The following is a 68,558-nucleotide window of genomic DNA, read 5'->3' as shown; positions in this document are numbered from 1 at the left end:
GTCTAGAAAGTTTGCTGGCTAGCACTAGTACAGCACACGACTGGGTTTCAGTCTGCTATGAGTGCCCTAGAAAAAGCTACTGTTTGCCTTTTAACTGGTGGATGCTAAGGTACTATAGAAGTATATTTCATCACAATCTATAGTGAATTTTTAAGGAAGATAATTTCTTTATGGTCTTCACACTTTCCTTCTTTTTTCCACCATGCCTTCAAAATAATTTAAGCCATGCCAAGAGACTGCTTCACCTAATGATGATTTTAAATGACTTACCTTGGAATAAGGCACTGTCATTGAGTCCTCCAGAAGTGTGTTTATGAATTTCAAGAGAGTGATACCTTTCTGTGAAACTCTTGCCCTTACCTGAATAAACAGTGAAGACTGACAATGGATTTGAAAAGCAAAGACATCAAAAAGTCCAATGAAATCCAGGTATGATACAGGTTCTACAGGTACAATCTGCCTGTTCTTTTATTTTCTGAGTATCTCTATAACTTTACTTTTTAATAATGGGTATTCTTAAAATGTCATTACATATATTTTTAGTGCAAACCCAAAGAAATGGGAAAAGTTTTAAACTCAATTTTCATTTCAGTTTTCCTGTCCTCCCTGTTTTTTTAGGGAAAAAAAAAAAACACAAACAACTAATAAGAGTAAGAATTTGTCCTCCTTATACACACTTCTCTGTTTAACCTTACCTTTTCCTTCATTGAAAAAGATGAAAGAAACTTAAATAACTAAGGGTAAGCTCAAGTTTTCTGGTTTGATTTCTTGGCAAAGATTGGTAACATTCATGGACTCTAAAGGCACAGGTGATCAAATGTATGAGAGAGACAATACAAAAATTAAGTGATCATTGGAATGATCTATTTGTTTCTTTTAATACAAAATTGAACTCTGGCTTTTCAAAGGGCTTGTGTCAGACAAATTCATGCTCATCTTCACGCAACTGTAAATCAGGTTCTGTTTCACTGCACAAAATTGCATTTGACTGGTGTATAATTAGGCACTGGGCCCATGTGCCAAATTTTAAATACATATAGATGTATGTATATATAATTTCTATGGGTTTTTGTTTGTTCTTTCTGTACTTCCAAATCAGTAATTGATTTGCTGTCATGCAAAAATACCCTAGGGAATTACATTAGGGAATAATTTAATGTCTTTGCAGAACCTCCCAAGCCGAACATGTTATAAATGCTAAATGCACAGAGAGACATCACCCATTTTTCACCCTGGCTATGATAAGCAGTATGGTAAAAAAAAAAAAAAAAAAAAAAAAAGAGAGAGCGAGAAAGGAAAAAAGTCTCAATAACAAAATCCACATTGAAAAGTTAGGCACTTTGAACTTTCCCATCACCTTACCAATGTTTCCCCACAGGCTGTCTAAAAGACAACTCAGCAATGTCTGAATGGAACTGCACACAATAGCTCCTTCACAAGTAGGTCTTTAATTGATTACGGCTGTGTTTATAGAAGCAGAAGAGAATTTACACAAAATGACAGATTGCCTTTAGTGTTAAAACAGTTTAGTAATGTTAATGGTAAAGGAGGTCCCCGCTACCTCCTCTTCAGCTGCGTGAAGCCCTGAAGATGAGTTCTTTGTTCCTCCAATTGCTTTTTTCTTGCCTCCCCTCCCCACTTTTCTCGTCGTTTCAGAGCATGGATTGCATGAGCTCTACAAGTTTACAAGATAACAGCAACTGACTGAGTCGCAAAGTTAAAATCCTCCAAAACTGCAGATTCAAACACTGAATATGAGAAAGCAGAAGAACAAACAATACAAACCCACAAGAACTGATCTTTGCTGCACCCCTGCCTGTGTCAATTTGCTCAGATAATCACAAAGGCAGTGTCTGAGAGTACAGTCAAAAGGTTAATCCAAATCAAGTACTGGGAGTAAATTCCTTTTTTTCCCTATTGACATTAAAATAAACCCCACCTAACGAGCTAACGGTGTCGCGGGTGATGCGGCTCCGAGACCCCCGCACCCCACGGCTGCTGGCGGCGAGGCGCTGGGAGAGACTGGGCCTGGCCTCCTTTCAGCTGCCTGCTCCGCTCCGCACCCCAGCGTGAAGCCCAACCCCCAGCCCGGCCCCGGATCAACCCCTCTGCCGGAGCTCGGGGGACGCCTCGCATTTCCCTGTTAACAGTGACCTCTAACGGCTGCCTGTCTGAACATTGTGGGGCTCTGACTGGGAAGGGACGAAACGACGTCTGCCCGGTAGAACAGATGCTGTGCTTCTGCAACACAGCCTTTGGCTTCGAGACAGGACTGGAAAACTGCTTAACGCCTTGTCACACCTTCCAAGGCTAGAGAGAGATCATCCCTGATTTTCTGATATATTAAAAAATAGGTTTGTTTTGTTCTGTTTTGTTTTCTTTACCTTTTCTTTCATGTTTAACTAGGATCTGTTAACTTCTAGTCTCGAATTAATTTGATTGAGAGTGATTCTAATGCTGAGCCCATGGAGTTCACATGCCTGGTTTCTTCCTCCTTCATACATGGGAGATAACAATTCAAAATGGTGTTTCTTTTGCTTCTGCTGCAGCTGAATTAGTTGATTCTTGAAGTGAGTGCTGAGAAAAAAGATTAGAGATGATGCTGTGCACTTACTGTTTATTTGGAAGGCATTATTAATGCTGTCTCATCTGACACTGTATTTAATTTAATCCAAAAGATACCTAAAATGGATTCTTTCTTTCACCTCTATGATTTTAAGCATCAGGAGACAGCTAATGAAGTGATGGCATTCCAGAAACTCAGACATGAATAAATCAGCCAGATAGGATCAATACTAAAATACCCAAAGAAGACTCAGGGGGTATGAATATCCCTGACAAATATCTTCTAAGCTATGATGCTTTGATTGCATCTTGATTGGCAAATGTTGTCATGATGCCTTTTAGTGAGATTTGTCTTTTCCAGATTCTGAGGCTTGACTTGCCAGCGGATGATTCATCATGCTGCCTGCTTTTATTATCATGTTGAAATATGCTATTAGTACAATTTAAGACTCTAATTAGAGAATAGTAATATCTCCATCACAACAATATTAAGAAAGAACCCATTCCCAAAATTAGCACAGAGAAGAAAGGGGTGGGGACACAGGGAGAGGAAGTTCTCTCTCTACAGTGCAAATTCAAAGCAGATCTTCTCATAAATGTTAAATTATTCTGGTTTTACTAAAATGAAAGGGGAGGGGAAGAGTTTGGGTAAATCTTTTTTTTTTCTTCAGTATTACTTTTAGTTTTCCAGAATTGGGTCAAGTATTTATGAAAGTGTTTCTACTTCTTGTGAACTACAGCTTTAAAAACCCTGAAACATCTGAAAAGGTATTAATGCCTTGAGGTGAGTAATGGAAACATCTGCAACAGCCAAAATGCTTTACCTGAACGATTTGAAAGAAAACTTGCCCCACGTAAAACCACCAGTTCAAGGTCTAGTGACAGATGTACTCTCTCTTACTGAATGGACCTCACTTCACTGGAGCATGGGATGATACAGTGGAGAGGGGAGGAAATGCATTGGAAAAACTTCGTAAAGGCGAAGGTGGCAGCAGTAAGGCCAAAGTCTCTTCAGTCTTTGCCTACACAACACTTGGGTCAAAAGCAATCATTAACAATCAAACGACATTCTTACTTCAGCCTCCTAAAGACTGCACATTTATGCATGAATCTTGTGACAGAAGTAATACACTTTGTGCAAATTCACAGCGCTATAAACACATGCTCCTTCTTGAAACCACAGGAAAGAGCAAATCTATCAGTTCCCAATACAGAGACCTTCAGAATTCAAAAAACAGATATATACAATGTTTGCTCTTGCAGATGTACATCCCATCAGGAGTTAACTCAAGAAAAGTGGGATTAACCCTCCAGTGATCAATAACAGGACTTCCTGGCTGACTGGAAAAATCAGTAAATAAAATGTGTATGTGAGTTTATGAGCTTGATCCTGAGTGTGTGAGTCAGGGTAGCTGCATCAGTATCACTCTGGGTGACGACAAATTGTTTTAGCTCTTTCTGTCTCTGAAGAAATAAATTATACATTTGCTTACCATCAACGTAACTAATAGCCCAGAAAGAGGATCTGGGCTTTGATTGTCAAACATTGTAAAGACAATAAATTCTTGTGCCCAACCTGTAATTAACCTATGAAACTGACTGGCACAGGCTACTATTTTGATAGACACAAGAGCTGATTAACAATCAAGCTTAAAAGGGATAACACTTGCAATAGCAGTAGCCAGTACAAAACTTGTAATAAGATCTGTCAATCATGGGGCTTTAAGAATATATCTCTCCCCTTGCACAAAAACAGTGTTACACAATCTAATGCTTGCTACTTTTCCTTTAAGACATGTCATCAGCTGAGTACAAAGTAGTGAACAAGATGGAACAATTAGCCTGCTCTTGTTCGACATTTCTTACACTCCTTTGCCATTAGTCAAGTCTGTAAGCAGAAGTCAAAGAAGCACTGATGAGTTGCCTGGGGCCTGTTTTAAAATGCAGTGAAACTCTTTAGAGTGCTTCAAATTATTTCACTGGCTGCTAGATCATATGAAAGCTGAGACTGCATGCAGAAAATTAATCCTTACCTTTTTTGTCACTATTTAGTGCAGTATCTTCTGTAGAGCTGAGTTGGTTACCTTCAGCATAACGGCTGATGGAATTTTTCTGAAACACTCATTTTCTTACATTAAGCATCTCAAAGGCAGTGAACATTAATATACATACAAATCCTTTTAATTTAAAAAAATCAATTATATCTTTCTTTAAATTAATTATAAGATATATATCTCACATATATATCTCTCTCTCCTTGTGGTCCCTTCCAACCCTGACTGATTCTATGATTCTATGATAATATATCTAAAAAATGTTATATATAGCTGTTAAGTAATATAGGCTTCAGGAAAATGCAGACCAAACCAGGCTAATGGTCTGTCTGCATTTTCAGCACAGTCAGTGCAGGTATGAGATTCTGTGAACTACTAAGACTATTATCAGAGTCCATCCATGCCCCAGAAGAAAGCATAATTTTCACTGTGGAGGCCACAGAGAGTAGATATATTTATGCATGAAGAGTGTGAGAGTAGAGATATTTATGCATGGAGAAAAACACCAAAGGAGAAAAGACTCCTGGTGTGAGGAGAACTTAAAACCCTCCAATCATTTTAACGAGGCACCAACGTCCTCCCTCTCTAGATTAAACCACGTCAGGACTGGAGCAATGTTATGGCACTTGCTGTTATTCAACCCAAACTGAGCATGAAGAGAGCTACAGTAAAAAGAATTTCCTTGCTCCCATTTCTGACCCAGGCAGTAACATGGGCATGCATTAAACAAGTATAATGTGTGGCAATCCTTTAAACCTGCTGTCCCAGCATTGTAGCTGGAGAAATGCCCATCACTGAACTGTAGTGCCAGCCTGGCAAAACAGGAAAGCTAGAGCATAGCTTTGCTCTGAGATTGCTGAAATTCCATGAAAACTGCCTTCTGGGTTTGGGGCAGAAAATAAGATTATGCTTACAACTACAAATATGATAAAGGCTAAAGAATATCTCTTACTAATCTCTGCATCAAGTTCTTGGGCACTGTGCCTGACCCAGCTTCTGGTGACAGCTGCACAACTATTTGAGCCGACCTAAATGGATTATATTTGGTGTTATGAGAATAACTGGGGATTTCACTGTGTTGTTGGGAGTCACAGCTTCTCATCCAGTGATTTGCATGGATTTTAGTTACTTTTGCAAGGTACCTTTAGAGTTCCAGTGAATCAGCACAGCTTACTGCACGAGCACAGGTTGTTCACAGCATCTGAGCATATCTCTGTAGTTCAGTGTCTCATTTACTGTGCCTGGCCAGTGGTCTAATACAATCCACAGCCAAAAAAGAAATAAAAAGGAGAAAATGGCATGTGACAAATATAATTTCCTTTCATACTGTAGTAGTTTATAGTTAGTGATTGCTGTTATTCTGTTAACATTTTGAGTAAATATTCATATTTAGTGAAATAGTTCCATTCTTAGGACTATACAAACTTAACATAAAGTAAAAAGATTATCCTGTCTCCAGAAGGCTCTCAGCATCTGCTATTTATAAGCAGAGTTTTGTCAGGAGACTCTTGCTTCTCTACAGTACATGTTGGAATTGACAAGTTTTACTTCAAAAAAGGTTACCTGTCTTGCCTAGCCTGACTCTCAAGAGCTGTTTTTGTAATGACTGTATATTCCTCCTGCATACTTGACTAGAGCACCTTGCACACTGCAACACGTGCATATCTTAAATTACTCTGCTTAGACATCCCATCAAAATTCATTGCTCACTGTATTCATATGGGGCAGACTCCTAGCTGTGACCAACACACCAAACATCAGGCTTATTCATACCAGCTTGGTTTAATCAGCCTACTTAGATGCCATTTCAGATGTTAGCTTTCCTATGAAATAGCAGTCATACCTGATCTGGAAAAATTACTTCTCATTTTGTTGCCTACAAAGAGTCCCAAGCTCCCAATGTGTCTAAGACGCATACATAAATGATTGTGATAATGGTCCCAAAGTCTGCCTCTAATAATGCAAGCTCTTCCTTAGGGAGAATCTCTCTTCACATAATTCTCTGGTGTTTTTGTAGTCTGAGATACTTATTTTAAACATGAGAGCAGTCTAAATATACCAGTGGGCACAGATGTTTTCCATTCTACACATCCTCTGCAGGCTGTATTAAATTGTCTGTAACTGAATGGTAGGACTGAGCCTCCTAGTTGTGTCATGCTTTTTGTTTGCTTGTTCTTACTGGCATATCTTGGTATGACTCAGTTAGACATGCTTTGGGCAAACCCTGCAACATGGGGAATCCTGATGTACTCCTTCACATTTACTTTCCACTTGCTACACACCAGAAAGGAAATTTCAGAGCTGAGAATGTGTGCTCAATAACTGCCTTTTTTTTCCCCCATACATAATAATTATGAAGCCTTTATTAGCATCATAATCCTATTTTGTACAAAGCCCTCATTAAAACGAAAACTTGCTGTTGGCTTATAACTCACTTGTGGTTTCCTCACATGCCCATCAACTTACCTTCTGTAATTTGCTTTTATTTGCCCCTTTCTGCACATTCCACTGCCAATAGATGCCACTGGTAGCTTGCCAAATTGCTACTTAGAAATTACATTCACATCTTCCCAACGAGACGTTAGGTTTTTGTAATACCTTAAAGAGACAAACATTTTAAGAACGTTTCAATAACACATTCTTATAATTTCCTGCCTAATGAGTTGATTTTGCCAAGCAAACATGGAAAACACAAGGATTTTGGATGGAAGTCAGGTCTTTTTAAAGTTATATAACTAAAGTCCTTGGTCCTCTTTTTCATGCAATACCTGAATGTTTGCAGGCTTAAAATAATAGAAGCAATACATTACAGTGGAAATGTGCCTAAATTTACAGCTTGTACATGGAAGAAATGAAAACTCATTATCCAATAATAAGAATATTCTCTCTATGTAAATCTATCTATAAACTCTGTTACTTAGATATGAATATCACCAAATGCAGCAAAGCCAGGCCAGTTATAGGAAGATTAACACTGTAATAATTTTGCCAGGAAATGTTAAAATGAGAAGCATCAGATCTAAAAAATGTTGGTACCTCATAATAAATGCAATATCAAATCACCATGATCTGACACTACCAAAAATAAGGAGTTCATTCAAGGCCAGAAAACTTAAAGATGATGTATTATTCAGTGGTCTCTAAGTGTGGCAGTAGCAACCACCCCCTGCCCCAGGCAGGAGGGACCTCGAAGTGAGGCTTGTGAGGCTTGCGATCTTTATCGCCTTTTTGTTTCTGGTGTCCCTCAATCTAAGGTCCTTTTGTTTGCTTGAAGAGCAAACTAATTGAGCAATTGACCACAGCAAACCGACTGGGGTATAAATGGAGTTCTGCTATGGAGAGGAGTGCTCTTGCTCTCCCTCCACAGAAGCAGCTTTTGCAGCTCGGAACTTAGCCCGTTTGGAGCAGAACCTAAAGAACCTCACTGCCTTCGGTGAGTACAGATACAAACACATACATATATATATCCCCTAGGTATCTATGGGAAATTGTCCTTTTATAAGTGAGTCGTGTGCACGTTTTTGCTAAACTTTCCAATTAGTTTAATAGTTTAATTTGTTGCGCAACAGCATTCTCCCAGACATCCCAACCTGTAGTTTTGCGTTGCAAGGAGAGCAGATTTAATGGTAATCAATCAGTGGCTGTTAGTCACCTGCTTTGTCTGTCTCCTTCACGACAATAAGCCTCTCATTTTCGGATCGGGGAAACCAGTTCTGACAACGTGTCACCCTAAATACTCTAGGTAAAGAAATTTAATTTCTCTTTTGTCATTTTGACAGGAAAATTATTTTCTGTTGTTCTCAAAGTTCTACTCTACTGAATTCAATAGCATAAAATGTGAATATTACTACAATTTTCCCTAACAGGCTGGATTGCTCTCATGCTATCAAAGATAGGTGATATGACCCTTAAGAGGGAGATGGAAGATAGAAATTATAGCATACATTTCTGTATGTTTCTCTATAAAGGAGTGAAAGATTTCATCATGGGGAGCAATGCTCATTTCTTTGTCAAAGCAAAACGAGCAGAGGTAAACACTCCTATGTCATCTGCTTGGATGACTGCAGATACTCTGATGTTTTAAATGCATCCTTAAAATGCAGAATGTCATTTCTCTTTTAAAACTCTATTGCTCAGTTTTAACTGCAGAAGCTTTAAGCTTTGTAAAAATAGATGAACATGAATATGGTCATATATGTGATACATGTGTATGCCCTTGTGAAAGATTATATCCTAGACACAGAGTGATAAGGAACCTGAATGTGTAAGTGAAACTAAACAAATGATGCAGGATTCTCCAGTGTGTAGAACGGAGACAAATCGAGAAAGCTGCTGGGAACCCCCAAAACTACACCACCCTGCTGTCACCTTCTCTTCCCTTTTTCTGTGTGCATTGCTCCGCTTTGGACTTTTCTTCCTTGCTGGTGTGTAACGCCAGTGCCAGCACCTGGTTTAAGCAGAAGGCTGGGACCCAAATGATGCAGTGGATCTCTTTTAGGGCAAGTGAATGCAGCTATTAAAGCATAGTCCAGCTCACCTCTAGTTTGGGTGATACAATGCATTTAATTAATCAGAAATGCTCTGAAGTTCCCTCAATCACTATCTTTCCCAGTTTCCCAAGTTTTGCGGTAGGATACAGTATGTTCTTTCTTACACACTCTGCAGTATCATTAGACCTGCTTCGTAAGAGGGTGTAATTACATCTTGATACAGTATTATTTATTTCAGGAAGTCATTTGGAATACGCCTCTCCATGTAGCACCATTTAATGCCTGCATGCCAAGGGATACTGACTGCTGTCTTTCCTGTGAGACTGAAAGAGCAGTTCAAGCAAGTCTGCCCTAAATAATCCTCTTGATAAGCTAGACAAGATTTATACCAGTTTCAGTAACTGATACATATCCAAACCATTCTGCAAATCTATGTCCAATTTTGCTGTCTAGGGTTAACAAAATCATCCTAACTGGATTTATTTTTGGATCTGTATTACATTAACAATCAGATTCTGAAACTGGAATATGTTCTGATTTTTGCATGTCATTTTCAGTGGTAGAACAGTATTAAATAAAGTCAGTGAGATTAATGTAAACAGTATTAAAATATCGCTAAATAGATCAAGGTTTTTAGCAGTTAAACTGAGTTTTTCAGAAGTGAATTAATTTCATTTTCCAACAGCTGTTGGCTCAAGTAATGAAAAACCATCACAGTAAAGACTAATAAAACTTCGTCACTCTACAGGGTGGAATTATACACTCTATTTTGAACCAAAGACAAGTCAATGCACACACATTCCCATACAATCCCATTAAGCATATATAATATCTCTTCAATACATAATTAATTTCAAAGAGACAAGAAGCCATATTCACCATTCGTAGATTTATTTAAGATAAGCTAACATTTTCTCAGAAAAAAAATGTATAAAATGGTCACAACAGTCTTTATTTGTTTTGCTTTGTTCAGGACTTTCCCAAAGTTTGATTCAATGTATTCATACTGTCTTGATTCTGGATTAGACTGGACACTACTGTGTACAGTCAATATTGACAGCCTCAATTTTAAGCTTCTTTTATATCAGACTCTTCACTTGTCTCAAAGCAGTACATTCAGATTGTAACTATCGGCAACAAATCCTACAGAAACATAGTCTAAGAGAAAATCTTGCTTGAGCACATTTAAAACGCATACAACTTTTCTGGAATTCATTAAAATTATTTGAAGGAACTTTTTATACTTCAACAAACAGTGGATGAGGCTGAGGGCCTTCAGTCTCACACTCCATAAATGTTCTACTTCTGTGCTCTTCTGATGGCAGGACTATGGCTTAAAGTCAGACCTGGTATTGCAAACTAGCAAGGTAAACAGGACAGAGAAGAGGTATGGTAGGAAAGTAAAAATACAAGGACTAGATGTAAATAGAATTTATAGGTGAGACATTTTTACATTTCTATGCAAATGAGATCAATTAGCGCTAGCACCAGACTTAGCTGCCTGCCCATGTCTTTGCTGATGCTTAGTGAGGGTGCCTGCCACAAACTAAGTGGATCTGCTACAAGCATACTTCCCTTGCACCTATGATTCCCTACTGTCTTGCCCTTTGTGTACTTGCCCCAGTGCCAACTGGCTTAAACTGCATTGGATTTGATGGGTGGGCCTTATTTGCAGAAACTCGTTCAGGAGTGCCGAGACATCTCTGATGTTTGTTGCTATGTATGTCAGCAAAAGAGAAGCTCAGCAAGACACAGGTTTCTTAGCAGACTTTTTAGCTGATGCTACATTTCAGAAAATTATATCTGTTACGTCTGGTTTCACTCAGATAACTGCTTCCTGATGCCTTCTTCAGGTCTTAGATGTGACTTTAGTTTAGGCAAGCCCACAGACCCAATATCCTGTCATTTCTGGATGCCTGCAGCATAAAGGAAGGGAAAACCAGGTTTTGTGTTTGTGGTGTTGTGTTTTGTTGTTTTTTTTTTTTTTACCCTGGATGGACTAGAAAAATACTGTTTCATTGGATTTTTGATGCAAAAGCAGTAAAGTTCACTAACAATTCAATCCTGTATTAAAGCAAGATGAAGACTTAGAACAGACTTTACTTCTGGTAACATGTTAGATGTAGCATGATTTTGCTGAAGAATGGGAACAGAGACTTCTCTGAGTTCTAAAATGAAATGATAAAAGTACAGACTGTACTAGACACTGTACAAGAGAACAGCTTAGCACAACCTAATGATCAGGGAAAGCACAGCTGTCCAAGACAATTAAGAAAATCCTAGCAGATCTGCAGCATAATCAGTCTAGTCTATGGGCAGGTCATTGCAGGCTGAAGGGGTAATCATGTTCACACTCTTGTCCTCGCATTTTCCAGCTAAACAGTAACCAGGAAGCAGAAGAGAGTATTAGAAAGTTGGAAAACAAATGATGTCTGATCCCCTGTTTTCTAGTAATATAGCACCATCCTGAGACATAATGCTTTCTAGACTCCTTAATTTCCTTTAATACCAGATCTCACTCCATAAAAAATGGGGAACTATGCCGTTTTTAACACATTATCAGGCTTCTACGAATTACTTTTGTTTCTGTCATCTTTGAATGGATTTGCAGTGTGTACAGAAGTACTTTCAGATATCAAACTATTTGAAAGATATTAACTTTGGATTTTATTTAAACATAATAAAATGAAAGTAAAATTACGAAAAAAACCCCTACCAACCAACCAAAAAAAAAAAAAAAAACCAAACCCAAGAAAACAAACCAAACCCAAACCCTCTAACTCATTTCCATATTTTCTTAGCAAGCCAAGTAAACACGTTATCTTATATTTATTATGTGTTCAGTAGTAACATCTGTAGTTAGCAAGTCCATTCCTGCTTAACTACAGTGTTAAGTGTCAATGGCAGATTTGTTTCAAAGCATAATACACCAGAGGATTACTCTAGTGCAGTGATACTCACTGGGAATTACTCTTCTTCAGTAGTGAATGATTTAAATGCAGAAAGACAATTGTGACATGTTAACGAACAAGATAAGGCTGGCACTAACTAGCTAATGTCATGAGATGTATTATATTCCTCAAGGAAAACATAACTTTGCTCCGTTTGAAACCTACTGTTTGACTTTTTAAATACAAAGAATGGTAACACAATTTATTCCAATGGCTTGCTATTGTAAACTTTGGATGTTTGTTCACCTCTATTACTAGAATAAACCACGCCAAACCAATCGGTTCTTGATGGAAAGGCATGAATTTGTCTACTGCAATACAGCAAAAATATAGCTAACAGAGACATTTTTCACTGGATAGTTTTCTGAAACTCAATATTTATGGATGTGCAGCCTTTATCTCCCTGAGATTTATTCTTTTTATTGCTTGTATTATGGATGTATTGCTCTGAGATTTATTTTATTTTATTTTTTATTTGATTTAAAATTTTATTTTATTTTCCTTTTTATTTTCCCTTTTATTTTCCTTTTATTATTAATTTTTTTTTTTTTAATTTTATCTTGTAAAAATACATCTGGAGAAACAGCAAACTCTTTGGATATATATGGTCAAATCTGTATACTTACTTTCTGAAATAATCTCTTAAAGCATTTTGGGATAGCTGAAAGGAATGAGACAACTCAGTTTGTGACATGAACTATGGCTTTAGTCTTTTACAAGCTAAGAGGGTGCAGTGCTGTGAGAAAGTTAGATCGGTGTACAACAAAAATGTTGAACTATTGTTTTTTGTAATCAAATATGAGGTCACCGAATTCCTAAGTGGCTCTTATCCATAGCTGTGGACCAAATCCAAGCAACTTCATCAGTGTTTTATTATTTACTGTTTCCTATTTATTAAAGAACACTTGTAGAGAGCTGGAAGGTTACCTCAGCTTTTTACATTTGTACTGTAGGTTATGTTCCTTTGTCTGGGAGATACTGCAGCTTAACAGATGTCTCCCAGATGGTCATCTGATACGTGGTCACACACAGAAGTCAGGTCAGCAACTTTGGAAATAAAATCCAACTCACAGGAAATATTTATAGTTGATTCAGCATGCAGCAATATGACCTTTATTAATGTTTAAGAAAAAGCAATAGGAAAAAAAGGTACATTCTTAGAATAGAAAACTTGTGATAAAAATACCAGGGAAACTTAATTGGGTATTCCTAAAACCTACTCAAGATTAAAACAAAAGAAAGAAATAAAACCTAACATACTTAGAAAAAAATTGGGTTAAAAGAAAACCCTTTTAATTTTGTATTCCTGAGGCCTAATCAATGTCTAAACATACTGTCCCTCATAAATATCATATTATGACTTCTGCTCAAAACAGAGGAATTAAATGGATAGTAGAAAACATATGAATTGGAAACAAAATACATAGTTTTTCACATCCTCTTAAGATCCTGCCCATAATTATGTAATTATTTTTCTGAAGGTGGGCTGAAACTCAGCTGGGAACACCCAGAACTTTGGAAAAAGTCTTAGGGCTTTCAACACTTTTAAATTCTAAATTGCCCTTAGTCCTATTTCAGGTTTGAAATGCTTTATTTAATGCAATTTTTTTTTTTTTATCACAGTGGCTGTTACAAGTGCTTTTAGTCATACAGCTTCAGTGCTCTTTATCTGCCTTGCCAAAAGGTGCTGCAGGATTTCAGGCAGAAGAGGCAGTTTCTCAGTTTATCCTTCTGTGTAGAGTTCAGTGATCTGCTCTCTGTGATATGGATGAAGGATTTATTATGGTTCAGCTTTTTTGCTTTTTTTTTTTTTTTTCTCATGTTTGTCAAAGACACGGGATGTAAAGTCAAACTGTCTTCTGCTTTCCCCAGGGGGACCACCTAGGGCTTATGGCACTCCTCAGTTCCTGGAAGAACAGTATGTAGCACAGGTCAGACACCTGGCCATGAGTTTTATGTTCCTTTTTCTTATAAAGCCTGCAGAACGGAATAGAATATTTCAGTTGGAAGGGACCTACAATGACCATCTAGCCCAAATACCTGACCATTTAGAATTAAATGATCTGGTTTTACCATACAGATTCAGAAAATATTAAGAAATATGTTTGCCCTAGATCTACACATTTCAGGTCTAGTTCCACTGTCATTATGTGACCTTGATGGGAATACTGCCTGAGTGAGGAGTGAAGTCTTCAGCTTTCAGTGAGATACTTGTGATGTGCATGAAGACACAAAAGAAAACAGCAAACCTTGCACTTGTATGTGGTTTCAGTTAGCAATATCTTCATTTCAATGTCATTTGTTATGTACTCCCCATTTTTTTAAGATGCTTTGAAGCATTCTTGCTGCACACCAAATGAATTTTAAATTGGCTGGAGTGGTGTCTATCGGTGCCAAACATAACAATTAGTTCTAGGATGGATGTTCATATCCTGAGAGTAGATGGTACATTTTAAAGAACTTAGAAATGTCAAGGTCACTGTAGCTTTTTATTGATCAAAGTCAGTTTGGGCAGTGGAATATGCCTTCTTGGAGGTGTTACAGCTCTCTCTGCAACAGGATTTTTTAATAGAAATTTACCTTTGATGTTACAAGACTCTATATAGAAAGAGAAAGAAACTAAGTTTATTTCTTGACAGCAGAAGCGTAACTTGGCTATGCTATGTCACTTTAAATCAATCTTTCTCTAGCAGGAATGTTGCTTGAAACTTAAAACATAGATTTAAAAAAAAAATCAAATAACCTTTAGAAAAGCTGACAGATTTCATCACTAACTGAGGGTCATGCTATTTTTTCAATCTGTTATCATTAAGGGGCAAAGAGTTCTGTGCAGCATTGCAGTAGAGATATATTATATAACCAAACAATACCATACCAGTTCTGCTTCCCTATTGTAACTTACAACCTTTTTCATTTGATCCACTTTAAATCTCCTTGAAATACTTGAACATGCTGATTTCAGTAGTCAAGGAGAAAACACCATATTCTGAAACAGAAAAATTTCCCTTGCTGGTGGGAATTTCACTTGCTCCATGGCTGCGTGGTGTCTGATTGCTGGCCAGGCTTAAACCATGACAATGGAAAATATCTCTTTAAAGATGCCTGCCCAACATCTCTTCAGTTTATGCAGGTGACAGGACCCTTCCCCATAATGTATATCCACTCCAGTCCAGCTCCTCAGTTCTATCTATTCTTTCCTCTGCTGGGTGCATTTAAGAATGTAGAGATATGTATTTTATTGTATTAAGTGATCCGTTTATCTCACCATTAAGTTTGGAGAGTTACAGTTCAAGGCTCGAAATATGGTTCCAAGATAGGTGTAACCTGTAATGTCTATTCATCACTGACACCAAACAAGAAAAATGTTTAACAGCTGTCAGATCTTTCATCCATTTAAAAGTCTAACTGATTTGCATGTATGGTATCAGTATTGGCCTTTTGGCACATAGACAAATATCATGAGAAGTTTGCATAGGACAGCAAGGTGCAAGTATTTACCGATGATCACCGAAACCATTGCCAGACTGTGGTTTGGGTTGACTCAAAATAAAAATCCTAATAATCTGTCTCATGAACCACAAAATAAAGTTATTTAACAGAAAGCAGATTTACTGTAAGGAAGATCATGAAGAAGAAAATACTACAGAAAATTTAGGATTATGCATGTCTGAATGGCCATCAGGAGGAAGTAGCATAAACCACTGCAAGGGAAAATACAACCAGCATAAACCCAGCACATACAGTTTCAAGGAAAAAAGCTACTTCACAACTGAGTAGATTAAAAAAAAAATCTAAAGAAAAGGTGGATATAATTTAGTACTAGAACACAGAAACAAAAGCAAGAGAAAGATTCCATCTGAGCAAGTTGTGTAAGCACAACAACAAAGATTATTTTTCCTATTCCTTCCTTCCTTACCATGCCTCTTGCATTTCCCGCTTTGACAATTTTTTAACAAAATTATCTGAAAAAAGCAAAACAAAATAAAAAAACCAAAATCAGAAGTAAAGAGGTATAGAAGGAAATGACAACATTTAAAGAGGGTTTCCCTTCACGAAATTTCTTTCCAAAACTTCATACATGATATTTGCACTGAATTCACCTGCAGTTCATGAAAGGGAATGTAGAAAACATGCAGGAAGCAGTTCCTTGTCAATAATACATTAACTTTCAATTACTGCATTGAGTTACAACTCGGTCAGCTTTACTCTTCGCACTGTCACCACACTCTCTTTAGAGAAAAAAGACTTGCCTGCTCTGAGTCCTCAAGTCTTTAATGGCCATGACCATCCTGATCTGGAGCCTCCACCTCACATTCCTTGTGTATTGGCCCAGGAGCTCTGTTTAAGCTCAGCATTGGTCCTTCAGTAGCCTGTGCCACACTGCTGGAGGAGTACTTGTCTCAGTGTAATGGTAGTCATACTGGTACTTGGCTGCTGAGTTTTTTCCTTCCCTGCAAACTGGACTCTTGGCTTCACCATGGACTATCAAGCTGCCGTGGGCTGCTTGGTAACCACTGGAACTTGATCCTGATGTGTGTGGATTGACTGTTTTCCTCGATTTCAGACCTGTATCATCACAATGTAATCGTCTTGTGACCTGGAGTTTTGGTTGGACATGGTGACCATTTCTGGACATGCCATGCTTACTTTGCTCAGGTACTGTGGGGCTAGGCCCTGGCTGGTGAGGCTGGCTCTGTTATGCTCAGCTGATTTGTATCAAAGTTACACTACAAAAATATTCTAAGTGTACAAAATGGTGTGTTAGACGCACAGCTTTAACTATTGTACAAAAAGAGTAAAAAATTTGTCTGAAGGGGAGAACTAATACTTGAATGTTTTTATGTTTAAAGAATCATTTGCTTTATAAAAGCAAAAACATCCCCAGTGGACTTGTGAGTGTGCACTTGAAAACCTTTCACAACAGCTGTGCTCTTCTTCGGTAGAATCAGAACACCACACTACATAAAAACTCTAATTAGGGTACAATGAGAAGAACCTAAGGGGAAATGCAGCCTTTTATAGTCATTTCTTAAAAGAAGCAGAGCTGCAAAAGAACTTTTATAGACACCCTGCACTAGACAGAATTTACCTACTGCTGACTATCCCTTATGTTTTGCAGTCTGGCTTAAGATACTGTCTTCATTCTTCCTTGTGCCTATGACGTGACTCCAATTTCAGCTTGACTTTGGCACCAATGTATAAAGTAGATGTATACATCTAATAGTAATGATTCTTTGAGCTCTTCTTTTTATCAGTGAAAATGGATGAAATTTGCCATCATCTTCCGTGCTTTACACAAAGCCTTAGTGATAAGTAAGCTGCTGGTAAGTCAATAAATCTCCAGATGAGCTTAAGTTATCAAAGAAAAAAATCTTCTTTTCAGCAGGGAAGCTTCTTTTGATCAATGAAGTTCTACCAAAGTACAAATGGATATACCTACTAGCATTTAAGTCCAGGTAGAATCCTGATATCTTTACTAATACTGAATAAATACTTCATGCAGTACCTGGATATTAGTGAGATTGTGAGTGAAACAAGTGTCTAAATTGCCTGGTAACAGGGTAGAACAAGAAAAACATGTGACTTTCAGTCTGCTCTAGGTCTGCCTCTGCTTAAACCTGAAGAAAGCTTTATGATTCTCTGACATGCTCCCTTGTCAGAATGTGTTACTGCATGCACTCTGCAGATGTAAGTATGCTCTGTGGATAAGAGGTCTCTAACGCTGTCATTTTCAACAAATGTTAATGGCAAATATTTCACTTAAGGACTTCTACTTCATGTACTTGTTGTCTTTCTAAGTACACAATGACTTTTTTTTGGAAGGCAAATTTACATGTCTTTAAAGGTGCCTTTAAGCTTATACCTGAAAGCAAAATGAGTAATATCCTATATATATTTAGCATAACTACTGCAACTCGGTGTCCTTTATATGTAAGCCTACCTCAAGGTAAATTAGTAAAGAAATACAGCAGGTAAGACTTAGCACACTGATGTGACAAGGCTCAGGTTCAGTGTAATTGTTAATGAGTTTGCAAAAATCGCTTTTAAAATGAATGAATTATAGCTCAGCTGAGAGCCTACTGTGAATATTAGAATGCCATGGTGAAGCTGGCACTGTAGTGCAATGTAGCCACTTCTCAGTTAGACCCCATAAGGGCTAAATAAGCTTTACGTACTACTTAGCTCTGAAAGGCTCATTTCCTTGCTTACGTGTTGAAAATAGGATTCAGATCTCTGACTGGCAGAATTGTACGACATGCATGTCTAAGAGTGGGAAAGGCTGATAAGAAGCTAGCTCCAGACCTCTTTTATTCTAGAACTGACAGGCTCAGACCTAGCTTACACACTGTTCTGAATCATATAAGCTGTTTTTGACACATGGGGATCACCTGAATCAAGTTGTGCCTTTAACACCCCTATACTGAGGGTCTATGCTTTGCCTGCTGCAATCTGTTTTAATCTTATTGTAGTTAACATTTCCCATAAGAAAATGGAAGAATTCCTGCAGAAATAAAAGGGTTTGTAGGACTTCATAGAAACAGCAAATGGTGAAAACCAATGAGTTCATGGGACAGAATGCTCTTCATTTGTATCACTTTGAGAAGATCATCAGCAAAATGGTGCCACCTTTGAAAGTTTAAGGCAGATTTTGGATAAGAGACCTAAAGGTGTGGATCAAACCACTGCACTTCTTAATATAAAAAGGGGAAATGACTTACGGCAAGAGATATCGGAAATAAACAAGACTACCTCATATTTTAACAATAGTTATGAAACAGAAACATCCTCCCTGATTTTACATGCAGTTACAGCGTAGAAAAATAAACACAAAATTTGAAACTGAATTCTAACCAATTATGTAGGACAGTGTAACAGTGTGAGAGCTGGAATCCCCCCCGCCACACCGACAATGACCAGGCTAGCTCAGTCTCGAAGCAAATGAAAACTGTGTCTATAAGCAAATCTACGATCTATGATGAAATGCAATGAATATGTACAAATATACACTATTCACAACATTTACAAATATGTGCAATCAACAGAAAAGCACAATCGAGCTCCCTTTGCTTTCCCCAAGGGGCCTTCCCCAAGGGGCCTCCCCCCTCAGCCAGAAGGAATTCCCCCAAGACCCCCTCTGGAAGAAGGCAGAGAGACAAGAAGCAGAGAGGCTGTTAGACTTAGCTTGTCAAGGTCAGTGTGTTATCTTCAGCCAGACAGAAGCCCAGCAAGCAAGCTCAGAAATGCCCAACTCCCCAACCTTGTTTTGAGTAATAGTTCTTAAACATTTCTCTCTCTCCAAAGTATTTAGAATAATCATTATTTTGCTTTCTTACATCCAATAGTGACTTATTTACTTTCCTTCACCTTCTCTGCTTGAACTTTGTGAAGAAAAATTAAAAAGTCTTAAAAACATCACAAACAAACATAATGAAATATAAATATCAATAAATATTAATTAAACATTAAATCTCTTCTCAGTATAATTTTCACTTTTTGCAATAATCTTTATTCAGAGCAGTCTACATTTGCTTCTAGAATCATGTGAAATTCTCAGTGTTATCAGAAAGAGCTACTGCTAAGATGTGTCATCTCTATGGATTTCTATAAAATAGAACTAGTCTACATAATGTATGTAAGAACAAGAAAGAACATTACAATTTTTTATATGAAAACGCTGTGGAGTTCTATAAAATCAAGAATAACAACAGTCCAGCATCATTTGCCATTAACTGACAGCATCATCTGGTGGTCAAATATGAAAAGCACATTTCTAAGGGAATTATCCACTATTGTGGTACTTTACTCAAACAAAAGTACTAAAAGCATGAAGAAAAAGGCTACCTGAATTTCTGAAAGCATTGTAAACAAAGCCCAGGAAAGTAGTTTCCTGGTTTAGTGTGAGGTCCCTCCCATGGAAGACAGTCCTCCACAAACTTCTCCAACCTGATCCCTTCCCACAGGCTGCAGTGAACCACTCCAGTGTGAGTCCCCTGTAGGGTCACAGGTCCTGCCAGAAAAACCTCCTCCAGCGTGGGCTTCCCATGGGGTCACAGCATCCTTCAGGCATACATTTACTCTTGTGTGTGGTTCTTCCTGGGCTGGATGTGGATAACTGCTCCATCATTAACTTCCACTGGCTGCAATGGTCTTCATCATGGGCTGCAGGGGAATGTCTGCTTTGATGCATGGAGTATGTCCTCACCCTTCTTCACTGACCTAGGTATATGCAGAGTTGTTTCTCTTACATATTCACTCCTCTCTCTGGCTGCAATTCCTGTGGTTTTTTGCCCCTTCTCGAATATGTTATCACAAAAGTGCTACCATGTTGCTGTTGGGCTCAGCCTTGGTCCCGAGCAGCTCCTTCTTGGTGCCAGCTGGCATTGGCTCTATCAGACACAGGGGAAGCTTCTAACAGCTTCTCACAGAAGCCATCCCTGCAGCTCCTCTTCCCCACACCCAAACCTTGCCAAGCGAACTCGATATAATAGCACCTAACAAAATATAGCTCATGTTTCCCTGTAGCTCTGGTTCCCTTCAAAGGATGCACAAATAGCAATACAGTTTCCCGTGATTACAGCTCTAATACGAGATGCATGAAACAGCCCAGTTTGCTGTAAGTCTAGTTGCATTTAAGCAGTCAGATGCACAGGTGACATGGTGCATTTACATTTGCAACATACACACTGGTTTTTTTATGACTGCAAAGCTACCTTCTTTTTTTTTTTTTTCCCCAAATATGTATTTATGAACTCAAGAAATTTTAACTGGGAATTTAAAATTTTACCTTTATGAAGTTACCACGCATTTATACAAATGTGGACCAAATGGACAAAAGGGGAGGGGAAAAAAAAACAATCACCAAGAGGTTATTTAAGCAGTGGAAAACTTGTCCGTGCAGGCTGTAGAATCTTCACCCTCAGGGTCTTTTGAGACCAGGCTGAAGAACATCCTAAGTGATGTGATTGGAATTCAGTGCTGACCCTGCTTTCAGTAGGAGGCTGGACTAGAGATCTCCACAGAAGAATCTTCTTCCGTTCTTACCTGATTGAGTTTGTAGTTCTGTCTCACATCAATAGTACTAAATTGAAATTTCTCTCTGTATAAGCAAAGAACTCCTAAACCTAGAATTTCAACACAACATCATGATGCTTTTTTGTTCCCAAGTATCTACAAATCTACCATCTAGGAAAGTGAAAAAAAAAAAACACATTAGTGATGTTTTGAATGTAGGGATGAGGGGAAAGGGGAAAAAAAAGATTTTGTTTTCTGCATATTAAAAAAAAACACAACAAGCCTGCACATTTTTATTGCCTTTGCTTACATGATACTCTGTCAAACCTCTGCTCTAGAGATGTTTGGCTTCAGTGGCTTGGTCCATCAGAGAAAACAGACTTTTAAAGTATTTTTTCCTCTGTCTTTGAGGGGATATTTTGGGCTGAGAGGGACAGATGGGCTCAACAGCCATGAGATACTGTTTCCAGTGAAACTGACCTTGTCATTTTAGGGTTCACTACAAAATACCTGTTTCTCTCAGCCTACCCTGACTGGAACCGAAAACACTGCTTTAGTTCTGAGAGGAAAACATATCAGAAGTTATTTCAGCATCTTGGGACTGATGTGCAAGCTGAAACGTGCCGGAGAGGTACAAGGGAAAGAGGGAAGTTCGGTTTCTACAAGTTTCGCAGACGCGCTGCACACAAAAATTCTGTTGTGTCAGCGAGACCGAGGCGGAGGGGCAGCAGCGGCTGCTCTGGCTGTCCGTCATTACAGGGACCAACCCGACGCCGGAGCTTCCGCACGCCCCGCGCCGCAGCGGCCGCTGCACAGCCGGATTCCCGCCAGCTCCAGCCCAGCCCACCCCACGGTGCCGCTGGACTCGCGAGACTCGGCGCTCATGTCCCCGCCCCTGCTCTCGCGCGATTTGTCCCCGAGCTTCCCGGTGCGCGCGACTCTCGCCGCCGCCGTTGAGCGCTGGTATGGCGGCGCCGGGATGTGAGGAGACGCGGGTGGCTGGCGTGGGGCTGGGTGCCGGCGCGCTTCACCCCGGCGTCCCGCCTCACCCCGGCGTGGCGCGGCGGCGAGGTCGTACGCTGCTGGTGCGGCACCTGCCCGCCGAGCTGACGGCGGCGGAAAAGGAGGATCTGCTGAAACACTTCGGGGCGGTGGCTGTGCGCGTCCTGTCGGACCACGGGCGTCTGGTGAGGGCCGGGGGCGGGAGGAGAGACCTGCTGCCGCCTTGGGCCTTCTGCCCCGACTAAAGGCTGCGGCGGGGGCCGCAGGGAGAGGAGGGAGGAGGTCCGCGTGTCCGGGCTCTTCTCCTCGCTCGATAGGAAGCGGCACGGAGGTTGTGAGCGCCAGGAGTGCACCGCTAGGCCGAGGCGCGGCGGTTGGGAGGGCGCCTGACGGGTCTGATCTCCCCGCCTTCCGCAGGTCCTGTGTTCTCGCCCGCAGCTTGGCCTCGTTTGTTGTTTGGAATAAAGCTGCGGAAAAGCAGGGCAGGAGGGTCTGTTGCTAGGTGTAGGATGCAGTTTCGCAGCTCTGCCTCTTGAAGTCTTTATTCTTTTCTTCCTACAAAATACAAAACCAGGAGTTTACTCATGAAATCTGTTTGGAAAAAGCTTTGTGTTCTAGAGAGTACCGCAGATTATGGACGCCATGTCTAGTGTTAGGCTTTCTCATAGGATATCAAAAATGCTGACTTGGTTACAATCAATTTACAGATAACTGCCCTTATAACAGGATTAAAATATTAAAGTTTTGAAGTTTTACTACCGAATAGCGGCAAGATTAATAATGAAGTCTGTTAAAATTAAGTTAGAGATGAGCTGTGTATTCTGTGAGGATTTGCAAAGCTTAACTTTTTTTAACTTAAAAAATAAGGGAAAATGTTAGTTGGAAACCATCTAAGCTTTCACACAATAGTTATGACTTTTGTAGCACAAGAAGTATTAATTTTAGGAGGTGTTCTGCTGAAACAATTTATCTTTTTTGAGAAGACTAAACTTAGGATGGCTTTTGCTCGCTAGGGGAAAAAAAAAAAACCATAGTGTTCCTGTAGTTCTCAGTCTGCTGAGTTCCTATCTTAATTTTTCACTGCGGGAGCTGCTTGTCCTAAATTCTTACCGAAAAAATGTTCTCTAGTCCTTGACCTTTGCCTCTCATGGGAGTTAGATGACTACTATCAGGAAGCTTTCAAATATGTAAACTTGAACTGATTAATTACTTGTGGGTGTATGTTTTACATGCAATTTCTTAACTTTGCGTTCAGCATGACAATTTTTCTTGTTTGCTTTCTAGAAGCACACTGCTTTTGCTACCTTTCCCAGTGAAAATGCAGCTGTGAAGGTTTGTATTGAGTTTGTTATTGGGTGTTTCAGCAAAGCGCTTCTATGAATTGGCAGTTGTAGTCTAAAATGGGTAAAAAAAAAATGCAGACCAATGTAACATTAGAGTTCTGTTTCAGAAAGTGCTTGGAGGATTTGATATAAAGAACACTTCTGTAGTCATTAGAAAGGGTTGGAAGGGGCTTGTAGATGGCATCTGATCCAACCTGTCACTTAGAGCATGCTCTAGGATGTGCATTCATTTATATATAAACTATAAACCAAATATCATTTACTTGCCTTCTGTATAATTGTGTAGTTGCCATAAAATTTAGAAATAATGATGTACACAATTCAAGACTTCCATGAATGTCCAACTTTGATAAGAAAAAGAAAACTACCATGTTAATGAGGGACATGGATGCCAAAAAAGTAATACCAATAATGATTTTTAAATGTAAATCTAGTGGAAAAAAAGGTATCAGGAGTTTCTCTCATGCCTTTTTTTTGCTGCTTTTATTTTTTTTTAGGCCATGCTGTAAAGTACTGCACAAAAAAGTTAGGAAGACTATCTGAGGTGAACAGTTACCAATCTAGATTGCTTTGTGTCAGTTGTTGACATTTTGTCAAGATCTGAATTTGTAGAATGGTGGATCTTCCTGGTGTCATGGTTAAGAATTTTGATTTTAAAATACTAGTGGTCTTCAGCATGCTTGTATTTAATGAGTGAAAGGTTGGTTACCTGAAATCACAGAGATTTGCTAGGCTGTGTAATAAGTATTATTGTTAAGGCTGCAGTCTCACAATCTTGTCATTTTCCTTCCTGCTAGCAGGATAGCGGCTGCTAAGGCAAGCCTGCGAAGGCAGGAATGGTACAGAGATACCTGTACCTGTAGTGGCACAGACGTAGGTAAAACCATTTAGAACTGCATTCTATGGCTAGTTTACCAACCGAAGAGAAAACAGTTACGCTTTTTTCTTTCTTTTCTTCATTATAATTATTTGAAGGCTTTGTCAAGATTGCATCAGCTGAAACTTTTAGGTCACACCTTAGTGGTTGAATTTGCGAAGGAGCAAGATAGTGTGCAGGTACTTAGCCAGCCTTCTGTCTCAGAGAAATGCAAAAGGTATGTGCATAATAATTTAGTTTCTATGTTTGTGGTCTAGGAATGGAAATTCCATATTCATTATATTTATGTAGTGCTGTTAAGTCCATGGGTAAATTGTAACCATTTAGAAGTGTTAACAGGCAGGTTCAGATCTATAAATAAATTACTGCATTCCTCCCATTAATATTATTCCATTCAGTATAATCATGAAATAATTCTCATCCTCATTCCTGTAGTTATTACTGTCTTGGTCCTGTTCCCATTTACAGAACAAGACTCCAGTCTGCATAAGCTGACCTCTGCACAGGTTCCCTGTGTTTAAAAAAATACTTCTTTTGTGTCAGGATTATGATTTTTCTTTTGCTGTTAAGCAATGCATGCAGTTCTTTCCTGATATTTCCAATCTTATCAAGAGTTAGACACAACTTGTACCTGCTAGCACAAAAGACTGTGCTAGTACAGCCACAGGCTTCTAAACTGATCTAAACATGAATTTTGCTTGAAGCATGAGGAGAAAAAACATAAAACTGTCCTGAGTGTCTCTTGTAGTAGTTAAAGTCATATTTTAAAATAATTTAAAATGTCTATGAATTGTAATGCTAGTGTGACCAGCAACTGTGATAGTTTGGGTTTCAATTGTCTGCCAAATACTTAATTGAACAAATAAGCTGCATAGTTAGACTTTCACATTCACTTTTGTACTAAGCAAGTGATAGAAGATATGTGATAGTACTTAATTAACATCACCTATAGAGAGTTGAAGTTAATTATTCTACTCTCTTAAGTATGAGCAGATCAAAACTTGAAACATTTGATTTTATACAGTCTCTGAACAGAGAGTAACATGAGATAATTTTAGTTCTTTTCCTGTCTAAGTCAGAAGTGTTTGACTATGGGGAGACACACTTAAATCTGCATAAATTATTTTGGAAGTTTAGTTACCATAATCCACATTTATTAATTCTTAGGATTAACAATGGCTGTAGCAATGCCATTGATAAAAGAATGCCATCGATAAAAGATGTAAAAAATACTTTACTCATCTATGTCTTTTTTAATCAATTAGGTTAAACGTATCATATGTTATCTAAGGCACTTAAATTTTGCCCTATTTTAATTAATGCTAAATTAATTTTCAGTTCAGAAGAACCAGTAAAAGAAGAGAAGAAAGAACCAACCTGTGTTAAAATAGAAAGTGGAATTGCACCCAACCATGGGTTAGTGGTTTTTTTTGGTCTTACATTGTTTCCCTCTGTTACAGTTTATTTTGAAACAAGTGTTAAGCACTGTTGAATGAGGCAGAACACAGTATGCTGTTTTGTTTCATAGTAAGCTACTGTCTACATATGTAGCTGTAGGAATTGTTGTGCAGACGAAATTACAGTTCTTCAAGTTTAGAAGCCTCACAGTTGAATAGTCACTGGTGTTTTGAGTCATGAAATTATGGATTGCTTAATAGCCTTCTAGCCCTATGTATTGTTTTCTGAGGAGGAGTTTGAGGACTGGGTAGGTTGTCCCAGTGTTAACAGCAGAGTACTATTGACTTTGTTTTTATCAGAGGTTCCTTGTTTTGTTGGTTTTTTTGCCCATTTGTGTATGTGGAAAATAAGTTTCTTTGGGGGCTAGTAAACACAGCACCTTGCATGTGAAGTTGATGATATTTGTACAGCATGTTACGGTGTGTTTTTGGGTTTGGACATATTGATTGGCTGTATGTGCTTTTGGCTTTCAGCATGTGTTGGTACTTTCATTGTCCTCAAGCTCAGTAGGGCCTTGCATTAGGGAACTGCACCTTTGCCTTAAAGACATGATGTAAGTGGCCCAAACTGTTCTAGATGAAATAATATTTTGGTGATAATTCAGATGTAATTACCTCTAGTAATCATTGTTATCAGTCTTTATGTGTCAATGGTGCTGAGATTGTTTTTAATCTTTTTTTTCCTCAGCCTCACCTTTCCCATCAATTCTTGCCTCAAATATTTGTATCCACCACCTTCAAGTACAATTCTAGCAAATATAGCAAATGCCTTGGCAAGTGTGCCCAAATTTTATGTCCAGGTGAGTAAAATACAACAGCAAAAAAGGAAAGTATTAAAATATCTGAATTATTCACAGAGATAATTTTTGTCGTAGTAAATATTAAGTTAGTTTTCTAGTGAAGATGCTAACCAGTGTTAACTTCTTACTATGTTGAGAAAATAAGATTTCATTGATCAGAAGTAACTTAACTTCATTGACACTGAAGACTTAACTAGATATGATCTTTCTGATTAGATGTGACTTGAGTACTTGGAATTCAGTTCTGAGGAAATGCTTAGCTTTTTCTGATTACTCTTTTTAGGGTGTTGGTTATGGTTACCATTAGTGTTATATCTTGGATGCAGGCTTTTGCGGTTTTCAATAACAAATGTGTAGTGTCTTTGTTAAAACTGTTCTGCTTTGCACCTGCCAGGCTATGATACCTAGCAAGGAACCGTTAAAATTTATTTAAAGGAAATCTTGCTTATCTTGACTCATATCAGGTACTTCATCTTATGAATAAAATGAATCTTCCTCCACCTTTTGGACCAATCACCGCTCGCCCTCCTATGGTAACTTTTTAAATATTTTTTTTTTTAAAGTATTGTAAAATTGATTCAAAATTTTACATGTTAGCAACATGGTAGGAAATCTAAGTTCCGACTTCTAAATGTTGGAGAAATCTCTACAGGTTTGCAAATACCCAGTGAAATGCAGCAGTAAGATGGGTATGTTAGTACTTAGAAGGAAGGTACATATACGTATGACAGTAGCAGTGGAAGATTTCAGGCTGAGTATAAAAAAAGGAGGTTATGCATCATGTTACAGGTACAGGAGATAAAGAATATCATTAGCTCAATGGCTTACACAGATGTGTTAAGATCCTTGATCCTTGTGTTTCTTCAGAGTTCTGTTTGGATTCAGATTACTAATGAAATTATACAGCATTTTGGATTTAGCTTGCTCTGTCTTCAGGATGTTTTTTGAAAGAGGCAGGGTTGGGGAGAACTGACAGAGGCTTAGAAGGAGCAATTACTCTTGGGGAGTAATAAGAAAATTGGGGAGTAATAAGAAAAGACTTATCTTACGTCTGTGTTCCTGTGATACAGTAATTTAACTGTCAGGGTTTTTTTAATTTGTTTTTAACTTTTCCCCATTATTAGTATGAAGAGTATTTACCAGTGCCTGTGCCACCTCCCCCAATCCCACCTTTGCCTCCTGAAGAACCTCCTTTGCCTGAAGAGGAAGACCCACTATCTAGTGGAGATGAATCAGAATATGAAAGTGATAATGAGGAAGAAAAGGAGAGGTATGCATTTTACAGTCATTTGCAAGCTTTTGGGCTCTCTTAAAGTAGTACTTTTCACTTTTCTGCTTTATAGTTTTGTAAGTGGTGGAATCTGTTAATGTTTGCAGCATATAGATAATCTTTCCAGATGCTTACGGAAGCTCAAGGATGACTGAGAAGCAGAAGGCAGTGCTGTTTACAGTCATAGTAAGAGAAGCAAAATGGCCAAATGGTATGCAAGTAATCATTTGTTCCCATGTCAAAGAACCAAAAACCCAACAAAAGAACTCTCACTCACGAGAGAGTGCAGACATAAAGAAGCAATAATTCATTTGTTCTCTGGATTATTCATTATTCTACATCTTCTTAATAGATTCATGGAATGATTTCGGTTGGAAGGGACCTTAAAGATCATCTAGTTCCAACCTCCCTGCTATGGGCAGGGACACCCTCCACTAGACCTCAAGGCCCAAGACCTCATCCAAACTGGCCTTGAACACCTCTAGGGAGGAGGGATCCACAACCTCCCTGGGTAACCTGATGAAGCGCTTAACCTGCTTTTTCATAGAAGCTTTACACAACCTGAATCATATATGCACTCTGACTTCCAAAATGTTCTTTGTACATCAGTGTGTATTGTTAGAAGTAAATTGTGTGTGCTGAAGATTCTTTCACAGTTTTGGGACTGAATTACATCATGGCTGAATGTTTTTAATAGTAAATGAAGTAGTTTTCTTTATTTGCTATTCAGCCTGAAAAGTAAATCGGAAAGTCCCTATGCTGTGTGCAGAAAAATACATACATTTGGAAAAAAGCATTCCTGTTGAGTGGAAATAGTATTATTAAATAAAACAAAAGGTTCTGTTTGGGGCTTCTTGGCATTTCTACAGCTTCAGTGTCCTAATTAGGTGCATGTAAGCAAGGGAAGGAAGAGGCATACTGAACTCATTACTCTATATCAATTTGCTGTGTGCTATAGCTTATTAATATAGTTTTAGTATCACGGTAGCTAGGTTTGTAATCATGTTCTGAACAGTTGTATTTCAAGGGCTTGAAGGACGAAGGAAGGGGTCTCAAAATGAGTGTTTTCAAATCAGCTGTAAACCACTTTGGTTCTTTTTAAAATTTTGTTTGAAACAGAATGACCAAGTTGATGGAATTAGCAAACCTTCAGCCTAAAAGACCAATAAACACGAAGAAGCGTGCTGTTAGAAAAAGGCAAAGAATTAAAGACTTACTGAATGTTCCCATGTGTACTCCCCACAGGTTTGTAGTATTTTTGTTATCTTTGCAATTTTTTAGATTATTCCTTTTACCATTTTTTTTCTCTGTATCATGTTTGCCTTAGTGGTGTTGTTTCAGAATGAGCATTCTTCACTGATACGTAAATTTGGTAGTAGAGTTGGTCTTTCCTAATCCTCATATTTAGTTTTATTGCTCTAAAGGTCCAGATTTTCATGTAATATGAAGTCTGCTCAACAGCCTGTGTTAAAGCTCTGTGTATCCCCTGCTATCAAACTAATAAAAACCCCTTTACATAAAAAAATAATAATTTCATATCATGGCTCTAACAGAAGCAAGTTGAGTTTATTGTCTGGGAATACTTTTACGATAAACATTAAAATAAAAAATTAAAACTTGAAGAATAAAGTCTGGTTTTGTTTAGGAACCAAGCTTGGTTTTGGAAATGGCAGTATTATAGCACAGTACACACCAGTGTGGTACTTACATGTAGTGCTGATCAGTTGTGAATGCATTTTTATTAGTAACTGCCGCCTTCATTCAAGTGGTTTGCTGCATTTTTTGTAAATGGATGTATTTTATACACTGAGAGCTGCAGCAAGACCACTTATTTTTCATATTTAAGTTGCTGATAAATTTTTCCAGAAGTGCCTGTCCATGCAGTAATGTGGTGTGTAATTCTTGGTTTTGCTGCCAGCCATACCTGCTGCACCTGCAATGTTTTAGCAAACTTGAACTGTATTGGGTAACATTTACAAAATTAAGAACAATAATATAAAACCTTTCTGGAATAAATCTTGTGTTTGACTGTGCATCTCTCAGTGTCTGAATCTTTAATATGTTGTTTTAAACAGTAATTTGCACCCTACGCTGTCACCTTCAGATGTCTTTGAGCAGCCACAGCATGTAGGTCATAAGAAAATTGAGTTCCATATTACTACTGACATCCCAGCTGTTCTTCAGAACAACTCAGAAAAAGAAAAAAATGGTAAGAGAGTTCAAACTCTAAATGTATTTAGTTTTTTGTGGTTTCAGTGTGTAGAAAGCTGGTGAAATTTAGGCCAGGGAATTTTTGTTTGTTTGTTCTTTTGTGTTGGAGCTTTCATAAATAGTGCAGCAGTTTGTCTGCATTTGCTGGTTTTTTTCCCATGTTAAAGCACAGAACTCTGCTTTGCTACAGTAAAGGATCTGGAGATTTGAAGTGTCTCTCCTATGTGTGGGGCTATGGTGAACTGCACCATTGTTAATGTTAAGGTGTTCTAGTGGAGGTGTTGTAAATGCATTCTTGGTATTACATAGTGTAACTGAATGCAACAGACTAATTTTAGATTTTCCTTTTCCAGCTCTTAGCAGCATTCAAGTGATTGTGAGCTCCTCTGTGATGCACTGATGTTCTGCTATAAAAATGCTGGGTGATAATAGCAGTGAGATCTGATGGCTCCTTACAGGGCTATGGTCAATCTGTGTTTCTAATACATTACAGTAATACCCAGATTCTTGGAATGAAAATTAGGCAAACCATAGATAGGGATAACAGGCTTCAACAGCAAGGCTGGTTACCTTAACAGGCATGTGCCATGACTTTTATTTGTAGTACAGTTAATTTTATAGGACTATATAGAGTAGGTATTTTTGTCAAACTAGGGGTTAGGATACGTTTTTTTAAGAATTTGTTCAAATTGATTTACAAATTAAAGCATACCACATTGAAATGTTACTGAAAGGAGTATCCTTTTTTTCTTGCTGTTGATCCTTTGGTGAATAAACATAAAAACCACTTACCATTTACATAATGTGTTGAAATTTCAGAACTTTATGCAGCTGCAGAGGAAATCAATAACACAGGCTTTGGAAGGATTTTCCCAGCTCCTAGCTCAAATGATAAAATGGAAACTGAAGAGGAGGAGGATGAAATACCATCAGAATTTATTTCTAGAAGAGATCTAGAAAAAAACAGGCTTTCTAGAGAAGGTATAACTGTGAGGATAAAATATCCAATGACTCTGATTTCATGCAATAAATTAGTTTAAATAACAATTTCCTTCATTAATTGATTATATATAAAATTCAGTTATTTTAAAATGAGCAAAAAATGCTAAGTAAATGAGCTAAAATGTCCATTTTTCTGTCTTCTTCAAGAAATGGAAAAATTCTCTGTTTTCAAAAACTATGAGCCAGGTGATCCAAACTGCAGGATATATGTGAAGAATTTAGCTAAACAAGTTCAAGAAAAGGTAGGTAAACAAATTAAGTATTTACCGAAGGGGTTTTTATCAACTTTCCTCTTATGCCGATCCTTTAATTTCAGGATCTCAAGTTCATTTTTGGAAGATATGTTGACTTCCAGTCAGAAGTGGAACGAAATATGTAAGTTAATTTAGTACCTGGTTAATATGACTTGTTTATGTTAACTTCTACAATACTCTTGAAAATTGTGATTTAAAAACTAGCTAGTCATCTGTGCTTTTTCTTTATACTTCTGCATATGACCAACGTCTGAAGACCCTACTCCTTTGTTTTTGTGTTTTGACTACCAAATTTGCTCTTTCTTGGCTAAGCACCACAGTATGAACAGTGTAGATGATCGAGTGTGTCTGGTCATTTGGCATATGTCATATTTACTACTGTTCCACACCAGTCTGCCATCCTGCAGTCTAATGTCACTTTCTGCTAAATGCTTGCCCCAGGCTTAGAAAGGTCTCCAGTGATAAAACTCCTGTTTGTAGACTCTGCTCCTATTTCTCCTGTTTCTTCAGCTTGAAGCATGGTATTTTTTCTAGTGGTAAATATGAAAGTTTGGTTAAAGATGAGTAACTCCCAATTTTCAATTTCACTTCTAGGTTTGATATACGTTTGATGAAAGAAGGCCGTATGAAGGGACAAGCTTTCATTGGACTTCCTAATGAAAAAGCAGCTGCTAAAGCTTTAAAAGAAGCAAATGGATATGTCTTATTTGAAAAACCCATGGTGGTTGTATCCTTTTCCTTGTCTGAATACATTAAAGTAAATACATTAGATTTGTAAACTGTCCATCATTGCTGTCACAGTGTTCTACTTATTAGAAAGCTATGGAAAGAGGAAATGCATTAAGACAACCAGGCAGCGTAGCATAGTGGACTGTTAATTTTATGATAACTGAAATATACAGAGGCACCCCTCCTGAAATAAGGAAGTAAATGTGCTTTATTTTAGACAAAATTGTCTTCTCTGGTCTTAGCTCTTTGATTTTTGCAAACACAATACAGAAGATAATATAGCTTATATGAGTGTTGTCTTTAGTAGGCTTTTTGACTTGGTTAATCATTTGTTTACAAAATTACAAACAGAGAAGAATGTCCCTATCAGCATAAGTGGTCTCCGTTTGGACTCCTCCAACTGGAACTGTCAGTTCCTTTTTGGGCTTGTATAATGTGTTAGGATTTCTAAACTTTTTGATTGCATTGCCCTGGGTTTTTTTTGTCTAGAAGTCCTTCATTATTTTTCAGTTAATTTTTTTCATAGTTCATTTCCTTTTCTTTGTATTCTTGTTCACCCCCAAACTCTGTTCCATGTGGCTTCTTTTTCTTCCCAAATACAAAATTATGGAATTGGCATGCTAGAATGGAGGACTTGCAATAACAAGCATTTATCCTGCTGTAGCTAAGCTGTTTGTCCCTAACCCATTCCCAGCTAGTCCTCCTTTTCTGTTTAGTATTGTGAACTCTTGAACAGGCTCTCTTAATTTTTTAGTGTGCTGTGCATCAGTGAGGTCCTATTCTTTGCCTACTGTAGTAAACACCTTACAACACTTAATGCTGTAGTAGAATTGATTTACAGATAAAGGCCACTTTTTAAACTATCTTTTGCTGAAATAATGCTTCTTTTTTGTTTTTGTTTCTTGGTTGGCTTCTCTTTATCATTAACTCTTGTACTCCTTAACAGAATTTCAGCAATTTGCTCGTTCAGCTAGACCAAAGCAAGATGCCAATGAAGGGAAAAGGAAAAAGTAGAACGCTGCACAAGGTATGGATTCTATGCCTGGAAATAAAAATTTAAAAAATAGGAAGGTTTTGTTTGCTTTTATTTTACTGTCTTTTTAAGGGCTTCTTTAGGAGTAGTGATGATGGAGGGAAAATGTTCCATACGATGCAAGGTATACAGTTGGTGTAAATTCAGTATGTTGGTTCTTCCTCAGTTTAGAAACTCAGGAGACTGCCATTCTCCTAATTCTAATATCCTAGAGTAGTTAAGTTTCTCTAATCCTTAATCTGGGCAGGTATGGAGAATAATTCTGTGGAATTGGTCCACTTATATTTTTGCAGTTTTCTGGGGTTTTGGCTTCAAAAATATCTGCGTCTTTGCTCCTTCCCTTCCATCCCTGTCCCTGTAAAGTGATCCTGCATAACTGTTTCCAGCAATAAACTCATTTATTCCAGCTTTGTAAAGGACATTTGGCTTTGCTAACTATGGAAAAGGAAATCTTAGTGCTGTTGCAGTGTCCTTTAAACTTGTTTGATTTAGGAAAGGATATTGTGTCCAAAAGCGTCACTTAATGTTGCACTGACCAAGACTTCCTTTATTGTGGAATCCATAGGTCCTGATTTTTGGCATCATTGTCAAAATGTGATGGGAAAGTAGCTTTTAACAAAGTAATCACTATTCATTTCCTCCCATGTAGCTTTACTTCACTGCTTCTTACTCTAGATATTTGCTTTATGTGAGGATAACTCAAGCAAAATCAGCTTTAATTTAACTCTGAGGGGTTTCATGGCCTGAAACTATGCTTGGGTAGCGATGTGAAGTAACTGGTGCAGGAATTGGAAGCACTTATTTTTCAGTCTGTCCTCTCTGATCAGCTAGTGCAAATTTCAAGTGCGTTTGACTTAATTGCAGGTTACAGTTGAGCATCCTCTGGTTATGCATTCACCTAAGACCAAATAAACTCATATCTTAGGCTGAATGCTTCAGAAACATTTTACTTAATTAGTGATGTGTTGGGATGTTTCTTGGTTTTGTTGTGGGTTTTGGGGTTTTTTTGTTTTTGTTTTTGTTTTTGTTTTTTTTTTTAATTGGGATGGTTTTATTATTGTTACTTTGGAAAAAGCCCTGAAGTTTGAAAGGATGTAAACAGCTGGGTTTGACTTCTAAAAATTGGTTGAAGACCCTACATTATGGTTATTTTGAAACTTGTATTTCTATTTAAAATATGGTAGGTTTCTGGTTCTGTCAGTTATCTTAAGGATTTTTGTTTTCATCAGGTTACATTGAGGCTTGTTTCCCTCATTTTTAAGATGCTATTTGTGAGTTTCTGTTTTGAGTTACTGGTTTTTGATTTGCAAAATCTGAATTTTATTTTGTCAAAGAAAATTTTTTTACAGGCATTCGTCTGCACTGGTCATTGAAAAGAGACAAATGAGCCTTGGCTAAAGTACTCTTTTAGGAACAAGAGCTTTTGGGAATGTTTCAATCTTGTTTCTTAATCTTGATAGGAAAACAAAAATTATATTTTACCCAGTGTCTAATAAGAAGAAAATTACTAAGATTGCTTTAAATGCCATGAAGAAACTTAAAGCATTGTAGCTATTGGAAAACATTATAAATGAAATCTGAACACTTACTCTTTCAGGAATTCCGTATCTTTTCATTTAATTTTGTACATGAAATGTAATTCTGACTTCACTTAACACAGTAAATTATACTTGAATTATGTTAACAAAATAACAAGGTGCTTGCTTGGTTATTAATCATCTTGATGGTCAGCTTGGAAGCTTTTCTTAGAGTAAGCAAACATGTACTTACACAAGAGTTACTCGTGCACTGTAAAGTCTCACATGATGTTGCCTTGGTGTCATTGGTTTATCATGGGCAGAACTTCTGCCTTACCTTCACCTTTGGTATGTAAAGATCACAGACTGTGCCATAGATAGATTTTTAGGGTTTCGTGAGGTTTAATTAAAAATATTCCCAACTCATGATGAAACTGAGCCCTGTTTCTGCATTACTGTTTTTCCTGTTCCTGCTGAAATATTCTGATTGATGTCGATTTATGATGCAAAATTCCATGATAGAAATTAGAGTCTGTAAGGAAGAACAGTGTCAGAATCGTATTTGAAGGATAACTATGCATATAACCAAGTTTATGCAAACATTTGAGGGACTTTAAATTTGATCTGTATATTGTGTCTCAGTATTGTTGTTCCTTTTTTCTCTGATGACTAAACTGAAATAAATTAAACTTGTGATTATTTTGAAACAGAGAGAAGCTAATTCCAGTTAGTATGTGGGGTGACTATCTTTTTTCTGTAGCTAAAATACATTTTTTGGGGAGAAAGGTTATGTAGAAGAAACTGACACTGAGAGATCCTCAGGTTCTTCATAAGGAAGAACGGACTTGAATGCCTGCATTGAATGGAAACATGATTGGGTTTTGGACCTTTTGAAAAAAGTGAGTCTGTAAAATGGCAACAACCTGAAGGAGAATTAATGAGACAGAAGAATTTAGTGTTGTCCTAGTAGTTTAAGTTACCAAAACATGTACTTACTTTTGAATATGCAGTTTTAGTGTTCACGTACCCAACAGCCCTCATTAAACCTCATAAGGGGTCAAGACTGTATTTTATCAGAGGCACAGCTGCTTTTGATAGGTAGCATAAGGTTATGTGTATGCAATACTGAAAATCAAGTAAAATTAAAACACATTCTGCTGTTCTTCTTTAGAAACATTCCTGCGTAAATACTGCAGTAATACTGTCATGCAGAGTGTATCCTTTCTTGTTGTATCCTTTTGTTGTGCAATGTTTCCCGCAGCACTTGACTACATCTAAGTTTTCATATAGAGTAGGTGTGGGGAGGAGTTTGTGTTTTAGAACTTGAACTAACCTGATAATTTTAAAAGCAAAGGGCACTTTTTCAGGGGGAAAAAAGAAATAAATCTGAGTTTTGTGTTGTGTGAATAGACATAAGGAAGGTTGCTAGTCTTCAAAGGTAGCCTCCTCTTTCTCTAGCTTCTTCCTTAGCTTGTATGAGTGAGAAGTGTTTCACTGATGTGTGGGAGTTCTGAGCTCACATTGAGGATGTTTTCTTGTTTGTCTTTAATTGTTGGTTAAAATATATTGTGGAGCATTTCTTTATAGATTTATAAGTTGACGATTATTGTAGATCATTTGATGATTACTGTTGTCCTGGTGTATGAAAAACAATCTGTAGCTGACTTAGCTTGTACATTCCTTACTTTTTCTTTTTTTGAGTGGAAGAAAGAAGAAAAATTCAGCAGTAGTTCAATTCCGAATACTTCATTGTGATATATTAAGCACCTGTTAATCACTGCTATCTTTATTGGTTTGGTTTGGTTTAGATTGCTCTCTGCACTGAGGTAGTGTTACTCCCAGTGACTTAGCTTTCTCTTATGGGTTTCATGTTATATCATTGTTTCACTTGATGTAATATAAAATTGATGTAGTCTATATTTAAGTCAGATTTTTTTTTCAGACATTCAACACTTTTCTAAATATTAAGCTTCTTTCAATTTAGTTATCAAAAGAAAGCATAACACTATGGTTTCATGGTTGTTCTTACTTTTTAACATGCCTTTGTGATGTTCCAGGTCCCTTTTGTGTTTCATCTCTTTCAAGTATTATCAGCCTGAGGGGAGAAGCAGTGTAATCATCGGGACTCTTGAACTGTGCGTAGTAGCATTTCTAAAGTATTTAAGGCAGAGTATAAATTTTCTCATCCTAAAGATTTCAGATACCTTTAAACTGTCACAAGACTTAAATGTATGTTAGTTTGCTTGTGAAATCTCTAATAAATTATTTCCTTTCTCTTCATTTTGCCTTTTTCTCTTCATTTTTGACTTTGATTTTGAGGTTTGGGAGTGATCATGAGAGGGCAGATACTTTTTAAAAGCTGAGCAATGTGGTGGCAGCTGCAGCATGTTCTGTATGATTCAAGAATATATATTCATCTGCACCTCCTCCAGTGTCATGTTTAGCTGTCAAATGTTTCAGAGTAAAAAGAATATGAAAATCTAAAGATAGCCTCATTTTGGTGTAAATCTTTTTCTTATCTTGGAGACTAATTGGTAGGACTAGTACGCTGGCATGAATCTGTACTGCGAAGTTAGGCATTGTTTTTGCCTCAGTAATTAGCTTTCCTTGTTCATCCACATCTTGAACGGTACCACCAGGGAGACTGAAGTCATTGAAACAAGTAGCAGTTAAAAAAATGTTAGTTAAAACACTGTGGTCCTTGCCATGTTGAACCCTGCTTGATAACTGCAGAGGTCACATAACAAGATTTGTTACATGCTGGGAAGGTTCAAAAACCACATGGGAAATATTGCAATAATGTTTATGTGGTGAGAGTCCAGTGGATTTGAGGAAAAATATACTCCATACAATATAAATTAATAGTTGGTGGTGTGGTAACAGGCTGGCATACAGACTTGTGTTTACTCAGTCATTCCATCTGCAAACAGCCTAAATTACTGGCATTGAATGCTGGCCCAAAATAAGTGTATCTTTGCTGCTTTTTCTGTCTGAGCTGACATAGCAGATTACTTTAAAATGCTTTTTCTGGAATTCTTCGTAGTTGATTTGCTGCATTCCCATATAAACTGTGTATCTTGCCTGTATTTTGAGTAGCAGACCAGGAAAATTGCACTGAGGGGGGAAGTTTTATGAGAACTTCTGAAGGGTTTATATGTCTCAAAGAGAGAATAAAGTGGCTTAAAAGATTTTGAGTGCTCTGTGCTAAGCTGTGTACTTTGTGGGTTTATATTATTAGAGAACACATTAAAACATAACTCCCTACTATCCTATACTGATAATCTTACCAATTCTTCAGTCCAACTGATAGAACTTTTAAGTCAGAAGGCAAAGGTTTCTTAAATCAACTGGATTTTTCTGTATCAATTGCTGCTGGTTGGCTCTTGTGTCTTTTCTTTCCCTCAGAACATTTATTCTCTTTTATCTAATATTTCAAGTCAAATGACCTCTTTTTTTTTTTTTTTTTTTTAACAAGAGCTGTCTTCTGAAGTAGCACAGAAGCAGTGAATGCAGGCTCATTTCACACCCTTCATTAGCTGATGACCTAGACACACAGCAGCATTTTATTAAACTTTCAAATATAGTGAGACTCATCACTATAATTTTCAAGGAGACTAGCTCTCTCAATCATGAATTTTCCTGTAGTGCACTTGTATAAATTGTCTCCTTATGTAGCAAAAAATAAAAATCTTCTGATTGCAGAAGCTAAATCAGATTTATTTTCTATGTATGTGAATTGCGTGCCTTGTCAGAAATTGTGACGATATAATAGAGGAAATAGGCGATATGTTCTAACGCCTGGGCTGAGTTACCAGTATAGAACCAAAGCATTACAATACTGCATAAAAGGCCAACTAAGTAAATGTTCAAAGCAGTGAGGAAGGGTAACGGCAAGGTGGTGCTGTACTCAAAGCCAAAAGCGCTTTAAACCCCTCCCCGAAATGAGGTCAAGGTATACGTAGAGAGGTTGCCTTTCTCAAATCTTGAGAGCAAATACACTTCAGAATGTAAGTTTATCGTGACTCTACACAATCGCGTGTAATGGAAAGCTGTCGGAGAGCCGGGTTATTTTGGCCCGTGTCCATTCCTCGCTGGCAACGCTGGCGCGGGCCGACACACCCCATGCACCTCCGCCGCCGAGCGCTCCCGGCCCGCCGCCGCCCCGCCCCAGCGGAAGGGGCCGGGCTTCCCAGCTGCTCGGGTGGTGGCGTGACTCTGCTGGTGCCCGCTGAGGGCGGGACAGGCCGGCCTCTGAACGTGCGTATGGAGTTCTGCTTGGTGCTTTCGGTATGTTCATTGCCTATGAGGAGGCCGGGCAGGACCATCCTTTCCTTGAAATAAAGATGAGGGTTGTTTTGTAGAAATTGTGTGAGCTTCTTCACAAACTTCTCTTTAGGTGTCATCTCAGGTTGGACTTTTCAGCAGTGCATTCCCAAATAGGTATTAAACAGGGAAAGGGTACAGGGTGTAGCGAACCTGAAGACCTCTGTGTTTATGTTTAAACCTTCACTGGAGTATGGTGTCCCTTAGGACAGCAACCAAGAAGGGGAAAATAGTATACATGAAAACGAGACGCTAAATGCCTATTTCAGTCCATATAAGTAATGTTTTGCCTTTTTGGGGTTGTTTTTGACTTTATACAAACAAAACTACAACTTTTGCACACTAGAAATAGCTTGTGGTAGACAACATTTGATTCTTAAGAAAAATAAAGTTAGTGCTAGTATGTGAGGTTGATATAGCTTAGAAAGAATCCAGTTCTGAAAATGACAGTCAAGTAAAGTAAGTGTGATGCCAGAAATGGGCATTTACTTTAAATGTGTATTTTGTAACATGTACTTTACCCTCTTGCAGGGATGTAAATAGGCAGTGAGAGGAGCACAGCCGATCCCTGAGCACAGGATGGGTATCTATTTTCTTCTGCTAATTGCAGAGCTTTGCTGGGGGCAGTACACCCCCAATACTCTCCCTGGGAGGACATCTATTGTACACCTCTTTGAATGGCGCTGGGCAGATATTGCTCTGGAATGCGAGCACTATTTAGCTCCTAATGGATTTGGAGGAGTTCAGGTATGTCTGTTCCTATCAGTAAGTAGTAAAATTGCTGCCTAGATGATAATTTATTTTTCAGAGAAAACGTCCAGTTCACTGAAGGACAGATACTGAGAAAGAAAAATAGCAATTGGTAATGAAAGTAGTAAATGCCAACAAATATATTCTTCAGCCATCATCATGTAACCATGAATTTATTTCATTGCTCTAAAGTGCATGTTTTGTACTCTGTGCTGTTACATTTAGATGAATTAGAATTGCATATCACTGACTAAATTTTTTTTTTTTTTACTGCTGTGAAGAGTAATGAAATGAAACTATGAAAGGGTTCCTAAAGAGAATACCAAAGTGCTGAAGGTTTTGAATAAATAAGTGGAAAAGGCTGCTAACTGTTCACCCAAACTGACAAGTTGCTATCTGTAAAATTCTAGCGTCAAAGTAAGCCATTCAGAGACCCTTCTTTATAGAAACCTGGTGTGAGCAGGCAGAAATGAACTGGACAGAGGTTCTGATGAAGGTGTGTCAGTATGAATCTGTTCTGCCTGAACAACAGACACATATTCCTGTGGAACCAGTAGTGTCAGATGGGTGGAGTAGTATGGCTGGAGAGCAGTCACCTATTAAACTATTTCAGTTTGTCAGGGTGCTCAGGAAAAATTAGTGAGAGATGTCTGCCTGTATCTTTGTATCCCAGGGGCTGGCACGTTCCCCTACATGAGAACTTCCCCGTAATTTTTAAGTAACACATCTTTTCTTTGCAACCTTCTTTACAGTCATACAGGCCTGATTGATTCTAAACTGATCAGAATATGGTATATGCTTGGATATCTTTTTAATCCATGCTGTGACAGGCTTTCAGGTTTTTTTCAGGCGCAGACTTGCTGAGCTTGATCACAAGAGTGTGGCAGCAAAGTAGGCTGCAACCTCTAAGGGTCTTTGTGAGAAATGGTGGATCAGGTGGTTATTCCCAGACTTACAGGTAGCAGCAAAAGCTTGTTGCCTGAAAAGTATCTTGGAAAGAGTCTATAAAAGGAATGAGGCATAGCTATTTCAAAACTGTGACAAATCTTGTGGCAAGAACACTTTTATCCCAAATATTACAAAAATGGGAAGTCAGATCAACTTCAAGGGCAGGAGGTAGTGCTAGTTGTTCTTCAGTCAGTTCCTTCCTGATTCAGGGCCATCTGTGCTGACCTAGTCCTTCAGATTTCAGACTCTTCCTTTGATCTTTGAGGCCTGCATTCACAGAGGTAATTAGGACACTATGTCCATGCACCTCATTTTTATAATTAATTTACACCTGCTGAAGGTCCAGGACTAAGTCTTTTATTTCCAGCCCACTCCAGTATAAGTCGAGGACACTGAGGATCTTAAAGGGTTAGGTATTGTAAGTGTCTTTCATTAAAGCTACCTGATTTTCTATATTGTTTTGTTTTGTTTTCCTCTAACAATACTGGGCAAACAAACTACTAAAAGTTACAAAGATTCACCATCTTATTCACAGATTTCACCTCCGAATGAAAATATTATCATTACTGACCCCTGGCAGCCATGGTGGGAAAGATACCAGCCTGTCAGCTACAAGCTATGCACTCGATCTGGAAATGAAACTGAATTTAGAGACATGGTGACCAGGTGCAATAATGTTGGAGTAAGTGCTTTGAAAATGTTGTGGTGTTAACAATGGAAGGATATAGACAACCAGTAATTTAGAAGGGAAAACATGGTAACACTGGGCTGAAGATGGAGTTTCTTTTGAATAGAATGATAGAATAGTTGAGGTTGGAATGGACCTTTAAAAATCCCCCTGCAATGAGGAGGGACGTGTTTAACTCCATCAGATTGCTCAGAACCCTGTCCGACTTGGAATGTTTTCAGAGATGAGAGCTCTACTACCTCTCTGGGCAACCTGTGCCAGTATTTTACCACCCTCACTGTAAAAAATTTCTTCCTTATCTAATCTAAATCTCTCTCTGTTAAAACTCCTTGTCTTGTCACAACAGGCCCTGTTAAAAAGATTGCCCTGATCTTTCTTATAGGTCTCCTTTAAATACTGAAAGGCAGCAATAAGTTCTCCTTGGAGCTAAACGACCCCAACACCCTGAGCCCTTCTTCACAGGAGAGGCCTTCCAGCCTTCTGACCTTTTTTGTGGCCCCCCTCTGGACCTGTTCCCAGCAGGTTTATGTCCTTCTTGTGCAGAGGGAGCCAGAACTGGATACAGTACTCTAGGTGAGGTCTCACCAGAGTGGAGTGACAGAATCATCTACCTTGACCTGGTAGCCATGCTTTTGATGCAGCCCAGGATATGGTTGGCCTGCTGGTCTATGAATGCACATTGCTGGCTTGGGTCCAGCTTTTCACTCTTCTTTGCAGGACTGCTTTTTTCATGCCTTCATCTCCCACCCCATCTTGATACCAGGATTTGCCCTGACCCATGTGCAGGACCTTGCATTTGGCCTTGTTGAACTTCATAAAGTTCACATGAGCCCACTTCTTGAACCTGTCCTGTCAGTCAGTCTTCTTGGCTGCACCACACAAGTTGGTGTGGTCGGCAGAGCTGCTGAGAGCACACTTAATTGCACTATGTCATTATTAAGCACACTGAACAGTACTGGTACAGTACTGTACTGGAACAGTTGAGACCCCTGAGGGACACCACTTGTCACAATCTCCATCTGGACGTTGAGCCATTAACCACTGCCCTCTGAATGCGACCATTGAACCAATTCTTTATCAGCTGAACAATCCAGCCATAAAATCCCTGTCTCTCCAATACAGAGACTGTATCAAAGGCCTTACAGAAGTCCAGTTAGTACTTCTTAGGTAGTTCTTCACTTGTCCACTGGTGTAGTCACTCCATCAAAGGAGACCTCTAGATGAAGGTGTGCTGGTTGTCTGGAATCACCTCTCTCTTCCATGTGCTAAATTTAGCATAGCTTCAAAGTAGATCTGTTCCATGACCTTCCCAGGCCCAGAAGTGATGTGGACTGGTCAGTAGTTCCCAGGGTCCTCCTTTCTATCGTTGTTACAAATGAGTGTAATGTTATTACCTGCCTATCCATTGGGATGCAGGTTGTGTCATTGCCATATGGTAATCACAGAGAAATGGTTTAAATAAAATGTTGGGAGAAACAAGAAAGCAAAAATAGGGCAGGAGGTAAGAGAGAAAGTTAATTATTGGTGCTGTGGGAAACAGCTTTCTCAGACTAAAATGTGGATCCTGTTCTCTAGGTACATATTTATGTGGATGCAGTAATCAACCATATGTGTGGAGCTAATGCTGGTGCTGGTGACCATGCTACTTGTGGAAGCTATTTCAATGCAAAGGCTGAAGACTTTCCAGCTGTGCCCTATTCTGGCTGGGACTTTAATGATGGTAAATGTAAATCTAGAAGTGGAGACATTGAGAATTATCATGACATATCTCAGGTAAACCTAGTAAAACAAAGATGTTTTTTACGTAGATCTTGACTCTTCAGTTCCTTGACTGTGGTTTATTTGTTCCCCTTTGCTGTCAGACATTTTTTTTTAATACAACTTGTGACAAGATGAGAGGGCATAGCCTGAAGCTGCACCCAGGGAGGTTTTGGTTGGATATTAGGAATCACTTCCTCATGGAAAGAGTAATTAGGCACTGGAATGGACTGCCCAGGGAGGTGTTGGGAGTCGCTGTCCCTGGAGATGTTTAAGGAAAGATTGAATGTGGCACTCAGTGACATGGTTTGGCCAGTGTGGTGGTGTTAGGTCATAGGCTGGCCTTAGTGATCTCAGAAGTGTATTCCAGCCTCAGTAATTTTGTGATTCTGTAAAGAACAAACCAAAAATCCTTATGAAAAACCATCCAAATTGGTAACAGAGGTTAGTGTTGCTATCACAAATACCACTCCTTAAAGGGATAGCTCAACTTGAGCCAATGGCTTTATTTCAGATTTAGACAAACGTGCTTAGATGCTTTATAAAGGCAGATTTAAAGCTCATAAAATCTATTTAAGGATTATCTTGTGAGCGTTACTTGTGTTTGTGTTTTTAAATTTGTTTTGGGTTTTTTTAAGAAGTAAAAGTTATTATTTGCCTTTTATTGTTAATTGGAGTGTTATTTTGGTGTGAGTTTCAGAAGAGAGAGATCAGGATTTCAGAAAGAAATAGAGTAATGCTAAAATGTTGGAAGTCAACCTTCTGTTTAGAGATTTCTGAGGTGTCTTGTCTGTTCCTCTGGATTGGATTATGAGGTCAGGACTTTAAAAGTACTACAGAATGAAAAACTGCTTTATAAAGATAAATACGTATCTTTTTTCGAAGAATGCCTTACGCCTTTCAACTGCATTTGATCTTTCCTGAATCTAAGCTGAGGGGAGAAGAGTTGTAGAGAACCGAAAGAAGATGAAGAGACTTTAAATGTACTTGAGTTCTTGAGCACTTCTAAAGGTGCATTTTTATAGCCAATTCTTTAGCAGAGTTTTCAACATAGGCTGATGCACCTTGATCTCCCCAAGCAGATGTGCATAGCCATGGAAACTCATCATCAGAGTCATTAAAAAAAGCATTTCAGTATATAGTGTGTGCTTAAAGTATTCTTTTGATCAAAATCAATGCCTATAGTTTTGTATTTACAGGAAACAGGCAAAAAAGGGGACATCAGAAAACAAGAGTTTAGTATTTCATAAGGCCATAATAACTCAAGATTTTTATAAGGTTTAGAAACGCAGTTTCTAGAAATCTTTCCTGTAACAGAGAAGAAATGAGTGCACTTGCAATAGTAATGGATCTGTTCCTTAATGCACTAGAGTAAAAATATTTGTTCACATCTTTCCTCTATACTTGCATTAAAAAGCTGTTTGTAGGTTAATGGTTTGACTCTTGTTACAATCTTTAAGCACCTAGAGCTGGGTGAGCTGGGTAAATGCAGGCTGCTTAATGCTCTTTTTGTGTAGATGACTGTCCAAGGCCACTGTCCAATGCAAAGACAGGTGTGGTGAAAAATGGCCGGTGAAGGTTTTGTTTGTTATTGTAGTGCGGGTAGCAACATTCAGCATGTACGTAGAACACCACATTTACCTTATTAGGTGAAAGATGTTTCATTTCAGAATTTTTATCCAGGTGCGGGACTGCCGTTTGGTTAGCCTGCTGGACCTGGCCCTGGAGAAGGACTACGTGCGCTCCAAGGTCGCCGAGTACATGAACCACCTCATTGATATTGGCGTGGCTGGCTTCCGGATTGATGCTGCCAAGCACATGTGGCCTGGGGACATGAGGGCGATTTTAGACAAGCTGAAAGATCTAAACACTAAATGGTTTTCTGCAGGAACAAAACCTTTCATTTACCAGGAGGTGATCTTTTTTAATTGTATTTAAAAAACCTTGTTCTTGCAGACACAGCATGCTCTCAGTTCTGCATTGGAAGCAATGCCCAAGCAGCTTTCATGCTCAAGATCTATAGAAATCATTATCAACATTTAATAACTGTAATTTACAAGTATCTCATTTGCCCATAAATGTTAAATGACATGCAAAATACCAGAGTTGCTTTGGACATTAGTCAGATACAAGGAGACATAAGGAGATTGCGAAAGGAGACAGAACACAAATTTGTAGCTACACTGAGAGAAGATGAAGAAAATTACTTGAAATCAAACATTGTAAGCCAGAAAGTATACTGAGCTCAAGTAGTGACTCTTCCTTAAAACAATATCTAGGGCAATAGGTTTTCCCTACTAGGGAATTTTAAATAAATAAATGCTCTGTGTTGCCTGTACGCTGCATTTGTTGCCTCTGTGAGAAGAGAAGAGATGCACAGTTTCTGCTTTGTGTCCCAGGTGATTGACTTGGGTGGAGAGCCCATCAAAGGCAGTGACTACTTTGGGAATGGACGGGTGACGGAATTCAAATATGGTGCAAAGCTGGGGACGGTGATCCGCAAGTGGAATGGAGAGAAGATGGCCTACTTAAAGTGAGGGTGGAGATGTGGGGACTCACCTGGGACAGGCTGGGGACAGCAGCTGACAGGGTAGCCTGAAGTATGTGTGTTTTTGGCCAGGAACTGGGGAGAAGGCTGGGGCTTTGTACCTTCCGACAGAGCCCTGGTCTTTGTGGATAACCACGACAACCAGCGAGGGCATGGGGCTGGTGGAGCTTCCATTCTAACCTTCTGGGATTCCAGGTAAGGGATTGCTTCTCTCTGGGTGATGCCTCTTCCTTTTGCTCGTTTCTCTGTTTTCTGACAGAGTTTCTCTTTCCCTGCCTCATTGCTGCTTCTGTCTCTGGCACAGGCTTTACAAGATGGCAGTTGGTTTCATGCTTGCCCACCCTTACGGGGTCACACGTGTGATGTCAAGCTTCCGCTGGCCCAGATATTTTGTGGACGGCCGGGTAAGCTGGGAGTGCCAAAGGGACATCTGTGGTGAATGAGGCTCTGCAGAAGCCAAAGCAAGCAGTCCAGTGCATTTAAATTTGTTTGGTGTTCTCTCAGTCCCACGTTGCATCTGTTTTGCCCACAGAGAGGCTGTCTGCATTTTCAGTGAGAAGTTTTAAAGTTGTTTTTCCATTGTAGGATATCAATGACTGGGTTGGGCCCCCAAGCAACGCGGATGGCTCAATCAAGCCTGTTACGATCAATGCAGACACTACCTGTGGCAACGACTGGGTGTGTGAACACCGCTGGCGGCAAATCAGGTAGGACACTGGAGCAAAGCTAAGTCAAAGCAGCTGCTTTTGCTTGCTGTTCCTTGTGGCTTTCTAGCTCCTTCAGGCGCAGTGACAGCTGTTGCTTGCATTTTCAGGAACATGGTTATCTTCCGTAACGTGGTGGATGGTGAACCTTTCTCCAACTGGTGGGACAATGGCAGCAATCAAGTAGCTTTTGGCCGTGGGAATAAAGGCTTCATCGTTTTTAATAATGATGACTGGTAAGTCAGGAATAAATTAAGTTCTTCTAGTTAGCCTAGAAAGGTCTTAAAGTGTTGTGAGCTCCAACAGATCATTTTAACAGATGTTTAGTCTGTCTGAGTTGCTGGCAGTTTAAACTGAGTGTTCTTCACCCTACTAGGAGCACACTTTACTGTCTGAGTTATGCCTTCTACTATGCTTTTAGTATTTCCCAGTTCCTGGAGCTGGCCTTATCTGTGACGAACATGCTCAGCCAGCAATGCCTGAATTTGTAGAAATGAGGGAACTTGTGTCAGAGATATGGTCTGAAAGAGACAGTTTTAAAAAGTGCTGCAATTTTTTCTGCCGGGCTGAGATGATTTTTAAAAATGGGAATCTGTTAGATCTGTAATCATTAGAAATAGGTCTGGGTGTTGAGCCATTTGGAGGATGTAATGGTTGAGTTCTTGGTAAACTTTGTCTTCCAGCCTACTGTGCAGGCAGTCACAACACTTTCTTTTGGACCTCCTTTAAAGACTTGAGTTCTGTGAGGGCTGACAGCTTTTTGGGCTATTTTAATATGTTCTTCTAGGGTACTGTGGTGTCAGGAGTACAGTATCTGAATGGAATCTGGCATTTCTCAAGTACTTTTGAGCCCCTTAAAGGGAGATACCAGAGACATTTCCAAGATCTAAAAAAGTTAACAGCGGTTTGATAGGGAAAAATGCATAATGAAGTTCTGGAGTTCATGTCCTAAAATTCCTGAAGACTGAGAACACTCAGGTTTCTTGTTATTGCTGGTAAATACTTAAATACTTCTATATTACTTAATTTAGGTATGCAATTATTTTTCTTTGTTGTGAAGGAGCATAATTCTGTGTATCAGAAACAAAGTCCTTTAAATGCACATAATGGTAAATAAGGTCACATGAAAAATTGTTTTAACTAGTGTGTGTTGACTTGTGGTGCCTGAGCACAGTGTGAACCTTTGCTAGTTTTCTTAGCTATTTGCTCAGGAGTCCTACAGTATTGTTTAGTTAGGTGACTAGATTTTGGAGTGTTCAGAGAAGTGCTGCAGGGTTGTTACAACTCCAGAATCATCTAACATCTGAGAGTCTCTAACATGAGTTGTAAAGTGTTTGAGAGTCCAAATAATCCTTACTGCTTTTCACTATTTTTCAAAGGTCTTTGAATGTAACTCTGCAGACTGGTCTGCCTGCTGGCACTTACTGTGATGTCATTTCTGGGCAAAAGGAAGATGGCTCCTGTACAGCAGCTGAAGTCCGTGTTGCTGCTGATGGAATGGCCAGCTTTCTGATCAGTAACAAGGATGAGGACTCGTTCATTGCAATTCATGCTGATGCTAAACTCTAACCAGAGCTGCTGTGCACTTATGTTTCTCCTGTATTTTTGCTAATAGCATGCAAGGTAAGGTGATTGTCTTGGCTCTCCAGCACCAAATGCATCATAAAAGAGCAAAGTGCATTAGCTTGTATGGAATAAGATGCTGAATAGCTGCTATACAGGAACAGGAGCTTGTGGTGCTAGCGCAGAGCTAGAAGAGGAGGCATATGCCTGTTTGCCTTTGTAAATGTGCTGTATTCAGTTAAAGTACTAATAAAAAATGTAAGAGCAACATTGAAGTGACTTAAATTTAAACTGTGCTGCACTGTGCAGAAGAAGAAATGTAGTTCACTTTGTGGGGAATCAGGACTGAGAACTAATACCATGTCCAAAAATCACCTTTTTGCCGAAACAGGGAGAGCTGCAGCCAAGGCTCTGCTGATCTGTACGTTTAGGAACGTATGTTTCCCCAAGATGTGATTTGCCTGATATACTCTCTGTCTAGGGAATAATAAATGGCAATCAAATGGATGAATAACGCTTTTTCCCTCAATGAATTGGTTTGGGATTTTATCATGGCATAATGAAAGAGTAGGTTTTGAGACTACACAGCAGATAATTTCCCACATCACAGAAACGTGGCAGAAAATAGAATAAATGAAAAGAACCCAAGCCAATAGCTGGATAAGTTAAAATGCAGTATTTTCAAGGCCAGTACTTAGGCACACATTTGTATCAGAGCAGCCACATTGTGGGCAGTCAGCACAGTGCACATCACTAAGTGTCACAGGCCTTTCATACCCTTCAAGCCACTGTTATGGCAGAGTGCAACAATATTGTTATTCACAGAATCACAGAACATTAGAGGTTGGAAAGGACCTCCAGAGATCGTCGAGTCCAACCTGCCCCCCGCCAAAGCAGGATTGCCTAGAGTAGTCCACACAGGAATGCATCCAGGTGCGGTTTGAATGTATCCAGGAAGGAGACTCCACAACCTCTCTGTGCAGCCTGTTCCAGTGCTCCATCACCCTCACTGTAAAGAAGTTTCTCCTCATGTTGAGGTGAAATCTTCTGTGTTCAAGTTTGTACCTGTCATTCTTTGTCTTATTACTGTGCACCACTGAAAAGAGCTTGGTCCCCCTCCACTTGATACCTACTCCTCAGATATTTATTGACATTGACCAGATCCCCTCTTAGTCTTCACTTCATTTGGTCAAACCAAATAGCAGCGAGGCAGACAGCTGCATTGCAACGGCTATGGCTGTGTCAGAGGCCAACACTCTCTGACCAGCTGCTTGCAGATATTTTGCACATGGAGCATGTAATGTTTAACACCAAACCTACTTAATTTTAGATCAGTGACACTGGGCACTTTTTCCCACTTAGCAGAAGGATAAAAAAATAGACTAAAGCCACAACACAAACGCAAGTTACATTTAGCAAAATATAAAAGCTCCTATATACAGCTCAATCAGAGTATGCACATGAGCTCCATCAGTTGTGTCTTTAATACCCTTGTCATTAGGATGCTGGGCATCTCCAGTTACTGGGAAGGAATATATGGTATGAAACTAGCTAAAGCTCATTACTGTCTTCAAAAGTCTTTTTTTTAATAATCTCTGTTGTGCTAGATGATTTGTACACTCCTCGTGCTGTCCTGGATAAACCAGGGAGACACCCACACTCTTAAGCTAGGGGCAAGGACCCTTCAGGCTAATGCATTCAACTGGTAGCTGTTTAGCTAAAATAAAAGCTATCCTCCAGCCCTTGTGTTAAAGGCATTCTTTACAATACCTGCAGACCATCACAGCCTGCATTATGCCCTGAGCTTCATAGGCAAGTCACTCTGCCTGTCTCCTCTGAGCCTTCTTCTTTCGGAGGGGTTTATTGGTCAGTTGCGTGCTGGTAGGTCTTACATTGACACTGCAGCATGGTATTGGGGAAATGCTACTGGTGCAACACGGTTGTCAGTGGTGTGTTTGATTGACAGAACTTCGCTGTGACCACACAGGGACACAGAAGAACAAGCCTGCTTTTCTAGGTTTGCAGTGTGAAAGCTTGCTACTAAAAGGGTCTCGTTTCAGTGTCTAGGACCTAGAGCCTATTGGCTGCCTATTGCATCAGGCTGTTAAGGACATTGGTCTTTACTCTCCTTATCTAATAGTGTATTTCACTGGAAAACTATAAGGAGTTAAGTTTGTCTGTTTCATGTTGCCTGAACATTGTTTGTCCTGAGGTGTTTTCACACCATTGTCCCAGAAAGATAGCTGCTTGTCTACAAGACCACAAGCTCTGTGATTATAGCAGCTGATACCCAGACAAGGTCCCAGGTTCTGTGTTCAAGAGTGTCAGGATAAAAGCTGGGGCTCGCTATAAGAGTTTTATTGCTCTTTTGATGGAGTGGACCCTTACAGGTGACTTATGCAGCAGTTTAGAGCCAAAAGAGTGTGCAACTTAACCATGGGACTGGGGCTGACACCAGTCAAACATGCTATAACCACGACAACTGAATGAGGAACTGTGACCATGTGTGGGGCTGGAAAAGGCATAAAACCTCCAAGGTAACAGGGAAGTCTGGACCTCTGCCACTGATTGCAGCCTTCAGGATTGGTGAGACATCACTTCATCTTTGGTGGTTACTATCTCTTCCTTTTGCTATCTCTTGCCTTCCCCCCTCTTTTTCTATATTTCTAACTTTTCCCTATGCACAGGTAAGCAAAATAAAATTCAAGTGTTTTTGCCAACCAACTACTCAGTTCCTTCATAGTTTCCCAGAATCACAGAATGTTAGAGGTTGGAAGGGACCTTGAAAGATCATCCAGTCCAACCCATCTGCCAGTGCAGGATCACCTATACCAGATCACACAAGAATGCATCCAGCTGGGTTTTGAATATCTCCAGAGCGGGAGATGCCACAACCCTCCTGGGCAGCCCACTCCAGTGTCCCATCACCCTCACAGTGAGAAAAGTTTTCCTCATGTTTGCATGGAACTTCTTACGCCTCAGCTTCCACCCATCGCCCCTTGTCATGCATCACTGAGCAGAACCTGGTTCCATTCTCTCAGCACTCACCCTTTACATATTTATAAACATGAATGAGGTCACCCCTCAAGTCTCCTTTTCTCCAAGCTAAAATTCCCAGCTCCCTCAGTCTCTCCTCATAAGGGTTTAATTCAGGGTCTCCATTAGAGAACCATCTCTTTGCAGAAGCAGATGGAGACAAGACCATGTTACTGGACTGAAGGTTGTGCAGTGAGTGATGTGCCATCACAGCAGTGCAACCTTACAGGCAGTGGTGATGTCAAAACTCAAGTGCATTTGGAATGGAAGGGCTGTGTTCTCACCCAACTGGTAATCACAAGGTGCAGTCATTTCACTGATACCTTGCTGTTAGCGAGTAGACAGGGTCATGTGCAGTAACTTACTATTTCAGTGGGAAAAGTGACCTTTAATAAGGTCTGTGGTATGAAAATGAACAGGTGAGCAAATGGGACCTGCTTTTGCATTTCGTCCTTGAAGACACATTCTGGGAATGGGAAGGGTGTGTGTGACATACTCAATGACATGGCCAGGTTTAGAAAGAACATACTAAGGCAGTTCAGGTGTAAAGGCCACTGACATTGCTCTTGCAGTTGATGTGCCATTTTGTAGACTTTTTGTTTTTCTTACAGATACTCATCAAATGTCAGGAATTTTCTGATCTCTGTATTCTCTCATTGTGTTCTATTGCTGGCATGACTCAAGTCCATTCATGGTGTGTAATCACTGAGACCCTGATCTTGTAAGTCAATTCCAAATTAGTACCTCAAATTATGTCAAGAGCAGAAGTCAGAAGGTTTTTTCTTGAAGAGGAAAATCATAGGAAAAGGCAGAATGGACCTGGGCAACAGTTCTGGTTTTCAAATTCAGTTTTATGTCAGGCAGCTAAAACTCACCTGCAGCAGCACCTTAGGTCTGATTTAGGGCTTCCCTCCTGGACTCAGAAGAATCATTGGTCATTTAAAGTGAGGTGAAACCTTATGCAGAGCCTCCAATGGAGAAGAAAATATTTGCAGCTCTGATCACTTTCAGTCAGATAGAGCAACAACTGCTCTGCAGGACTGTGTGAACTAAACTGGTAACGGTTCTTAGCAGGATCTGAACAATGACACTAGAAAAACTTCAGGCATGCAAAGGGGTCAGTTTCTAGTTGCCATTGTGTTTCCCCTGGTGAAACCCATAGTGTTTTGTGTGATACATCTGTCATTGGCTGAGAGTGGCTGACCAGTTAGGTACCCTGGTTGGAGCTCATACTAATCGTGAGAGCTAGACATCTCTGAGTCCTGGCAAACTTACTCACTCTCCTAGAGTTTTTAGATTTCCAGTTGCCTTTTAATTATTTCCATTTCTTTTTAACTTGCAGGGCCACCTTTGAGAGTCTCTGTGTTACATTTTGGAATACTTTTGATAAAGGATTGTTGTTTACATGATTAAAAATAGTACAATTCTGAATTCGGGTGCACTGCTCCTGGACAACTTGGTTTATGATAATGCATAACTATTGTGAAAAGGTATTTTATCTTCAGGTGTGTGGACAATCCAGGGAAAGACAAAACAGAAGAGTGATATCAAGCCAGCTAGGCAAAAATAACTCACAGTGTTGATCTGTGTGAATTTTGACAGCTGTGGTAGGAACTTTGTCATCTTGCAGGAGTATAAATTCCCATTGGAGAGACCACAGCCTTCAGCTGAAGGCATCATGCAAATCCTCCTCCTGCTTGTGGCTGTAGGGCTTTGCTGGGGGCAGTATGCCCCCAATACTCTCCCTGGGAGGACGTCTATTGTCCACCTCTTCGAATGGCGTTGGGCTGATATCGCTCTGGAGTGCGAGCGCTATTTAGCTCCTTATGGGTTTGGAGGAGTTCAGGTAAGTTGCTTCCTCTGAGTAGTCAGGAAAATGGCATTTATTAATAAATCAAAATGCCTAAATTGGAGACAGCCAGCTTCAAGTAACTTTGATGATGGAAAGTGAGGGGATAGAAGCAGGGAGTGCTGTTAAAGGCAACCCTGGATCCTGCAGAGCCTATGAATGATACTGTGTCTCTAGCAGATCAGTGACAAAGGGGCATGCTCTCCTCTGAAATGCTTCCCCTCCAAAGTTACGTTTTCCTCTGTACCTTGTTCTGAGGGAAGTGAATAAGCATTGAATTTTTATCTTTCCTAAGAATGTCACGATTCCAGTGAAAACAATTCCTGTGGCTTCAGCCCTTCTACATGCATGTCCTTGAAAGCAGGTCCACATTGGACCTTGCAGCTTGCAGGAACAAAAGAGGACTTCTTCCTTGCCAGTCTACAAGATGGACATCTCACATGCATGAGCTTATGCTGGGGGAGACAGATTGGTTTGGGTACTAGCCTGCTTCCAAAGGCAAAGGTACTGAGTGCGGATTCTGCCAATAAATATTGAAATAAACTCAGTTGATTTCCTATCAAAGTACATCATTTAATCTGCAGGTTTCACCTCCAAATGAAAATATTGTCATTACTAACCCAAACAGACCCTGGTGGGAAAGATACCAGCCTGTGAGCTACAAGATCTGCACTCGATCAGGAAATGAAGACGAATTCAGAGACATGGTGACCAGATGCAACAATGTTGGAGTAAGTGCTGAAAATCTGTATCTGAAACAGCAAGAAGTGCTCTATCTGCTGAGGGAAGTTACTGCTACTGTCTTGAAAGGAGGCATAAATTGAGAATAAACTAAAGGGGAAATAAAGATAAGTGAATAGCAATGTGCAAAAGCTCTGCCTGTCACTTCCCCTTTATTACAAAATGTACTGAAATGCATTTACTGCTTTTCCAGGTTCGTATTTATGTGGATGCTGTTGTCAACCACATGTGTGGGGCCGGAGGTGGCTCAGGCACACATTCTACATGTGGAAGCTATTTTAATGCTGGGAACAGAGATTTTCCAGCTGTGCCATATTCTGGATGGGATTTCAATGATGGCAAATGTCGAACTGGAAGTGGAGAAATTGAGAATTATGGTGACATCTATCAGGTAACTCTCTGGCAAAACCCTGACATTTTTATTTTATTCTATTTCTTATTTTTAACCTGTTGTGTAAGCATTACAATAAGGCTGAACAAAGGGAGTAGTTTCTCAAAGAACTTGTGCTTAGTCACCTGCCAAATGAATGAAGTAGTTAACATAGGTACAGGAAAGGTACTTGTGTAAAATCTTACGAGTACTGAGACATCAAGAACCCTCCCTGCTTGTTTTGCATGGGCATGTTCAGGAGTTTGCTCCTGAGCTGAGCCCAGTGTACTCAGCTCAGCCACTGAGCTTGCTCTTACATCTTGTAAAGTCAGCTGATCTTGATCAGCAGCCCCTTTGGAAAACTGACAGCAGTGCAAGGATGTGCCCTGATCGAGTGAATTGTTATTTTTTTCGGATAGAATGTGTGGCAGTTCTTCCTCAAGTTTACTGCTCTTCTTTTGGCCATTTTGCAGCAATTCACTATGCCATTTCTTATTCTCAGGGAGGTGATAGCCTTTGCCAGCTCTCTTAACCTTTTTTTTTTTATTTTTAATTGAGCTGCATAGTAAATTTACTTAAGTCTTGGTGCAGAATGTTGTGGTCTAAACCCAGTAGGTAAGTAAGGACACCACAACTTCTCACTCACCGCCCTCATGGCAGGATGGGAGAGAGACTTGGAAGAGTAAAAGTGAGAAAACTCGTGGATTGAGCTAAAGGCAGTTTAACAGGTAAAGCAAAAGCTGTGTGCACAAGCAAAGCAAAAGGAGGAATTCATTCAGCACTTCCCATCAGCAGGCAGGTGTTCAGCCATATCCAGAAAGGCAGAGCTCTAGCACATGTACAGTTACTTGGGAAGACAAATGCTGTCTTCAAATGTCCCCCACTTCCTCCTTCTTCTCCTAGCTTCATATGCTGAGCCTGTTGTCCTACACCATCTATTATCCCTTTGGTCACTTGGGGTCAGCTGTCCTGGCTGTGTCCCCTTCCAACTTCACTGTGCATTCTCAGCCTGCTTGATGGTGGGGTGGTGTGAGAAGTAGAGAAACACTTGACTCAGTGTATTAGACATCCAAAGAGAATTGGTTTTGTGGCTTGAAACATGCAACCATTTAACTACAAGGTTCCACAAGCTGACAAAGTGGCACTCCAACACATTTTTTTTTTTTTTGATGGCACAGGTGCGGGACTGCCGTTTGGTTAGCCTGCTGGACCTGGCCCTGGAGAAGGACTACGTGCGCTCCAAGGTCGCCGAGTACATGAACCACCTCATTGATATTGGCGTGGCTGGCTTCCGGATTGATGCTGCCAAGCACATGTGGCCTGGGGACATGAGAGCATTTCTGGACAAGCTGAAAGATCTAAACACTAAATGGTTTTCTGCAGGAACAAAACCTTTCATTTACCAGGAGGTAATCTCTGTGGCTTTTACTACGTTTGTCTTTGGTATCTCCTTTAAATTCCTCCTTCAGCTGCATGACAGTAATGCCTCTTCATTCAGTTTTCTGGCAGGAAGACCCAGGTAGCAATTGCTTTGAAGTAGCCCTGAAGACTCAAGCAATTTTTGCTTTATAAGAATGCCTCCACTACAGATTGTCATTCAGCTTTACCTTTCCTTTCTTCAATTGTGTTTTTCCATTTGTCCATCATTATATTGACTTTGGGTCATTAGCAAAAACAAACATACTGGAATATTTTTTTCTCTCAGTGTAAATCAAGACCTAATGTTGAGTGCTGTACACTGCATTTGTTGCCTCTGTGAGAAGAGAAGAGATGCACAGTTTCTGCTTTGTGTCCCAGGTGATTGACTTGGGTGGAGAGCCCATCAAAGGCAGTGACTACTTTGGGAATGGACGGGTGACGGAATTCAAATATGGTGCAAAGCTGGGGACGGTGATCCGCAAGTGGAATGGAGAGAAGATGGCCTACTTAAAGTGAGGGTGGAGATGTGGGGACTCACCTGGGACAGGCTGGGGACAGCAGCTGACAGGGTAGCCTGAAGTATGTGTGTTTTTGGCCAGGAACTGGGGAGAAGGCTGGGGCTTTGTACCTTCCGACAGAGCCCTGGTCTTTGTGGATAACCACGACAACCAGCGAGGGCATGGGGCTGGTGGAGCTTCCATTCTAACCTTCTGGGATTCCAGGTAAGGGATTGCTTCTCTCTGGGTGATGCCTCTTCCTTTTGCTCGTTTCTCTGTTTTCTGACAGAGTTTCTCTTTCCCTGCCTCATTGCTGCTTCTGTCTCTGGCACAGGCTTTACAAGATGGCAGTTGGTTTCATGCTTGCCCACCCTTACGGGGTCACACGTGTGATGTCAAGCTTCCGCTGGCCCAGATATTTTGTGGATGGCCGGGTAAGCTGGGAGTGCCGAAGGGACATCTGTGGTGAATGAGGCTCTGCAGAAGCCAAAGCAAGCAGTCCAGTGCATTTAAATTTGTTTGGTGTTCTCTCAGTCCCACGTTGCATCTGTTTTGCCCACAGAGAGGCTGTCTGCATTTTCAGTGAGAAGTTTTAAAGTTGTTTTTCCATTGTAGGATATCAATGACTGGGTTGGGCCCCCAAGCAACGCGGATGGCTCAATCAAGCCTGTTACGATCAATGCAGACACTACCTGTGGCAACGACTGGGTGTGTGAACACCGCTGGCGGCAAATCAGGTAGGACACTGGAGCAAAGCTAAGTCAAAGCAGCTGCTTTTGCTTGCTGTTCCTTGTGGCTTTCTAGCTCCTTCAGGCGCAGTGACAGCTGTTGCTTGCATTTTCAGGAACATGGTTATCTTCCGTAACGTGGTGGATGGTGAACCTTTCTCCAACTGGTGGGACAATGGCAGCAATCAAGTAGCTTTTGGCCGTGGGAATAAAGGCTTCATCGTTTTTAATAATGATGACTGGTAAGTCAGTGATGAGGTTGTGTTCCTAGAGAGAAGCATAGCATCCTTCATTAGCAATAGTGGTAAGGAGAGGAATGGCCTCTTTTTCTGCTGAAAGTAATCACTGCAGTTTGAGCTAGAGTCATTGGCAGGTCTTGAAAGGCAAAAGGGAGCATAGGGAGTGAAGCAGTACTAGGATCAGAAAGCACACCGTTTATCTTACCTTTCAAAGTAAAGGAGTAGCATCAGTTTCAAAAATCCTGTGCCTAATTTGGAATATGTGTTTTGAAAACAGTGGCTGAACAGCGTTCACTTCTTTTCACATAGGTACATGAACATCTATTTGCAAACTGGACTACCTGCTGGGACATATTGTGATGTTATTTCTGGACAAAAGGAGGGTGACAAATGTACCGGGAAAGTGCTGTACGTATCTGGTGATGGAATGGCCAATTTCCAGATTAGTAACACTGATGAAGATCCATTCCTTGCAATTCATGTGGATGCCAAGTTATAACTCGCTTGAAAAGTTGCTTCCCCTGTTGACCTGTCCATTTACTATTTCCCCTCTCTATGATGCCCTGATATCCAAGCAAGGGTGATTCTCTGTAACTTAGTGAGTAATAAATGTCAATCAAATTGAAGAGTAATGCATTTTCCCTTAATGAATTGGTTAGTGACTTCATCATGGCATAGCTAGTGGCAACGCAGCGGCAGGTTTTAAAACTATGGAACTCATAGTTTCCCACATCACAGAAACATGGCAGAAAACCAGAATAAATAAAAAGACCCCAACCCAACGCCTTGCTAAGTTAAAGCACATGCACACACGTTTGTATCCCAGAGCAGCCCCATTGTGGGCTGCCAGCTGTGAGCAGTGACTACACCCACAGACAGTTTATCTGATTCTTGTGACAAATCAGACCTGCTGTGGGGGTGAGCAGAGGAAGCTGGGCTGTGCCAATCAGTCATTCCAGCCTACCACAAAAACCTAGCCAGCAGGTTGCCTGGTTCACAGTCAGCTTGTGCCTGTGCAAATCAAAGCCACAGATCTTCCATCGTTAGCCCCAGTCGCTTTCTGCAAATGAACATTCAGCGTGGCTGTTCCAAAGGAGTCTGACAAGCACATTCTATACCCAGGCATTTCTTATCCCTCCTGACAACTGCTGATGCACAGCCTGTTCTTGTCTTTGTCATGCATTAGGCTTGCTTATTCTACAATATGCTTATTCCCTTGTGCCAAGAGAAGTTTAGGCTGGGTGTTAGGAAGAATTTCTTCAGTGAAAGAGTTATCAGGCATTGGAATAGACCACCTAGGGAGGTGGTAGAGTCCCCATCTCTGGAGGTATTTAAGAGTTGTGTAGATGTAGGGCTTAGGGATATGGGTTAGTCAAGGACTTGTCAGGGTTAGGTTAATGATTGGACTCAATGACCTTAAAAGGCTTTTCCAGTCCAGGCAATTCTGTGATTCTGTGGATATCTCAGAGAATTACACAGACCTCTCAGACTTGGTGGCTTTCCCAATTTCATTGTCAGCTGTGGGCAGATGCTGACATGAAGCTGAATGCAGCCCTTCTTTCAAGTCAAAATATCTGCTTGGCCAGAAGTATTCTTTATGACCCAGTCTGGAGGGGCAGATGCAAGAGGAATGCATGGAATTAATATTTTTGAGGTGAAGGTGTACTTTTAATGTCTCTTTCCTTTTTGTGGCAGAAGAAAAGGCAGTCATGGTGTGGGAGGAAGGGGCCAGGTAGTGTCCCTAGCCCAGAGGACATAGCTGCTATCTATCTCCCTTGCTCACTGCAGCCAGCACTGCCTTGCTGAATGGTGAGCATTGAGGAAATCTTTAAACAGAAACCAAACTGGATAATTTCTTTATACTGTACTGGATCAAGAGTGAAATGAGACTGTAACTACTGCTCTTTAACAACCTTCTTCAGCCAATATAAAGCTGATAACGGTATGGTTTGCAATAGCTGTAGTGCATAGGTGCCATATTTCAAACTAAGCAGAACTTTGTATCTAAGGCAGTTCAGGCGTGGTTTGTTCTGTGTCACACCACATGCAGAGGCATCTAAGGGAAGTAGACTGGAACAGAAGGAAGATCAATGGAGAGAGCACTGTGGGTATGAGAAGCATTTCTTAATTTATTTAACCTTGATGGTCTATAATTATCCATTTCACTTAGAGAACATTGTAGGGACAGTAGTTAAATGGCTTTACAGAGAAAGCTTAAAACTTTACCAGTTCTTGTTGTAAACTTTATTATGCTCTAGTTGACCACTTAACTTCTGCCATGGCTACACTAAGAAAGTTTTGGGGCTGGAATTAGATACCGAACAGTGAAAACTTGCAAAGCAATAAGAAATCACTTATATTATTCTCAGCTAATGGATTGTACTTGTGTTTAATTGGGTGAGAATAAAGGAATATCCTTTGCTTTTTAGATGAATATTATGAAAAGATGTCTCAATTGTAGTGGGGTGGGGAAGGTAGTGGAATGTTGTCAGATTTGTAAGTATAAGCCACCCGTTTTTCACTTAAACTTCTGACAACATAGAAAAAGAGCAAACCAGAGCCATAAAGGTAGTTTTCTTGTTATGTTTTGGCCATGTGTTTTCTGCATGTGTAAACAAAACACACTGAACTGGATTAAGCAGAACACAGTATTTTATTATTGGAGAAGCTGCTTTGGTAAATTAGGTGTTGGACATCTTTAATGTTATCAGTAGATTATGTGAGGAAAGTAATGTCCTCACAAAAGGAAAGTTCCCCAGTTCCCTTAGAACCCAACATGACATATTGAGCCTAGAGCTATATCACCTAATATCCTTTATCTTTTTCATTTCTCACTGTAGTTTTATCTCAATATGTAGCTTTCAACATAGTAGTGATCAGAATTTAATGGGAGTGATGCACAATAAAGCAAAGTGAAGGGCTACTTGTATGTGCAGCTGCTCATCAATTCTTGTCATATTTCACAGGAAAGAGAAATGATGGACCTGATACATCACAGGATGAATTGTCCTTTTAGTGGATTTAATCCACAGAGTTCAAATTATGCATTTGTCAGATAAGATGCAATAGTGATATTAGAAAAATCATGAACTTCTAGTGGATTGTCTATGAGAGGACCAGAAGGTTAAGTTGACTGAATTATTCATGGCAATTTATTTTCTCCATCAATGTAGCAGCAAAAATGGAAACTAGTGTTCAGCTCTGTGTGCCTTTATGCCAGCTTATTATTTCTCTGAATCACTGTTATTTTTCTAACAGAAGAGAGAGTTCTATAAAGGGAAGCTAGCAGCCTGTTGTCTTTTTTATAGAGACTGTGAACATTTTATTCAAGTTATCATTTTGTTTTAAAGGGAAACAAATAAGAAACACTATACATAACACTAACTTTTTCATCATCGTCTCTGTGTTTGGCTCCTTTATCTGCAGCCTGTGTTTTTAACAGTCTCTGTCTTTAATCTCATTGCTCAACGTGGGCTGAAAAAATATGCAGCTACTTCCTTCACAAATGTTTGCACGTTATGGAAGTTTTCACTTTGCCTTAACACTAGAAAGACTGGTACTAGGAAAAATGCTACTTAAATATCTTGCCTTTCAGATGACAGTTAATACAAAGATCTTGAGGTGAATATTGCAGTGATGGTGTTTGAGGTGATAGAGGTGAATTATTTCCAGTTACTACAGTCAAAGTCACCCAGTTGGTACACCCAGTGCTCTGGGATAAATAGCCAGAGCACGTCACGTACGGCTAAGAAAGTGACTTACACTCTGTAGGAGAGCAGTAAAGTGCGAGAGATTCTGTGGCTCTTTCAAGTTAAAATGGAAATACCAAACATTTGTCAGAGAATTAAATTCCATTGTCTTCTTTGGTCCTAACCAAGATTGCTTTATCCAGCCAACAAGACAGACCACTTCTTCCTGTGTCTTCTTTTCTTCACCCATCCACAAGAAGGGATGGACAGAAGAACCTGGGAACTACAGGCCTGTCAGCCTGATCTCAGTGCCAGGGAAAATCATGGAGCAGATTGTCTTGGGGGCAATCACTGCACACCTGAAGGATGGCCAAGGAATCAGGCCCAGCCAACATGGATTTAGGAAGGGCAGGTCCTGCCTCACCAACCTGATCTCCTTCTATGATCAGGTGACCAGCCTGGTGGACGTAGGAAAGGCTGTGGATGTAGTCTGCCTGGACTTCAGCAAGGCCTTTGACACTGTCCCCCACAGCAAACTCCTGGCCAAGCTGTCAGCCCATGGCTTGGACAGCAGCACTCTGCGCTGGGTTAGGAACTGGCTGGAGGGCCGAGCCCAGAGAGTGGTGGTGAATGGTGCCACATCCAGCTGGCAGCCTGTCACTAGTGGTGTACCCCAGGGATCAGTGCTGGGCCCCATCCTGTTCAATATCTTTATTGATGATCTGGATGAGGGGATTGAGTCCATCATCAGTAAATTTGCAGATGACACCAAGCTGGGAGCAGGTGTTGATCTGTTAGAAGGTAGAAGGGCTCTGCAGAGGGACCTTGACAGGCTGGACAGATGGGCAGAGTCCAGCAGGATGGCATTCAACAAATCCAAGTGCCGGGTGCTGCACTTTGGCCACAACAACCCCATGCAGAGCTACAGGCTGGGGTCAGAGTGGCTGGAGAGCAGCCAGGTGGAAAGGGACCTGGGGGTACTGACTGACAGCTGCCTGAACATGAGCCAGCAGTGTGCCCAGGTGGCCAGGAGAGCCAATGGCATCCTGGCCTGCATCAGGCATAGTGTGGCCAGCAGGAGCAGGGAGGTCATTGTACCCCTGTACACAGCACTGGTTAGGCCACACCTTGAGTACTGCGTCCAGTTCTGGGCCCCTCAGTTTAGGAAAGATGTTGAATTGCTGGAGCATGTCCAGAGAAGGGCAACGAGGCTGGGGAGAGGCCTTGAGCACAAGCCCTATGAGGAGAGGCTGAGGGAGCTGGGACTGTTTAGCCTGGAGAAGAGGAGGCTCAGGGGAGACCTCATTGCTGTCTACAACTACCTGAAGGGAGGTTGTAGCCAGGAGGGGTTTGGTCTCTTCTCCCAGGCAACCAGCACCAGAACAAGAGGACACAGTCTCAAGCTGCACCAGGGGAGGTTTAGGCTGGAGGTGAGGAGAAAGTTCTTCACAGAGAGAGTGGTTGGCCATTGGAATGTGCTGCCCAGGGAGGTGGTGGAGTCACCATCCCTGGAGGTGTTCAAGGGGGGATTGGATGTGGCACTTGGTGCCATGGTTTAGATAGTCATGAGGTGTAGGGAGACAGGTTGGACTCGATGATCCTTGGGGGTCTCTTCCAACCTTCTTGATTCTATGATTCTATGATTTTTCTGGAGCTAAACCCAAAGTGAATGGCCAAAGCCTCTTGTATAGCTGTAGTTAGCCTGAAAAGGAAAGGAAACAAGTATTTTTTTTTAAAGCAGTGGTCACAGCCTGCTGTTAGAAGCACAACAGAAGCTGGGATAGCCTTGGTCTTAGGCCTACTAATGCTTCCCACCAAGCAGTAGGATTGCAAGAACAGCAAGGAATTTTCTTGGAAATGATGGTGGCTTCGCAGATACTTATCCACACCTCCCTACAGCCATCTGAATATCTCTGCATTTATCTTATACTCTTCTGCTTTTCAGCATCTGTAATCACCATTTTGATTGTATTTAAACTTAGCATTTGCATGGTCTGGTAGAAAATGGTAGGGCAGTGCCTTACTGGGAAGCTGCAGAAAGATATCAGGGGAATCAATAACACATCAGAACCTTCCCATTGAGACAGACCCTAGGATGGCTAAACTGGCATAGAGTGAATGTGGATTTCCATGAACTAATCTTACTGCAACTCCAAGAGGTTCCTTTGAGCTCTCCCAGGATAGCTAATGGGGTACAGCAATAAATGCTGGTAGCACACAAGGGGAAAAAAAAAAAAAGCTTTCTCTATCTGGATTCTGTGCACACTTCTGCCTTTGTACAATCACTCCTTGAATCTACTCTTTCCCAGACAGTGTAGTCAATAGTGGACAGCCAGTATGGCAGCACGATTAGAAAGGTTGTAACCTGGAATGAACAACACTGTTGACAGATAAGATACTGCAAAAATTAATAACCACAAATGGTAAATAGCAAGTCAGACCACCAACAGAATAAACAAACTCCTTGTGGCTGACTCGTCCAGAGCACCAAACTGTGTATCTGTGGGTGGGAATTGCAGGTGATTGAAACAACAGAAAGACAGGACTTAAGCAGGTGGATCACTAAGCACCATGTTTATGTGTAGATAGGACTTTTATGCTTAACTGGGAAAGTATATCTTAGAACAGCTGTGATAGAAGTTTATGCTGTAACCTGTAGCAAATTGTCTATTTAAGAAAATAAAAGTAATGACCTTGTGCTGACAAATCAGCTGTCACATTTTCATGTCAGGATTGTGTGCTGGGTAAGAGAGATGAGATGGTAAAACCTCTTGATATCTCAGATGAGAAAAGGCAGAAGGCAATGTGGCAGAAAAATTTTGAGCAGTGGATTTGGATCTTGTTTTCTACTTTTCTTTGGATTCCATTTCAGTATCTGTTCCTATGGATCTTTTTAATTAGCCATCCTTTACATACAATAGCTACCATACTCAGCACTTGGCCCAGTATCTTAAATTAAGTTGTCATTTCTAGATAAGTACGCCGTTGCTTGCCAAGGGAGGTGAACATAGCAGTTCTGCATAAGGAGCTCCTACACAAGCAAAACCAGAAGACAGAATAACTGGAATCAAAATCACTTCCCCAATTTTCTGCGTTGTGGGGAAATGCCTTCTCTCCCTTTTCCTCAGGAAAGCCACATACTGTCTCTGCTGATATGCCCTTGTGGCACTGTGTGAATACCATAAACTCATTGTACAACCAGTCAAGTCATTTTCTCATCTCACATGAGATTGGAGAAGGTTTGTTTTAACAAGTCTGCAGCTTATTGACAGCTGACAAACTGGAGCAGTGATGTAACTTCACTGGGAAGGACTGCAGTTTTCTAAAAGAAGAGAACATTATGTAATCCAAACCTGAATTACTGCTATCTTCCCATTTGTCATGGATTCATAGAATCATAGAAGCATTCAGGTTGGAAAAGACCCTTGAGATCATCAGGTCCAGTCACTAACCCACTAACTACCAAGTTCACCCCTAAACCATATCGCTAAGTACCACATCCAAATGACCTTTAAACACATCCAGGGTTGGTGACTTAACCACCTCCCTGGGCTGCTTGTTCCAATGCTTGACCACTCTTTGCTGGGAAAAGATTTTTCCTAGTATCTAGTCTAAACCTACTCTGGTGTAGCTTGAGGCCATTCCCTCTTGCTCTGTCACTAATAACCTATAAGAAGAGACCAGCATCAGCCTCTCGCTATTGTCCTTTGAGGTAGTTGTAGAGGATCATGAGGTCTCCCCTCAGCCTCCTCTTCATCAAACTAAACATTCCCAGTTCCCTCAGCTGCATTCTCCAGGCCCTTCACCAGCTTAGTTGCTCTTCCTTGTACCCTCTCCAGTGTTTCAATGTCTTTCTTGTATTGAGGTGCCCTTTCTTGCAGATGGGTGTCACATTTGCTACCTTCCTGTCCACTGGCACCTCCCCAGATAGCCAGGAGTCCTGGTAAATAATGCAAAGTGGCTTGGTGAGCGCATCTGGCAACGCTTTTAATACTCTTGGGTGTAACCCCTCTGGCCTCATAGACTTGTGTGCAATACAATTGCTCTTTCCATGTCTGCTGAGTTGGGAAAAAAAAAATCTCAATCTTCTAGTGTCACAGGTGGTTTTCCATTAATTCAATCTTCATGTGTTCTGTTTATCCCACACTGAGAGATCAGAAGGTTGGATAAGACCACTGGGATCATTTCAATCATACTATAATTACAAGATGATCCTCCTCACTTATCCCTTAAGTGTTTAGTCTGGTCTACTTTGAACACAGCTTTGTTGTTGCATCAGTGACTTCCTTTGAAAACCTGCTCTACTGCCTAGTGGACTTTGTGGGCAGATTTATTCTATCAGTGAGCTAAAATGCACCTTTTTATATTCCAGTTTGTTATTCTTTAATCACCTTAAATAATGTCTTGTCCTTCCTCTGACAATATTTCCTATTAGTGGTTAAGAAACTGTATGCTGAAAGTCAGTATAACGGAGTTTCATTAGAACGAAACCCATTTTAATTAAAGAAAAGCCATTTTCATGTCCCCCTTCCTCATTTTTATTTAGGTAAGCATAGAAATCTAGTCATCTTCTAATCCTGCCTAATTCAGTGGATTTTTGGCCTCACATGAGCTGATACTTACACACTTACAAGCTTTGCTTGTTAACCTGTAATTTTTGCAGGTATAACCTTGTTTCAGTGCATTCTTCTGCCCTGAAAAGATTAGGAAGCAAGTGGTCTGACTGCTGTAAAATCACCTAGCATAGAAATGTGTGTGTGTAGATAGGTAGGGGGTGTGTGTATACACACGTACATATGCACACATCCACATGTATACATATGTGTGTATATATATATATATAAAAATATATACTTTTTTTTTCATTCCTTATGCCTGCAGAACATCTCTTAGGCACTTTTAGCTGAAAACTCTATGAAATATTTATAGATTCCATTATGCTCAATATCTGCCATAATTGTTTAGGGACCTGAATTAGCAAATGAGATTTTATTTCTGTGGTAATCAATAGCCTAGTCTCATACTTCTTGTGCATCCAGAATTTTCATTGAGAACATGCAGACATAAATGCGAAAAAAGATCCAACAGAACAGCACTGAGACCACAGTGATCAGAGACAGTAATAGTTCTTGTTGTTTATACATATTTCTCTTACAATTCTGAAATAAATAATGAGTCTTTAAGAGTTTTCAAGTGTGCCTGTACCCTCTTTTAAAACAGAATGATGAAATTCTCCCCCTCTGCTCTGCCCTACTGATATCTCACCTGGAGTATTGAGCTCAGTTTTGGCCTCCCCAGTTCAAGAGGGACAGGGATCTACTGGAGAGAGTCCAAGGGAGGGCTACCAGGGTGATGAAGGGACTGGAGCATGTGCCCTTTGAGGAGAGGCTGAGAGACCTGGGGCTTTTTAGTCTGGAGAAGAGAAGACTGAGGGGGAATTTAATAAATGTTTATAAATATCTGAGGGCTGGGTGTCAGGAGGGAGGGGACAGGCTCTGCTTACTTGCACCCTATGATAGGACAAGGGGCAATGGATATAAACTACAGCACAGGAGGTTCCACCTCAACATGAGGAGGAACTTCTTCACTGTGAGGGTCACAGAGCACTGGAGCAGGCTCCGTAGAGAGGTTATGGAGTCTCCTTCTCTGGAGACTTTCAAGACCCATCTGGATGTGCTCCTGTGCGACCTGTGCTAGATTCTATGGTCCTGCTCTAGCAGGGGGGTTGGGCTTGATGATCTCCGGAGGTCCCTTCCAACCCCTAACGTCCTGTGATCGCACAAAGTGTTTTATATCCTCGATGGCAAGACATTAGCCATATACATTTCAACAAAATGTGCTTTATTTTTAGGGAATAAATGTTCAGTAAGTTGCTGGATAAGACAGCTACCTAAACACCAATGACAGCAATATGAAATAAACAGCAACTCCACATCAAGAAATTAATCTTATGAGAATGAGACAGTTATTTCTGTCACAATGGTCTAATCTCCTGACTTTATTGCTTTTTGACTACTTCATTAACTCTCTGTATAACCTTGTTTTCATGTTCCCACATTCCTAACAAACCGCTGGCTCTGTTCATGTTGTAACAGTTGTGCAGTGAAGTATTTTCAAGGCAGACCTGCGGTAAATCTAATAAAAAAGATTTCAAACAAATCTGCAACTCAATTCTTCTGTTATTGAAAAGCTGTCTTCTGACTGAAAGTAAGGATATTTTGTTGGCAGCTTTGCATTTATTAATTATCCATTTTCTGGTGGGCATTCTTTTACAATTACGTTTTATAAATGAGCTAGGTGAGGAATTTTGTCCCCAAGCAATTTCTAGGAAACACTACTTTTGTTTAGTTTGTAGGTGAGCAAAGTGACCACTCATTAATATTTGCAGACTCAGAATAACACAGTTCAGCTATTCATAAAACATTTGTGCTTTTACTAATTACTCTGGACTTTTAGGAATGTGCTGCTATAGGGCACCTGGGCAACACCTCTTCAGTCTACAATTCCTTGCACTTTTCTATTGTTCTTGAAAGATAATTGGCATTCTACTCTCGAAACCCAAGCCCTCTAAACAAAATAATTCCTTGTCTTGTGTCACCAGAAAATGATTTTGTTCACAACTGTGTTTAATTGTTGCTATAATGACAGCGATTAGATGAAATTAAATCTGCCCTGGATTTCCAACCTACAGCACCTCAAACATGAATTGAATTTTCTCAGTGCTACAGTATATAAAAAGAGAGGGGGAAAGGATACTCTATATTCATTACATCTTTTGCTTGCTTTTAGCTGGGAGCTATTCCACACAGCTCCACAAATGTTTGTATGAGCAAAACTAAGGAAATCTAAAAATTTCAATGTGTGGGAATGAACAAATTTTCTAAACCAAATATCTACAGCTGCATGAGAAGCCATCCGTGCTGCCATTGAGGTCGTGGTCACAATTTCGCTATTTTAAACCATGCCGCTATTTACTTTAGGCACAGCATGCACTAAATCAGAGACAGAGAATGTGTAAAAGTGCAGTTCTGCTGCTCTCTGAGTTTGAATGTATTTAAACTGTGCAAGATAAATATGTTCTTACTCTAGCTGTTGATGTGTGTCTATTGTATATGCATACACCTATGCACAAAGGCAGCTTTGTGTCTCTATTTGTAGTATAGATGGCAGATATCAGGAGATACTCACTGCCTTTCTGTGGAATATAACCAAATTGTAAATTTTGCTGAGGATCTTGCTGAATTGAAATAAATAGCCGAGACTCTTCAAATTCCCTTTTTTATGCTCAACAAACTGTCACCAAGGAAGTAGTTAAGCATGGTTTGTGGCAGCCTCAGGATGTTTGCAGTTATGCCCTGAATGCATTCCATGACACTGAGTATCAACCTTCAGAATCACTTTTTACCTTTATCTGGACAACTAGAGTGCAGAGTAAAGTGCTTTGTGCAGAGCCTGTATGATAATGTCACCTCTTTGAACATCTGATATATTCAAACAAGCCATTTCATATGGAGAAAAAAAAAAAAAAGCATTGTGTATATTAAATATCATCATAAGCCTTTTCTCCCCAGCATTAGCCAGCTGAGCAGGTAAACTGCAGTGACTTGGTAAGAGGCTTGGAGGACAGACTGCTGCCTGAGGAAACCTCTGCTGCTCTGATGGAGCTTGGGCCCCATGGAATGCACAAGGACCTCATACACCAGGAACCATCTCTTCCTTGTCACTTATCCATGGCTCCAGTCTGTAGAAAAATTGAAAGAAATACAGATTATTAAGACACTGCCTGAAAAACACATCTAGAGTTTCTGTCTCCCTCTGCTTTGGCCGTGGTGGATGGTGTACCATCACCTGCCTCTCACTATGGACTCTGGTCCAACACAGCTCCATGGGTCCTGTGTGTTGGGCTTCACCAGGTTCAGCTCAGGTGAATAACTACCCCTGCAGCAGATACTGATGGCATCTTTATTTCACCTGTGTTATTAAGCAGCCATCCCTACTCTGTGCTCGAAAATGTGGCAGGCCTGAAACTCTTTGAAGCTAAATACTGCATCTGCTATCCTTTCACCTCTGACGGCAGTCAATAATGCGACCTGGCAATTCTAAATGCTAAAACACAGATGTTGTCACGCCAGGCAAGCACC

The 68,558-nt window shown here is 40.0% G+C and overlaps 3 protein-coding genes across 3 annotated transcripts; all 3 read left to right on the top strand.

Annotated features, from left to right (window-relative positions):
* The first annotated feature begins 7,940 nt into the window (after nt 1-7,940).
* RNPC3 (RNA binding region (RNP1, RRM) containing 3) lies at nt 7,941-36,288 on the top strand. The gene is made up of 18 exons (XM_054384225.1): nt 7,941-8,052; nt 8,588-8,649; nt 10,435-10,496; nt 21,779-22,259; nt 23,359-23,406; nt 24,393-24,511; nt 25,633-25,710; nt 26,440-26,551; nt 27,016-27,084; nt 27,676-27,821; nt 28,941-29,066; nt 29,897-30,030; nt 30,852-31,013; nt 31,182-31,276; nt 31,351-31,409; nt 31,883-32,015; nt 32,972-33,044; nt 35,739-36,288. The coding sequence occupies exons 1-17, from the start codon at nt 7,941-7,943 to the stop codon at nt 33,029-33,031; spliced, it is 2,058 nt and encodes a 685-aa protein (XP_054240200.1). The 3' UTR covers nt 33,032-33,044; nt 35,739-36,288.
* A 3,166-nt stretch (nt 36,289-39,454) lies between these two features.
* LOC128969487 (pancreatic alpha-amylase-like) lies at nt 39,455-47,949 on the top strand. The gene is made up of 10 exons (XM_054384351.1): nt 39,455-39,637; nt 41,124-41,270; nt 42,852-43,049; nt 44,718-44,948; nt 45,434-45,567; nt 45,655-45,777; nt 45,887-45,986; nt 46,168-46,289; nt 46,397-46,522; nt 47,666-47,949. Exons 1-10 carry the CDS (start codon nt 39,470-39,472, stop codon nt 47,853-47,855), a joined length of 1,539 nt encoding a protein of 512 aa, XP_054240326.1. The 5' UTR covers nt 39,455-39,469; the 3' UTR covers nt 47,856-47,949.
* A 4,614-nt stretch (nt 47,950-52,563) lies between these two features.
* LOC128969205 (pancreatic alpha-amylase) lies at nt 52,564-57,227 on the top strand. The gene is made up of 10 exons (XM_054383922.1): nt 52,564-52,731; nt 53,319-53,465; nt 53,669-53,866; nt 55,024-55,254; nt 55,643-55,776; nt 55,864-55,986; nt 56,096-56,195; nt 56,377-56,498; nt 56,606-56,731; nt 57,038-57,227. The coding sequence occupies exons 1-10, from the start codon at nt 52,564-52,566 to the stop codon at nt 57,225-57,227; spliced, it is 1,539 nt and encodes a 512-aa protein (XP_054239897.1).
* The last annotated feature ends 11,331 nt before the right edge of the window (nt 57,228-68,558 follow it).

Source organism: Indicator indicator, chromosome 10 (assembly GCF_027791375.1).
Source record: "Indicator indicator isolate 239-I01 chromosome 10, UM_Iind_1.1, whole genome shotgun sequence".
Classification (NCBI taxonomy): domain Eukaryota; kingdom Metazoa; phylum Chordata; class Aves; order Piciformes; family Indicatoridae; genus Indicator; species Indicator indicator.
Note: the sequence above shows the minus strand (reverse complement) of the source record. Positions and strands in the feature narration are given on the sequence as shown.

Bases quoted from the DNA above. Each gene is read 5' to 3' on its own strand.
- RNPC3 (XM_054384225.1), top strand. From the start codon at position 7,941: ATGGAGTTCTGCTATGGAGAGGAGTGCTCTTGCTCTCCCTCCACAGAA. The intron at 10,497-21,778 runs GTATGGTAGGAA...CTGTTGTGTCAG, and splicing joins GTAAACAGGACAGAGAAGAG to CGAGACCGAGGCGGAGGGGC. The intron at 30,031-30,851 runs GTAAGAGAGTTC...TTGAAATTTCAG, and splicing joins CTCAGAAAAAGAAAAAAATG to AACTTTATGCAGCTGCAGAG.
- LOC128969487 (XM_054384351.1), top strand. From the start codon at position 39,470: ATGGGTATCTATTTTCTTCTGCTAATTGCAGAGCTTTGCTGGGGGCAG. The intron at 43,050-44,717 runs GTAAACCTAGTA...ATTTTTATCCAG, and splicing joins ATTATCATGACATATCTCAG to GTGCGGGACTGCCGTTTGGT. The intron at 45,987-46,167 runs GTAAGCTGGGAG...TTTCCATTGTAG, and splicing joins GATATTTTGTGGACGGCCGG to GATATCAATGACTGGGTTGG.
- LOC128969205 (XM_054383922.1), top strand. From the start codon at position 52,564: ATGCAAATCCTCCTCCTGCTTGTGGCTGTAGGGCTTTGCTGGGGGCAG. The intron at 55,255-55,642 runs GTAATCTCTGTG...TTTGTGTCCCAG, and splicing joins AACCTTTCATTTACCAGGAG to GTGATTGACTTGGGTGGAGA. The intron at 56,196-56,376 runs GTAAGCTGGGAG...TTTCCATTGTAG, and splicing joins GATATTTTGTGGATGGCCGG to GATATCAATGACTGGGTTGG.